This window comes from Mobula birostris, chromosome 7 (genome assembly GCF_030028105.1).
Source record: "Mobula birostris isolate sMobBir1 chromosome 7, sMobBir1.hap1, whole genome shotgun sequence".
Classification (NCBI taxonomy): Eukaryota; Metazoa; Chordata; class Chondrichthyes; order Myliobatiformes; family Myliobatidae; genus Mobula; species Mobula birostris.
In genome coordinates this window covers 84,249,313-84,321,401 of record NC_092376.1, presented here as the reverse complement: position 1 = coordinate 84,321,401, position 72,089 = coordinate 84,249,313, and positions in this window count along the sequence as shown.

Sequence of the window (72,089 nt, the reverse complement as noted above, 5' to 3'; positions counted from 1 at the left end):
CCAGTGTCCCAAGTGCTATAAGAATATTCTTTAGAAATATTCTGTAACCATTCAAGGATTTCTACTCCAACCTTGAGAAAAGTGTGGCCCTCATCCTAAAGCAAGACAAATGGATCCTTCTGGGAAACTCAGCACTAGGGTTGGACAGGGCATAATCCTCTGGGAAGGTGTGGTTGCCAAGAAAGAAGTGGACTCCAACGGAGTCCCTTTCCTCACAAAATGCTTGCTACATAGCCTTGTCAGGATCAACACTTTGCCTTGTCAAAGAGACAAACACAAAACAGAGGGGTAATAACTCGATCCCGGCCCTGGCATCTGTTATTTTTAGTCATCACCTGACAGACAGACTGCAGGATATCTGCACCACCTCTGCTGTGACAGATGTGGTAGGATTGACCACTGCTTTGTAATCTCTATCCATCAGTTTCCAAAATAACTGTAACATTGAAGTGCTCAAAGATTGCACAAAGATAGCTCTTTTCAGACACCAGACAACATGATCTGCCACGAGCTGTAAGTGTCCATCATCCCTGGACTCATCTGAAGGCCACAATAATTACCACTTGTGAAAAGATGGTTGGCTCATCTACCAGAAAACACCAGGTTTATTCGAGTTCAAGTTTAATTATCATTCAATCATGAATAAAGTCAAATGAAACAACATTCCTCTCGGACCAAGGTACAAAACACAGTAACAACAGTCACTCACAGCACAAGGCACATATAGCACATACTCTAGAAGATAATAGTAAGCATACAGTCACACAAAAAATATAATATAGAGCAAATCCCTGAGTGACATGTCCTATAAATTGATGGTGTCTGGACATTGTTGACAAGAACAAGCCCTCAGCAGTCCACAGATGAGTGCACATGTGCACGCAATCCAACTTGTCTTTACCAAGCAAGCACTGGAGGGAGGGGCCTGCCACCTGCCCAGCATGGACACCATGCCACATTGCCTCCAGGGTCTCCACTCTTAGGCAATTACAACAGGCACACCATCTAAGTGGTCTAGTCCGTGCTATGGCCAAGGCCACAGGGATCCCCTGTGCTCAGTCTCTCCAATAAACTAGCTACAATACTCTACATCATCGATGTCCAACAGGGTCTTGCAATCACAAGAAAAACATCCAAGACAATTATCGCTGTTAGACTGCACACCACCTACACGCACCAACTCCAATACCTTTCTATAGCAGGGAGCAACAAGAACTGCACCAAGTCCAGCTCCTCCAGTTCCTTTGTCAAGCAACTTTCTGATGGGGTCGACCTGCGATAGTTGAAGTTCTTAATAAACAGTAGGGCCTTGCGATCACAAAAAAAAATGTTTAAAAAAAATAAAAACACCTTTGGTTTGTCCCAGAGAGGCAATTGAGTCTGAGCACACTGCCATCTTACCAGAAGAAAATTGTTGAGAATGACTGGCAAATACAGGAGCTAATTAACGACAAGCACAAGATGTAATTATTCAGGAAAATCCTCCAAGCACCATAGAAAAATAAACAGCTCAACAGGCAACTCAAGGCTGAAGTTCAAGAGCAAGCCAATGACCTAAAGAACAGATGGTATGTGGAAAGAACTCAGGAAGTCCAAGACCTTACAGATTAGCATGCCTGGATTCTTCAATGCTCCCAAAGCTACATAGAATCAAACACACAAAGACCCTGTGTGCTGAAAGCCAGTAGAGTAGAGCATCTCAAAGATGCAGATACTGTAAACATCGATTGCAAAAAGTAATCCTCAATGTGAATCTGCCCTTAATATCACTCCATCCCACAGTAAACTACTTGGTCCAACCTTTGCAATGCCCTAGACTGGCAAGGGGCTGATAAAGCCAAAGTCAACTTTATTGTCAGATGCACAAGTGCATGTGTGCACAGGTGCAATGACAAACTTACTTACAGCAGCATCACAGACAAACAGTATCATATCAGCAACATTGACATATCGCATCAGCAAAATAATACAATTAGAACAAATAAAGTCTGTTTCAGTGCAAAGTGATCAAAGTGGCCATAGTTTGGCTAAACTCCAAAGTTTAGGGTTGGTTCAAGAGTACAATGGTTGAAGGGAAATAGCTGTTCTTGAACCTGATCATACAGGCCTTCAATCTGTACTTCCTCTCTGAAGGTAACTGCAGGAGGATGGTATGACATGACTCAGATGGTGGGGGTATTTGATGCTGGATGTTACCTTCTTGAGGCAGATGTTACCATTTCTGGGGAGGGATATGGCCACAATGTATTGGGAAGGATCCACGACTCTGCAGCTTCTTACATTCTTGTGGATTTGAATAGCCAACCAGACAATGATATCAGAATCAGCATCTGCATCAGAATTATTCTCACCAGCATGTGTTGTGAAATTTGTTGACTTAGCAGCAGCAGTCCATTGCAATACATAATATAAAAGAAGAAATATTAATTAATTAATTAATTAATTAAATCAATTACAGTATATGTATATGGAATAGATTAAAAATCAGACAAAAAACAGAAGTATTGTATATTAAAAAAGTGAGATAGTGTTCATGGGTTCAATGTCCATTTAGGAATCAGATGGCAGAGAGGAAGAAGCTGTTCCTGAATCGCTGAGTGTGTGTCTTCAGGCTTCTGTACTTCATACCTGATGGCAACAGTGAGAAAGGGGCATGCCCAAGGTGCCGGAGGTCCTTAATAATGGACGCTACCTTTCTGAGACACCGCTTCTTGAAGATGTCCTGGGTACTTTGTAGGCTAGTACCCAAGATGGAGCCGACTAAATTTACAACCCTCTGCAGCTTCTTTCGGTCCTGAGCAGTTGCCACCCCCCTCCCCCCAGACCAGACAGTGATGCAGCCTGTCAGAATGCTCTCCATGGTACATTTATAGAAGTTTTTGGGTGTATTTGTTGACATCCCAAATCTCTTCAAACTCCTAATGAATTATAGTCGCTGTCTTGTCTTCTTTATAACTGCATGGATATGTTGGGACCAGTCAGGATACTTTCACAGTACACCTGTTGAAATCTGTTAAGATGTTTGGTGACAAGCTAAATCTCCTTAACCCCTGAAGAAACTGAAGACAGTGGTGCACTTTCCTTGTGATTGCATCCATGTGCAGGACCTGGCGCAGGTTATCCAATGTGTTGACAACCATGAATCTAAAGCTACTGACATTTTTCCAAGATATGGCCATCAGAAAAGTGAAAATGACAAGACTTTTAGAGAAGATGGTATCCAAGCTAAAATTCTTAAACTTGGTCGAATAATACCTGAAATACAAATTCACAACCTCCCCTCCCAGTCCTGGACAAGGTTTACATAGCAGTGAACCCACCGATTTTTTAAGAAAGGAAGTCATTTTGGTTGCAATAATCATGGCAGAGTTCTCACTGTTGTCCAGGTCATTGCAAGGATGATCTTCAACATCTTCTTCCCAGGTACCAAAGAGCATCTCCTGAATCACACTCTAGGTGTTGTACATTCAAATGCTCAATAGACATGATTTTCACCTCATAATAATTCCAAAAGAAATTAAGCAGCATCAACTACATCACATGACCTTTTTGATATCACAAGTATCTCTAATTCCATCAATCAGGAGGCACTATAGGCAATTCCTCTCAAATTAAAATGATCTCAGAAACTTGATGATATGTTACATCTGTTCCATGATGACATGCAAGCTGTGATTTTAATCAACAGGTCCACAGTAGCCTCAAACTTGTTGGAGATTGGTGACAGGCAAGGTTGGATCATTGCCACAACACTTTTCTCAAACTTCCTTGCTGCACCTCACCTCCAACTAACTTCCAGCTGCAGTGAAGCTAATCTGTAAGGTGAACAGGAAACAATTTTACCAATGTCACCTCCACTCCAAAAGCAAGGTCACCCCATCCTCAGACTTTGTCCTTGTGAAAATGCATGTTCAGAAGCCAAGCTTCAAGCCATGGCTAACTCAGTCACTACAGCATATAAGAGAATGTTTTTTATAATAAATATCTACAAAGCAAACCATATCTACCAACATTCTCCCACTGCACAGCCCTAATGTTTGACAGTCAAGGTCCACTGTGAGATGCTAGAAGGCATGGACAACTTCTCATTGTTCTAGTGCCACCTCTCAGTCAAAGCAGACATCAATGATGAAATCCAGCATCACTTTCAACGTCCACTCACAACCTTCAGCCATCTGAAGATCAAAGCTACACCCCTTCAACCCAAGTATTAAATCTGTATTCTACTGGGCAACTGTCATCTGATACACTTACAGTAGATCATTAAGTGTATCAGATGACAGTTGCCCAGTAGAATACAAGAGTTGCCAGTCAGCATTAAACTCAATGTAGGGTAGGGTCTCCAGCTCCAGATTTTTCCCTTGGAGTTTACTCCCAAAACTTTCCCGATGAGTGTGTATAGGCGCAAGACAGCAGAGATCTGAGCTCAGAGCTTTCATGTTCCAAGATGAGCTGCCAACCCCGGCTGATGACCCCCTTCTGACTGAAGGGACCTGAAACTGCTCACATAGTCATAGTCATAGTCATACTTTATTGATCCTGGGGGAAATTTGTTTTTGTTACAGTTGCACCATAAATAATAAATAGTAATAAAACCACAAATAGTTAAATAGTGATATGTAAATTATGCCAGGAAAATAAGTCTAGGACCAGCCTATTAGCTCAGGGCGTCTGACCCTAGAAGGGAGGAGTTGTAAAGTTTGATGGCCACAGGCAGAAATGACTTCCTATGATGCTCTATATTGCATCTCGGTGGAATGAGTCTCTGGCTGAATGTACTCCTGTGCCCATCCAGTACATTGACCAAGATGGCATGCAACTTGGACAGCATCCTCTTTTCAGACACCACCGTCAGAGAGTCCAGTTCCATCCTCACAACATCACTGGCCTTACAAATGAGTTTGTTGATTCTGTTGGTGTCCGCTACCTTCAGCCTGCTGCCCCAGTACACAACAGCAAACATGATAGCACTGGCCACCACAGACTCGTAGAACATCCTCAGCATCATCAGGCAGATGTTAAAGGACCTCAGTCTCCTCAGGAAATAGAGACGGCTCTGACCCTTCTTGTAGACAGCCTCAGTGTTCTTTGACCAGTCCAGTTTATTGTCAATTTGTATCCCCAGGTATTTGTAATCCTCCACAATGTCCACACTGACCCCCTGGATGAAACAGGGGTCACCGGTACCTTAGCTCTCCTCAGGTCTACCACCAGCTCCTTAGTCTTTTTCACATTAAGCTGCAGATAATTCTGCTCACACCATGTGACAAAGCTTCCTACTGTAGCCCTGTACTCAGCCTCCTCTCCCTTGCTGATGCATCCAACTATGGCAGAGTCATCCGAAAACTTCTGAAGATGACAAGACTCTGTGCAGTAGTTGAAGTCCGAGGTGTAAATGGTGAAGAGAAAGGGAGACAAGGCAGTTCCCTGTGGAGACCAGTGAGGGGGGATCTTATTAAAACATATAAAATCCTAAAGGGATTGGACAGGCTAGATGCAGGAAGATTGTTCCTGAAGTTGGGGAAGTCCAGAACGAGGGGTCACAGTTTGAGGATAAAGGGGAAGCCTTTTAGGACCGAGATTAGGAAAAACTTTTTCCCACAGAGAATGGTGAATCTGTGGAATTCTCTGCCAAGGAAACAGTTGAGGCCAGTTCATTTAAGAGGGAGTTAGATATGGCCCTTGTGGCTAAAGGAATCAGGGGGTATGGAGGGAAGGCTGGTACAGGGTTCTGAGTTGGATGATCAGCCATGATCATACTGAATGGCAGTGCAGGCTTGAAGGGCCGAATGGCCTACTCCTGCACCTACTTTCTATGTTTCTATGATCACTCTGTCGGACACACAGTGTTGCAAGCACACGTACTGTGGTCTGCCAGTCAGGTAATCAAGAATCCATGATACCAGGGAAGCATCCACCTGCATCGCTGTCAGCTTCTCCCCCAGCAGAGCAGGGCGGATGGTGCTGAACGCACCGGAGAAGTCAAAAAACATGACCCTCACAGTGCTCGCTGGCTTGTCCAGGTGAGCGTAGACATGGTTCAGCAGGTAGACGATGGCATCCTCGACTCCTAGTCGGGGCTGGTAGGCGAACTGGAGGGGATGTAAGTGTGGCCTGACCATAGGCCGGAGCAGCTCCAGAACAAGTCTCTCCAGGGTCTTCATGATGTGGGAGGTCAATGCCACCGGTCTGTAGTCATTGAGGCCGCTGGGGCGCGGTGTCTTTGGCACAGGGACAGGGCAGGACGTTTTCCACAGTACAGGAACCCTCCGGAGCCTCAGGCTCAGGTTAAAGACATGGTGAAGCACTCCACATAGCTGAGGGGCACAGGCTTTGAGCACCCTGGTACTGACACCATCCGGTCCTGCAGCCTTGCTTGGGTTGAGACGTTTCAGCTGTCTTCTCACCTGTTCAGCTGTGAAGCCCACCGTGGTGGTTTCGTGTGGGGAAGGGGTACAGTCATGAGAGCAGGGTGGAGGACTGTGAGGAGGGGTAGGAGGGGAGAGCGGAATATGTGTTGGTTGGGGGCCGACAACAGATGGCTCATGTGGGGGATGGGCAGGGGCCACAATACTCCAAATGTCGCCTCACTGGTGCTTTATAAAGCCTCAACATTGTATCTTTTGTTTTATATTCTCGTCATCCTGAAATGAATACTAACATTATATTTGCCTTCCTCATCACAGAGTCAACCTGCAAATTAACCTTTAGGGAATCCAGCACTTTGAGACTCAGATTTTTGTATTGGAAATTGATGACGATGACAAACACATATCATGTTTTAGTGATGATGGTAGAGCGAAAGGTTCAAAAGCTGGTTGTGGGATTACTAATGGCCAGAAGATACTACTGTCCTGTTTCGAATGGTGCCAAGGAAATTTTTAAATCACCAATTGAGAGTACAAGTGAGGCCCTAATTTCAAGTCACATGCAAAAAACAAGAATTTCAATATGAGAGGCATAGATAGAGTGGATAGCCAGCATCTTTTCCCCAGGATGGCAATAGGCAGTACGAGACCATCCTTTTAGGGTGAGTGGAGTAAAGTGTAGGGAAGACATCAGAGGTAGTTTTATTTTACATCGGGAGTAGCAAGTGGGTGCCAGGTACAATCGAGGGACATTTATGAGACTCTTAGGGTGATGTCAGAAAAGTGGAGGGTTATAGCCTGTGTAGGAGGGAAGGGTTTGATTTATACAATGCAGGTATACAGTGTAGGTTTATACAAGCCAGCACATTGTAGGCTGTGCGGCACAGTTCTTTATTCTATGTAATAGAGCAGCACCCATTGCTGCTGCTCTGAATTGTCACCCTAGATTTTCTGTTCAAGTCCCCAACAAGGAATAAGAAAACTGACAATGTTTCCAACATAACAAGTCTCAGAGGGAATGACTCTCTTAAAGGTTTCAGTGGGAATACAATTATTTTGTCATTTGCTACCATAGCCACATGGGCCAGGAAATCTGCAAATGTCAATTCGATGATATTCCGTGTCAATAGTTGACTTCTCATAGGTCTGAAGGAAACACCATTATGCGGCTTAATGTTCTCAGTATCGAATGCCATGTAGTCAATTAGATCAGTGGAATTATCATGGCTTGGATAATTAACTGTTCCAGTTAAAACCAGATGTGTGTTAAAGTCCAGTTGTAAGGAAAATATGCGCCTGATTTTGGGTTTATGTGGTTTTTAATTTAACCAAAAACAGCAGATTTCTGTGCTACGTGTAATTCCATCTAATATTTTGGTCATCTCATCATTGGCCTAAATTATGTTCCAGTGCAGCAAAATGGGAGTTTTCTGAAGTTCTGTTGGATTCAAACGTCTCTATGGTTCTACCTTGCCGAGGCACAGGGACAACTCGCGGATACCTCCTCTTATTTACCCCTCGATCGTGACCCCACTAAGGAGCACCAGACCATTGTCTCCCACACCATCACCGACTTTATCTGCTCAGGGGATCTCCCATCCACTGCTGCCAACCTTATAGTTCCCACACCTCGCACTTCCCGTTTCTACCTCCTACCCAAGATCCACAAACCTGCCTGTCCTGGCAGACCTATTGTCTCAGCTTGCTCCTGCCCCACCGAACTCGTTTCTGCATACCTCGACACGGTTTTATCACCCCTTGTCCAATCCCCTCCTACCTATGTTCGTGACACTTCTCACGCTCTTAAACTTTTCAATGATTTGAAGTTCCCTGGCCCCCTCCACTTTATTTTCACCATGGATGTCCAGTCCCTATATACTTCCATTCCCCATCAGGAAGGTCTCAAAGCTCTCCGCTTCTTTTTGGATTCCAGACCTAATCAGTTCCCCTCTACCACCACTCTGCTCCGTCTAGCGGAATTAGTCCTTACTCTTAATAATTTCTTCTTTGGCTCCTTCCACTTCCTCCAAACTAAAGGTGTAGCTATGGGCACCCGTATGGGTCCTAGCTATTCCTGCCTTTTTGTTGGCTTTGTGGAACAATCTGTGTTCCGTGCCTATTCTGGTATCTGTCCCCCACTTTTCCTTCACTACATCGACGACTACATTGGCGCTGCTTCCTGCATGCATGCTGAGCTCATTGACTTTATTAACTTTGCCTCCAACTTTCACCCTGCCCTCAAGTTTACCGGGTCCATTTCCGACACCTCTCTCCCCTTTCTAGATCTTTCTGTCTCTGTCTCTGGAGACAGCTTATCCACTGATGTCTACTATAAGCCTACTGACTCTCACAGCTATCTGGACTATTCCTCTTCTCACCCTGTCTCTTGCAAAAATGCCATCCCCTTCTCGAAATTCCTCCGTCTCTGCCGCATCTGGTCTCAGGATGAGGCTTTTCATTCCAGGACAAGGGAGATGTCCTCCTTTTTTAAAGAAAGGGGCTTCCCTTCCTCCACTATCAACTCTGCTCTCAAACGCATCTCCCCCATTTCACGTACATCTGTTCCCACTCCATCCTCCCGCCACCCCACTAGGAATAGGGTTCCCCTGGTCCTCACCTACCACCCCACCAGCCTCCGGGTCCAACATATTATTCTCTGCAACTTCCGCCACCTCCAATGGGATCCCACTACTAAGCACATCTTTCCCTCCCCGCCTCTCTCTGCTTTCTGCAGGGATCGCTCCCTACGTGACTCCTTTGTCCATTCGTCCCCCCCCATCCCTCCCCACTGATCTCCCTCCTGGCACTTATCCTTATAAGCGGAACAAGTGCTACACATGCCCTTACACTTCCTCCCTTACCACCATTCAGGGCCCCAGACAGTCCTTCCAGGTGAGGTGACACCTGGTGATATACTGCGTCCGCTGCTCCCGATGTGGCCTTCTATATATTGGTGAGACCCGACGCAGACTGGGAGACCGCTTTGCTGAACACCTACGTTCTGTCTGCCAGAGAAAGCAGGATCTCCCAGTGGCCACACATTTTAATTCCACATCCCATTCCCATTCTGATATGTCTATCCACAGCCTCCTGTACTGTAAAGATGAAGGCACACTCAGGTTGGAGGAACAACACTTTATCTTCTGTCTGGGTAACCTCCAACCTGATGGCCTGAACATCGACTTCTCTAACTTCCGCTAATGCCCCACCTCCCCCTCGTACCCCATCCGTTATTTATTTTTATACACACATTCTTTCTCTCTCTCTCCTTTTTCTCCCTCTGTCCCTTGCCCATCCTCTGGGTTTTCCCCCACCCTTGTCTTTCTCCCCGGACCTCCTGTCCCATGATCCTCTCATATCCCCTTTGCCAATCATCTGTCCAGCTCTTGGCTCCATCCCTCCCCCTCCTGTCTTCTCCTATCATTTTGTATCTCCTCCTCCCCCTCCCACTTTCAAATCTCTTACTAACTCTTCCTTCAGTTAGTCCTGACGAAGGGTCTTGGCCTGAAACGTCGACTGTATCTCTTCCTGGAGATGCTGCCTGGCCTGCTGTGTTCACCAGCAACTTTGATGTGTGTTGCTTGAATTTCCAGCACCTTCAGAATTCCTGCTGTTTGCATCTCTATGGCTCCACTCCTTTTGGTCTCTGTAACCTCTGTGACTCTCCAAAATTTTCTCATCCCTTGAATTCTGTCATCCATATTGCTGCACTATTGATGGGAATGTTTCAGCTTTCAGGATCCTAGACTTCAGAAGTCCTTTCATAAATTTCTTTGTTTTTCCACCTCATTTTTTAATTCATTCCTTCACTGTCTAAAACTGTTTTGATGCATGTCTTATTATATAGTTCTGTTCCAATGTCACCTGATGGAGACAATATTTAGGATGGTTTTACTGCATTCATATCACTTTATATAGATTTACTTACATAGATATATATAATTCTTCTTTTTCTTCGGTTGTCCATCGAAATCTGATGACAACGTCCACTCCTTTAACGGTGAGTTCTTTGATGACTATACAGTCCTATCCTGGACCCACAAGCTCTGTTGCAGGTGGGACATGTATATGTGGTAGTGGTGGAAACCATGGCTGCATTTCTCCTGGCTCTCTTCTGCTGTCTTCTGGTTGTTCTTTCCATCTCCAGAATACGAACCCCGTCCCTACACAGCTGCCGCCAAGTGGTACGGTCAGCAACAACAACCTCCTCCAGGTCCTCGGGTCTGATCTTGCACCTCCTTAAAGCATTCTTCATCTGATCCTTATAGCGCTTCTTCAGCCCTCCAGCTGAGCGTCGACCACGATGTTGCTGGCCGTGTAACGCTCTGCGGGGTAGCCGACATGGGGGCATCCTTATCACGTGCCCCAGCTACTGCAGCTGGCACTGGGTGACCATGGCCTCAATACTCCTGCAGTTGGTCTTTACAAGTATTTCAGTGTGAGGCACCCGCTCACGCCAGGTAATTCCCAGGATACGCTGGAGGCGGCTGATGTGGAAACGCTTCAAGGACTTGATGTGACGGCTGCAGGTTACCCAAGCTTCACAGCTATAAAGGAGGGTGGTGACACAGACCGCTTGGTATACCGTGACCTTTGTGGAGGGACGAAGGCTCCCGTTCTACAAGACTCTACGCCGAAGTCTCTGAAAGGCAGCTGATGCCTGTTTAATGAGACTCTGGATGTCGTTGTCATTGCCGCTATCCTCAGAGAATGCTCCCCAGATATTTGAAAGATGGCACTACTGACAGCTTTTCATCACCAACAGTGAAGGCAGGTAGAGTGGGTGGGACACTGGTACTCCACTGGCAAACCACTTCTGCCTTGGTGGTGTTGACAGTCAGCCCCATCCTGCTGTACGGTCTCACCGCCACAGCAAGGACAGTCTGAAGATCCTCCACAGTATGGGCCACAAGAGCACAGTCATCTGCATACTGCAGCTCCAGGACTCACTCTCTACAGAGTTTGGTAGTTGCGTGGAGCCTCCTGATGTCAAAGAGGTTGCCATCTAATCTGACGTCCACACACACACACACACACACCATCAAGGGAAAAGTCAATACGATACCCGACACCCCTTGACTCTGTGTGGGCATGGCTCTTCTGCTTTGGGACAACATCCACACTCCCAACCCTATTCCATGCACAACTCACCAACAGCATGGTGGTCCCTTGGAGATAGCTAAATAAGAGAAAAGGTCAAGCACGCGTGGCTTCCTTTATAGTGCAGCAGGGCTGATGAGTCCAGCCCAGGTGATTCACAGGGAAGCCAATGGCTCGATGCCAGCAGGGTTAAGCTGATTACAAAGGCCAATTGCCCGAGGTCAAGTACAAGGCTAATTAAAGGGGCCAACGGTTAGGTGTGCTTTGATGGGCGAGGAGGGGTCAAACCTTGATTGGCAGGCGGCGTGTCTTTCAACCAGGTAAATGGGCAGTGCTGTCACATGACAGTCACAACCTCTCCAATACAATGCCCTTTCCAGTTCTGTTTGCAATCTCAACCCCACACCTTGGTTACTATTTGGAAGCCTAAATATGATTCCCAAAATGCTTTTTACCCTTGCAATTTCTTAACTCCACCCAGAAGGATTTGACATTCTCTTTCCAAAGATGTAATTCCATCTCTTACCAACAAAGCCACACCTCTGCCTATGCCTCGCTGCCTGTCTTTTCGCTACAAAGTACATCTTTTGACATTAAACTCCCAACTATGACCTTTCAGCCATGATTTGGTGATGCCTACCAATCTCTAATTGCGCCATGAGTTTGTCCATCTTATTCCGAATTCTACATGTACTTAAATACAGCACCTTCAGTCCTGCATTTTTTGCCCTTATGAATTTTGCCTCTGTGGTATATATTAACTCTTTGCTCTGTCTGTAGTTGTACCCAATCATTGGCTTGTCCTTCCTTACATTCATGTTACATTTTACATCATCTCCTTGAAAACCTGCTGGCTCATCCTCAGTTCTATCATACTGGTTCCTATACCCCTGCCATATTAGTTTTATATGAGCAAGGCACAGAGATTTAGAAATCTGGTAATGACTTGTAAGATAATAATCAAAATAATGATGTTCATCCATGAATGGTCATGATGTTTGGCCTCATTGAAGATGCAACAACCTACTGAGCATTACAATTCTAACTAGAACTGCATGCTGACATTGTTTTCACTTAGAAGATCAGATAAAGTTAAAAAAACTGATCACTTCTACCTGTTATTCAGCTTCAGATTTATAGATTTCAAATTACAGTAACTGGTATTTTTTGAAGTTTGGAACTTTGCTTGAATTACTGTAATTTTATCTAATTAAGAAGGTATTATAACTGGTTTATTATCTTATAGTTAGACCTATGAATGTCACTGAGAGGAAAATTAGTGAACTTCGAAACAGTAGTTACTAAATTTGATAAATTGCTTAATGATTCTGCAAAATGCCAAAATAAAATCTCAATCCAAACATGGAGACATGTTGGTATCAGCAACTTGCAGTGCATACAAATTAATGATAAGAGACCTAGCAGTTCCACCGTGCTGTGCAATATCTTTGTGTTGCAATTTTGAACAGCAGTACTTAGTGGTGGCGCTAGTAGGCTTCTGGGGTTTGGGTTCTATGTCTCCGGTGAATTTGCGAAGAGGACAAAAGGCACACACAACTATATCAAGTAGTTTCAAAATAATAAGCTATATTGTTTATTGACCTTACACATTGAAGCAGATATTACTAGAGTTTGAGTCTTTGTTTTATATTAATTAAAGCAGCTCATTAGTTATAGCCGCTCGCTCTACTCGTGGATCCCAGTAAACCTAAGGAATGCATTTTCTTTCCGTAGATTCTTCTTTCAAGTTTTTCTTCATTGCTGCCAAATCCCTGTTGACTATCTTCAGGCCCTCATTAATCTCCTACCTGACTGATCCTGAGCGGTGTAATTGTCAACCTAACTCCCCATGAATGGATCCTTCATTTAAGCCCATTGACTATCTCTATCCCTATGATCTTCACTACCTCGCCTCAATCATCTGCACAACTGACTTTATCCATATGCACCATAATGATGGGATTTGGTGGATCTTGTGTGTACATGCAAGGCCTGTTTAAGTATAGTTGTCCCTTTGGTACTCTTGGACAATAGAATATTGCTGTCAGGAGCTTTATACCAAAATGTTTGCCAGCCCATATCATAGTGTTGCTTTAATGCAACTACTCATGTATGTTACAAATTCTAGCACAGAATTATTAGCATGACACAGTAGTGCAGTCAGTAGCCCTGTTGTCTCACAGTTCCAGTGACCGTAGTATAATCCAGAGTTCGGGTTCTGCCCCTGTTGTCTTGTAACCACGTGGGTTCCTTCAGCATGCTTTCATTTCCTGTCACACCCAAAGAAAATGCAGGTTAATTGGCTGATGAAAGTTCCCTCTAGTTTGTAGCTGAGTGGTTGAAAATAGGAATAGGAACGGATGGAAATATTAGAATAGGTTACAAGGAAAAAAATAGTGGGAGAGCGAGATAGCTTGGTGACACAGCTTACAGCCAATGGGCCAATGTCCCACCATTCTGTGCTTTAATTTTAACAAGAAATGGAAATTATGCTTTAGTTTAATGGTTCCTGGCAGAAACTTAAAAAGACAAAAGCTTGAAGTTCCTCCTGTAGCTAATTTAAATATGGTATTTAAGAAGCTTTTTCTCCCCCTGGTAACGAGCTCACTGGACTGGGAGAGCTGTGCAGCTAAAGAGAGGGTCAGACAGCAGTAAGTAGAAGGAGATGAGCGAGTTCATGGGTTCAGGGTGATCTATTGTCACACGAAGCAACAGCTGCCAGTCCCCAGCGTTTGGTCACACACTCTGCGCTGGATAGGCTGCAGCTCTGGACCACGGACCACACATCTCAGCTTAAGTAGCTGCTTGCTATGGACCACTAACATCATTCCTCCTGGGCAATCTCTCCCCACCGATCTGTGGCTAATGTACTGCTTCAAGAGTGCCTGTGGAGGGCCTGGGTTTACACCGGATTCCCACTACAACAGTATCTCTTATAAAAGACACCGTAAAGGCCCTTTTTGTGCTGATTCTTTCAGCACCTCTCATTCCTAAGAATGAATTTTGTGCCCTTTGTGAATAGCAGTGCAGGTGAAGGCAGAGGAAATTGGAGCAGACCGTGTTGTCATTCATCCTGGTACCCCACCTATAATTCACATCCAACTTGGTCTGCATCCCTTTAATTTCTCAGGAATAAAAGGAGCAGATAGATTTTAAAAACAGCTTCTTCCCTTTTACCATGAGAATTATTCATGAATACTATCTCATCGTTGCTCTTTCAAACTATTTATTTATTTGTCTGTCTGTCTGTCTATAAATGTACATATGTATCTATCTATTTATTTCTTTTAACTTGCAGTAATATTTCTGTCTTGCACTGTACTGCTTCCACAAAAAAAAACAATCAATTTCGTGACCTTTGTCAGTGATAATAAACCTGATTTGGATTCTGATTCTGAGGTACTGTTCACAAATCTTTGGATTGGAAAGGCATTGATGTATATCTTTAAAGAGCCTTAGAGGCACTTGGCTATGCAAATAGAGGCATGAAATTTCTAGTTTGTTCTGGACCCACTCTTCAGGAAGGATATCAAAGCCTTAGAGGAAGTCCAGAGATTTTTAAGGATGACCAAGTTCAATTATGCCATGAGATTGCAGAACATGAGATATTTTGTCCTGAGATTGGGCTATGAGAAGACCCAGTAAAAATATTCCAGATTATGACATCTGTTAATAAAATAAGCAGGAAGGAACTGTGGGCCAGTCAGAGTTATGCAATAACTGATAAAATTATGAGGAAAAGAATGTTTTTAAAGGGAGGGTTGGTGAAGTTCTGGAACATACTCTGGAAAGGAGTGGTACAATCAGAGTCCATAGAGACTTCCAAACGGCAAAGAGTTAATGTACATGTTTATGGAGAATGATCTGCTATCTTTCAGAAAAGTCAGCACCTAAAAGATGGGTTGAATGGCTTCCTTCTGTGCTAAGAATTTATGCTTCTAATTGCAACAAAACCTTGCAGTGAATGTTTTAAGAGTTATCAGGAGCCAGGGCATGTTGTGAATCATGTGTGATAGGACTGGGAAAGAGCTCAGCTTCTGTGGCAATATCACCTGCTGTTAAAACTGTGGGAGTCAGTCAGCAATCTCTAAAGACATTTTTCAATTTGCCACTCATGCTCCAGGGGGTACCTCATTATAACAGTTTCAATGTCTTGTGGCAGCAACAGAGAAACCATCAAGGTTTTCCAGACAGTTGCCTTCTCTACTGCCTTTGAGCATACTATGAATTCTTCTGCTGATAATGTGCTTTAGACACAGCAAAAAGCTTTACTCGATATTGTGACAAAGCTTCGATCTAACTTTCCAATGGGAATTTGCATTATCATGGAGAATGCCATAGTAAAATGTCAGGTAACGCAGTAAGGATATTTTGCTACCATTCATTTTTATGGCTAATATATCTCACACCGGATGCCTGCAGTTTGCTGCTCCATTTTTTCTGGGGCTGTAGCATTGCTACTAAATTTGCAAGACAGTGGAGTGAATTTTGTTATGGTGGATATTTTACAATTGACGATGTGACAACAGTAACTTGGGGATTTTAAAATAAAGTATCAACTCTTCTGGTCTGTAGTACCTTCTAATATACAGGGAGGGGTGAGGGCTGTTTGGAAGTGAATAGCAAGCTAAAGGGTTCATTTATTAGAGGTGTTCATTGTTATGAAGGATGATGATAGAAGAGAAAGGAAGAAACGGGATTATCAGTAGCCAGATGTTGCAAATTTAAGATTATTATGACAAATTCTAGGGTAGCAATGTTCTATGACTTGGAATGTACTTCTTGAAAGAGCAAGAGGAGCAGTTTCGCCAGCATATAGGAAGCTATTCAGGTGATGGAGGAGGCAGTAATGAGAAGGTGGAAGATGGGGCCGGTAATAGAGAGAGTACCACTGTCCTCTGCAAACTGGAGAATGAAACCTGAATATTTTGCTTCCTAATGAGTACCAGGGTAAGTGGACGATGGAGGATGCAGGTACTGTGGTCCTTGAAGGTACCAATAACATAGATACGACTAAGAAAATGTAGGACTAAGAAATGTGCAATTGGGGTTAATTTACTGTCATAAGCTTCAAACTGGTTGACAGACGGGAAAAAGGAAGGTATTTTTCTAGTGACAGTTAGTAACATTTGAGCCACTGCAGGGAACAATACCTGCATCCCAGCTATTCACAAAATATATCAAAGATTTAAAGAAACTGAAGGCTGTATTTCTTAGTTTGAAAGAACATGAAATTGTTGGATTATAAAGAGACAATCTTGATACTTTGATTATGAAGAAGGTCATCTTGATACTTTGAGTGAGAGGACAAGTACATGACAGATGCAATATAACCTGGGTAAATGTGAAATATCCACTTTGAATCATAAACAGAAAGGCATTGTACACTTTGAATAGAGATAGATTGAGGAATGTGGTTGTACAAATGAATCTGGGGCATTCTTATGCTGAAAGAACTGACAGAAAAAAAAAAACACTGAAAACAATTTAAGAAGACAAAGTTTCTGTCCTGAGCACCAAAGCACCAATTTCAGGTGATAACCTTAGTGAGACATTCTTTGCAGTCTCTGTACCTGGTAAAGGATATATCTTTCATAGAGAGAGTACAATAAGATTTCTTCAGACTGGGTCCAGGCATGGTGAGACTAACCAAATAACAAAAATTCTGACTGGTGTACACAGAACAGAGGCAGAGAGGATGTCTCCCTGGGTATCTAGAACCAGGGGTCACAAGTTGAGAACAAAATGTAAACTGTTGAGGATAAGATGAACAGGAATGTTCTCACTCAGAGTGTGGTGAACCTGCAAAATTCTGACTTGACGCACAATTCTGATTTGATGGAGGCAGGCATGAGAATACGGAGGAACATCTGGAGAAACTTCTGAAATGCCCACTTCGCTGCCGCTGCTACTGTGTGGTTACCGGAATCTCCAGAGCAGAAGGCCCCGAATCCTCAGCTTTGCTTGTTTTGGCGGCCGGGGCTAGGTCGAAGGCGCTCGGCAGAGGATGGTGCTCGGGAGGCTGTATCGGAGGGGCTGGTCGGAGGCTCGAAGTTTTCGGATGGACGAACTCAGCGTCGGCTGTGGTCAGCTGCTTCCAATGCATCGGCAGTTGTCAGTGCCTTGGAGGTTTATGGCAGGGAGTTTCTCCCTCTTGCCGCCTGCTATCGGGGAGTTGGGAGTCGATCGGGACTTGAGACTTTTTTTACCATGCCCATGGTCTGTTCTTTATCAAATTATGGTATTATTTTGCACTGCTGTAACTGTATGTTATAATTATATGGTTCTGTCAGTGTTAGTCTTCTGTGATATCACTCTGGAGGAACATTGTCTCATTTCTTAATGAATGTATGCATTTCTAAATGACAATAAAAGAGGACTGAGTGTTCTCGTAATCTAAAAAAATTCTCCACAACAGTAATCGAGGTCAAGCTGCTGAATATGTTTAAGAAAAAAAATAGAATTCTAAACACCAAAGAGTAATGACTAATAGTGATTATAAATGCAGATGATGTAACTAATCTGTTGGATTATTTATTTCACATTTTGGATAATCATAATAAATAGGATGTATATGATATACCTATATGTTTAATAGTTCACTAACACTTGCACCTGTTGTGGTACCCTTTGGTAAATGTTTTCTTAAACTGTCCAGCATAGGAAAAAAGTTGCTAGTGCTATAAAATCAAAATGCTGATTACTACATGAAATTAATTGACATCTGTTTGAACCAGAAGATAGCACATGAGTAATTTGTACTCAGACCGCACGACGAAGATCGAAAGCAACCAACCTGTACTAATGGTACATTCATTGACATTAGTGTTGATGTGTACACCTCAAAGTCTTGTGTGGTGTATAGCAATTGCAGTGAGCCACTAAAAAACAGATTCAAGCCTACTCTTCTTAAATGGTGAGAATTTTGGGGTAAGAGAGATCAGTGCAATGTGGTCTCAAACCAACCATCAAGTCACATTTTTTTTACAAATTCTACTCAAACTCATTTTATTCACCCCACATTCCCATCAATGCCCTCCACATACCTTGCCACTCAGCTGAATACTTGACATCGTTTACAGAGATCAATTGGATGTGGCAGGAAAACAGACCAACTGAAAGAAATCCAAAACATGGAAACTCCACTCAGACAGAATCAGAAGTTAGAATTGAGCCTGGGTCACTTGAGCTGTAAGGGGGCAACTCCTCCACTATACTGCCCATCACTGATGTTCCCAAAAACCCTTAAGCACACTGACAGCTCCATACCCAATGGAAGGGAGATTTAATTAGACTTTATTGCTGAACAGAATTTTAACTATCTCCATGAACAGTAATGTATTGCACATATGAGCATCTTCACCCTGCAAAGACTATGGAGAAAAAGCTCTAGCCAGCACTGAGCTTGCTCTCTAATTCCTGATGAGACACCCGCTCACCCTAACCATAACCCCAAAGCCTCAAATTTAGATGGATACACCTGTAGGCTCTCAGAATTTCCTTAATGGCATATGAGGCCTAAACTTTCCCTCTTTTCTAACAGATAACACTTCTTTTTCAGGGCCGTATGTGACTCCAGACTGTAGTCTCAGGAATGAACCTTTTTTTTCGCAAAGTTACATAAATGTTTCCAAAATAAGGTTTGCTCCTGCCACCATTCTAAGCTTCCAGATTGTCAGGAAGCATCTCAACTGTAACTCAGAATCCAGCACTGGTACAAATCCATTTAAACAGTACAGACTGGGGAGGAGGACTTTCATGTTGCTAAGTGCAAAATTTCACTGACATGCTTATACCAAGCGTTATTAACATGATCCATTTTGGCAAGGCTGATGCTGCTCTGAACAATGCAAGCAAGCATTGCTATGCATCTATTTGGCCACGGCATCTGTAATGAAAATGCAAAGCATCAGTTAGTATTTAAATCGGATATAATTCACTGCGTGGAGTGTTGAATATAGAATCCAGAAGGAGTCCAATATCTTTCAAACATTACCTGACAGAAGGATATGTAGTTCATTTGTCTCAGGCCCCTGAATGAATTATAGAAAGATAACCAGATGCAGGGCTGTGTACAAGAAGCTAGCAGTGATGCGACCCTCATCTAATAATCGTCTGACAGACTGTATAATTTCTGTGGATCAATTTTAGCATGTATAATAACTTCATACTTAATGCACCATTCCATGAATAGTTAAATTTAAATCCCTGAGAGCTCCCTTGTCCCAACAATGCAATTATCTTTGTGGAAGGATCTGTAGTGTAGCTTCATATTTAATTAACTTTTTAATTTTGTTTAATGCAATAAAAATATCGAAAGCACCTTAGCTACAAAGAATACTTGCAATCCGTTGAGGTCAGTAGAGGGCAGGCTTTCACCGTCGGATGCACATCGTATCACCACTTCTGTTTTACCAGCCACATACGCTTGTGCACCACGTCACACTACCCCAGGGTCATTGGGAGCAAGGCATTCAAAATCTTGGATCATAATGTGCTTCTGCAATCTGTAAGTCTGTTTGTTTCAGAGTTGGTTTAAGGAAACTTCACAGCATGTGGAGCAAGGCAGCGTGGTTTATATGCATTTCCTCAACACCGATCTCACATCGTCTAAAATTTCAACTACTTTGCATGTTATTTTCTGTCTTAAGTGATTGAATGGAATGGCAAAATGAAAGGGAATTGATACTTCTACACCTACACGTGAAGCTGAAATGTTATCTACTTTGTGTGTGATGTGCCCACTGAGTGAACAGCAGTGACATCTACATTTGCAGTGTGAGTTTGATGCCACTGTTGCAACATATGAGCCCACATATGTGCCAATGTATTAGCGTAAGACTTGAATGGAAAAGTAACTGAACAACGCAGGTTTATACAAACACAAATTAAAGAGGCAGCTGGTATGTGAGCCATTGAAAATTTTGCCGTTGAAGACAGCCATGTAATTTTCTCTCTTAGATTATACACCTTCATATGTTTTGGAGAAACCTTCTGCTTTCTTTGGCTGGGTTAGTTGGTACACCTAACCACATTCCCCAGATTACAGCACCCAATTGTCCTTCAGGTAATTGGCCTGTCTGCTCCTAAGTTACAACTTTGAGTTAGGTCAACTGACTGATGGAGAATTGCTTCCTCAGGAGGTCACGTGAGGTGTGATAATCATGCAGTTGTTTCTGTGCATTCAGTTTTCTCCTGAAATAATATAGAAGCTATCTGCAATGATGAGGTCTAGGATTCATGCACTTCAATGCATGACTCTTTTGATGTCAAGAAAATCCATCCACAGTGATCTAAGAGGAAAATGGCAAGCCTACTCTCTATAATTTCATTTTGGTGCTGATCTCTGGGCACATCACAATGTTTAGCTCGACCTATTTCAAAATATTACCTTTACATATTTCTTGCAGCTTTTTCACTTGCCTTAATGTCACGAGTAATCACTCTCCACTCACTTTGCACATCCAGCTCTTTGGTCCACATTTGGATCAGATTTATAATGAATTGCGGAGTTGGATGTCTCAGATGAAAGCCAAAACTGTCACTGTGTGCAAACTGCTGGGGAATAACTCCTGCTTGATAGTACTTTCCATCACTTTGCTGATGCATGAAAATCAGTTGATTGCGTGGAAACCAACTGGATTGGATTTCTCCTGTGTATTGTGAGGAGGGTGTAACAGATCAATCTACAACATTGTTGGTAGCTGTTGTAACTGTACTGGGACAGCTCAGCTTGAGGTAGAGCAAGTTCTGGAACACAGGTCTTTAGCCAATTGTTGTCTCGTCCCATAGCCTTGATGGTCTCAGACATTTCTTGATATCACATGGAGTGAGTTGAATTGTCTGAAAACTGACTTTCTCCATATGGTCAAACATTGTGAATGCTCCAGTATTGTCTTCAGCATTCTTAGGCAAGACCCCACCATCTTTAAGCATGGGGACTTTCTTGAATGTTCTCTTCCTATTCGAGATATAATTGTCCACCACCATTCATGATTAGCTATGACAGGACTGCAGATACAAATCTGATCTGTTGGTTGTGGAATTGCTTAACTTACATATATTGCATCTATTTTTGCAGTCTTGTATTTCTGTACTGCAGTTTCAGAAAGTTTGCATCTCATTTTTAGATGTAGGTGCTACTTCCGATATGCCCCACTCATGCCTCATTGAACCAGGGCTGACCCGCTGGATGACAATAATATTAAAGTGAAGAATGTGTCAGGCCATGATTTTATGGATGGTTTAGTTGTATATTTATGTCACTGTTGGTCTACGGTGCCCTAAGAATGCCCAGTTTTGAGATGCCTCATTTTTTTCTGTATCAGCACAATTGTAGTTTCTCACAATGTGCTGGAGATGCCCTGGGGAGAAGGCAGAAAGTTGTCCCTACAAGGAGTGTCTATAGACATGAACAGGTGCACATGTTTCGGATAGACGGGAGAGCATGTGGTCAAGTTGGTCTAGTTATGTTTGTTCACTCACTACTTACCACAGACCCAATCTGTCAGCAATGTCTTTCAGAGAGTATCCAGCTCAGTCAATGCTGGGGCTACCAAGCACTCATTGATAGACTTTCAATTTCCCCATCAAGAGCATATCTTGTGCCTTTACTATTTTTAGTACATCTTTCAAGTGCTGTTCAGCACTCTTCAGTATCTCGGCGAGGATGGTGATTGATAATCAGGAGAAGGTTTCCTGCTATGTTTGTCCTGTTGCCATGAGACTCTATTGAATAGACAATATGTAACTCCCAAGAGCATTTCCTCCTGTCTGCATTGACCGTGTCACCAGCACTACTGGGTCTGGTCTGATGTGGGAGTCAGGATATGTCCAGGAATGCTGGAGAGGAACCTGGCATATTGCCTGAAGTATGAGGACCGTTATGTCAGGTAATCTGTGGAACAGCCCTTATACTTTAAACACCTAGCCCAGCTGCTTGTTTGGAAGACTAGGAAGGAGACTGGGGTGAGAGTAATTTTGCTGTGCCTGAATCTGATGCCTACAACAATTCTGGGGAATGCAATGGGGGTGGGTGGGTGTCCATTGGTTTGTACTTTTTTTCCCCAGTTGTAGCCCATAATATATCAAGAAGTTGACACTGAATGAGCTCTAGAACAAATCATCTGCCCAAACTTTCAGTAATTATGTTCTGTAACTTGCAGAGAGGCATTGGTCTTGACTTCGAGCAAAGATGGAAAATGGACTTTCATTTTCATCCGTTTTATGCTGTCAGCCAAAGGCAATATATGTCCTATAAACTTCTTTGAAAAATTTCAGCAAGAGTAATATAATCTCATCCAGAACTTCTACATCAAAGACTACTGCCTGTTAGAAATGATCAGAATTCAACATCCTTTACACACTGGAAAAACTGATTTTGAACATTGTAAATATTTCTCAACTGAGTTTGCATAATCCATCTGCTTATTTGCTTATCTGCTCCTCATATTACTCCACTTTAACTTAGTCCAGATAAATTACACTATTCGATGGAGAACTGTTTGCATCTCATAGAATAAGATAAATTTTTAATTAATATGAGTAAATAAGTAAGTAGATTATTTGCGCATACTAAAATATACAGCCTAGTTCAATTTCTGTATTCAGATACTGCAAAAGGATTAGTTCATTAGTTTTCTAACAACTTCGAAGTTCACTTTGAGGAGTCTGAAAGCATCTGATGAATGCCAAGGGCAAATGACTTATCACAAGAGAGAAGAAAGCTGGAAGGAGCAACAAGAACCCCACCAGCAAAGAAATAGAATTGATAACAGATGATTTAACAGATTTAATAAATAAAACAAAAACCTTGTTCCAAGATAGCTTTATTGGAGTTACAGCTTTTTTTAATATGCATGCGTGTGTGGCCTCAATTCAAATTAATTTCACACTGGATTAGTGGAAAACGGATGATAATGATTTTGGTACGCTCCAAGACAGATGGGGAAAGGGAAAGAATTCAATCTGTTTTAAGGCAAAATTTAATTTGAGCTTTATTTCATGGCAACAGGTGCAGTGCAGGGCTAAATTCCTACTTCTTCCCTCCTCTGAATGTCTGCATTTCTTTGCCAGCGTTGAAATAGAATAGCTTCTAAGCTAAAGAGGCACCTAGACTGGTTTCATTCCTAAAATAGCCTGCTCCTCATGTGTGCCGTCATAAAGTCCATTGGGAGTTCTAGAATCACCATTACAAATCTGAGATGCTATATTTTTGTGAGGTCTTACTAGCAATTTTACATTTCTTTCATCCCCTTGGAGACATAGGCAGTAATGCAAAAAAAATAACTCACAACACAAAGATAACACCATTCAGACTCCACTGAGTTTGCCAACTACCTTCAGTGGCACTGAAAATCTTTTATATGATTAGAGCTGAAACTGAGAATTGTACAACATTACAGGAATTTGTTATTTTGAAAGCACCATGAATAACTGTTACATTATTAAAGTAAAATCTAGTATTAAATAATCTGCTTTCCTTTTCAGCCACTAGGTTGTTAGAGGGTAAACTGCTTGAACAGTAAGTGTTCTCAATGAAGTATGGGCAGACTCACCACAAGACTTATTGCATGAAGGTTCAAAGCACAAAGTCTCCCACAACTTGGCATAATTTAGCACTAAGTAGCTAATCTTTCTCAGTGACATATAAGGATAGCTACAAGTCAGATTAGTAAAAAGCGAGGAAAATTTTTCTTTGCCATCTATTGAAACAATAACCTGATCCAGTAAATTATACAAGATTAAGGGGTGGTGACAAAGGTGATAAATCCATGCTTTATCTTGGCGGTAACACGAAGGGGGGAAAGCTCAATAAAAATCTACTTCCAACTTGATTGAGCTTTTAAGAACGGCCTTAATTATAGTTTTTTTTTTAAAAGCTCTCCTCTTTATTTCTTCCTCCCAAATCAAAGATTGCTTGCAAGGTTGTCTGCTCCTGTTGTGTGCTGTCAGGTCATCCACTGGGAATGATAAGGTCACCATTACAAATCTGACAGTGAGGTCTCTTTAGCAATTTCACATTTCTCTCATACCCTCAGAGACTTGACCTGCAGTGTGAGCAACAGTGTTGGCAGTTCTATCCCTGAGGTACTATCAATTTCTGGACTCCTGATAAAAATAATAATAACAGAAATAAAATTGATATGATTAATAATGATAACACAAGTTAATCATTGCCTTGAGACATTACTTTGGATTTGGCACTGATACATCAATAAAGAATGCAACACGCACAAGTTGCTGTAGGAACTTGGCAATTCAGGCAGCATCTTTGGGAAATGAGAAAAAACAGTCGATATTTCGGGCCAAGACCCTTCCTCAGGACTGGAAAGGAAAGGGGAAGATGACGGAATAAGAAGGAAAGTGATGGTGAAGGAGGACAGGCTAGAAGGTGATAGGTGAAGCCAGGTGGGTGAGGGAGGGGGTGGGAATGAAGTAAAAAGCTGAGTGGTGATTGGTGGAAAAGGCAAAGGGCTGAAGAAGGAATCTGATAGGAGAGGAGAGTGGACCACTGGAGAAGGGAAGGGTGAGGGTTACCGGGGGAGGTGAAAGGGCAGAGTGGGGAATTAAAGAAGAGGGAAGGAGGAGCACAATTACCAGAGGTTGGAGAAATCAACGTCCATGTCAATAGGTGGGAGGCTACCTAGAGGGAATGTGAGGTGTTGCTCCTCCAACCTCAAAGTGGCCTCATTGTGGCAGAAGAGGAGGCCATGGCCCGACAAGTCGGAATAGGGATAGTAATTAAAACGGTTGAACACTGGGAAATTTGCGTTTTGCTGATAGAGCAGAGCTTCTCGACAAAGCATTCGCCCAATCTACGTCAGGTCTCACCAGCGTAGAGGAGACCACATCGAGAGCACCTGATGCAGTAGACAACCCCAACAGATTCACAGGTGAAGTGTTGCCTCACCTTGATTCCATTCTAAAAGGTGAATGCAAAGGATGAGTCCAAGAACAACAACCAAAGACTATAGAATTGAAACTCATTGGGAAGCAAAAGGTGGTCTTCAAGTAGAGACAGATATTAACTTTAATCTTGGGAAAAATTGCCACAGAAGTATTTTGTTTGAAGAAGTCAAATTGTGTATTGTATGTAATTTGTATCAAAACAGGAGTGTCTAAAAGATATGTTCTACTTGGGTGAGCCCTGTTGTATTCCTTCAGTGTCACACAATTAAGTTTTTAGGCCAGACTCTGCAAGTGCTCAGATGACAAATATCTACCCTTAAACTTGTAAGGATTTTACTGAGAGTTGGAGGCTGAGGCATATACGGAATAGGAGGCTCTATATAGAGAGAAAAGATAGCTAATCTAGGAGCTTTGTACAGAAGATCAAGTGGCAGAAAATGGATAGGGAAATGCTGGCAATGTGAAATAAAAACAGATGAAATATTCAGCAGACAGGGCAACATCAGTTAATATTGCTGATAAATCATCAAGCATCTGAAACATTAATTCTGTTTCTTTCTCCCAAGATGCTAGCTGACTGATTATTTCTGGAACTTTCCCTTTCTATTTTGAGAGAAAAAAATAGTTCTTTTATGGAAAAAGTGAGAATTCCTGCTTTTCTGCACAATTAGTTACCTCAGAAACTACATTTTTAGACCATAAGGTATAGGAGCAGAATTAAGCCATCTGGCCCATCGAGTCTGATCTGCCATTCAAATCATGGCTGATCTTTTTTTAGACTCCTCCTCAACCCCAGTTCCCAGTCTTCTCCCTGTAACCTTTGATGCCATGTCCAATCAAGAACCTATCAATCTCTGCCTTAAATACACCCAACAGCCTGGCCTCCACAGCTGCATGTGGCAACATTTTCCACAAATTCACCACCCTTTGACTAAGGAAATTTCTCTGCATCTATTTTGAAAGGGCACCCTTCTATCCTGAGGCTGTGCCCTTTTGTCCTAGACTCTTCCACCGTGGGAAACATCCTTTCCACATCTACTCTGTATAGGCCTTTCAATATTTGAAAGGTTTCAATGAGATTCCCCCCTCATCCTTCTAAATTCATGCAAGTGCAGATCGACAGCCATCAAACGTTCCTCGTATGATAACCCTTTCACTTCTGGAATCTTCCTTGTGAACCTCCTCTAAACTATTTTCTCGCAGAGTTTTTGGTAGCACTTTGTCCATTAGAAAGGCTTCCTGTCAAAAGAGAAAAAGTTAGGTTTAAGGTAGGTTGAAAGTTTATTTTGAATGATGATATGAGACCAACGAGAAAACGGAAGACCAAGTACAGTATATCCCAAAGATCTCTAAGCCAATGGTTTAGACTCAGTCTTTTATTCACTCCCTGGAAGAATATCAGGTGTTTTCTATGATGCCTTGAACTTTTTCACTAATGTAAATTGTCATAAAATTTATTAACATTGATGTTATCAATACCTGACCATCACAAACATTGCAGCATTTCTGAAAAAATTGTAATAGGAACAAGGGAGCTAGTAAATGAAGAAAGACCAGGATCCATCTAGTTCTTCTTCTGTCATTCTGGCAGACACATAATACGGTAACACTAATCAATATCATCAATCTTTGTCAATTTATCTACAACAGACAAACATTGATACGAATAAATTCCCAGTGGTAGAGATGATTGGGAAATATTTGTTTCTCTAAAGTAGAAGATATTTTAACATAATATATCACAACATACTGGTTCAGCAGCTGCTGGACCAGATTCTTCACCAGGCAAAACAAGTTAGAAATAGTTGGAAGAGGACACAAAATGATCTATTAAGGTTACCAGGGATGGGACCAGTTAAGTGAGAAGTATGGAGAAACAAAGGATGCAAAGGCAATAAAGGCTATAAGGATGCCAGGGTTAGGAATGTCTCATGTTGAATTAACAGCATGCAATTTGAGGAGGGTGAGCAGCCGGATGTTATGGTACATATTGGCACCAAAAATATAGGGGGGGAAAGGGGATGAGGTCCTAAAGAGAGAATATAAGTACCGGAAGGAGCTGGAAAAGCAGAACCTCAAGGGCAGTCATCCCTGGATTGCTGCCTGTGCCACATGCCAGTGAGGGAAAGAATAGGATGATTTGTCAGATGACAAACTAATGTAGGGGGAAGGTTTTCAGATTTGTGTGTCAGCAGGATCTTTACTTCGGGAGGTATTACCTGTACAACAGGAGAAATTACATCTGAATTCGAGAGGGACAAATATTCTTGCAGGCATATTTGTTAGAGTTGTTGAGGAGGGTTTAAACCAGGAAGGCAGAGAAATGAGAACCAAGTGATAGGTGAGATAGTGGAGCAGTTGGTGTAAAGGTTGTTGCGGTGTGTAGAGAGACTGTGAGGAAGGATAGGCAGTGGGTTGGGTGTAAATGCAGACAATTGAATGCAGAAGAGTTGAAGAAGAGATTTGATGGAGGTAAATTGTTTGGATAAATTAAATGAGTAGAATTTTTCTCGTGACAGAAACACCAGGGAGTCATACGGTGGTGGCTGGGAACGGACCCAAGTGCAAGACACAGACACTGAAGTACTCGGGACAGGACTAGGATACAGGGCGATGGCAAGGACATGGACAGGAAAACCAGGAACCTGGAACAGGACTGAACAAGAGAGCTAGGAGCCCGGGCTTGGACTCCAAGCCAGAGACTGGACAAGGACCCAGTACCTGGGTCTTGCCTCTGGCTCGGACCCCAGAACTAGGCAAGGACGAGGCTTGGTAAGCAGGCAGGACGAGGCTGGAGTCTTCAGGCTAGAATCTAGAGGCTAGAGACTTGGCTTGGCTTGGCAAGAGGCTCGAGGCTCGAGGTTAGAGTCTCGGCTTGGCTTGGCAAGAGGCTCGAGGCTCGAGGTTAGAGACTCGGCTTGGCTTGGCAAGAGGCTCGAGGCTCGAGGTTAGAGACTCGGCTTGGCTTGGCAAGAGGCTCGAGGCTCGAGGTTAGAGACTCGGCTTGGCTTGGCAAGAGGCTCGAGGCTCGAGGTTAGAGACTCGGCTTGGCTTGGCAAGAGGCTCAAGGCTCGGCTTGGCAAGAGGCTAGGCAAGAGACAAGGCGAGGCTTGGCAGGAGGTTAGAGACTTGAGACTTGAGACTAGAGGCGAGGCTGGAAGCTTGAGACTAGAGGTTCAGGCTGGAGGCTGGAGTCGAGGCTGGAGGCTGGAGTTGAGGCGAGGCTGGAGTCGAGGCGAGGCTGGAGTCGAGGCGAGGCTGGAGTCGAGGCGAGGCTGGAGGTTAGAGACTTGGCTTGGCAAGAGGCTCGAGGCGAGGCTTGGCAGGAGGCTAGAGACGAGACTAGAGGCGAGGCTGGAGGCTGGAGTTGAGGCGAGGCGCGAGGCCGGAGGCTGGAGTCGAGGCGAGGCTTGGCAGGAGGCTAGAGACTTGAGACTAGAGGCGAGGCTGGAGGCTGGAGTTGAGGCGAGGCGCGAGGCCGGAGGCTGGAGTCGAGGCGAGGCTTGGCAGGAGGCTAGAGACTTGAGACTAGAGGCGAGGCTGGAGGCTGGAGACCGGAGTCGAGGCGAGGCGCGAGGCCGGAGGCTGGAGTCGAGGCGAGGCTTGGCAGGAGGCTAGAGACTTGAGACTAGAGGCGAGGCTGGAGGCTGGAGTTGAGGCTGGAGGCTGGAGTCGAGGCGAGGCTGGAGGTTAGAAGCTTGGCTTGGCAGGAGGCTCGAGGCGAGGCTTGGCAGGAGGCTAGAGGCGAGGCTTGGCAGGAGGCTAGAGGCGAGGCTTGGCAGGAGGCTGGAGGATTGAGGCTAGAAGCTGGAGGATTGAGTCGAGGCGAGACTGGAGACTGGAGGCTTGGCTAGAGGCTAGAGACCTGGCTTGGCTTGGCAAGAGGCTAGAGGCTAGAGGCTAGCTGGAGGCTGGAGGTTGCGGGCTGGAGACTTGAGGCGAGGCGAGGCTGGAGGCTGGAGACTTGAGGTGAGGCGAGGCTGGAGGCTGGAGACTTGAGGTGAGGCTTGGCTCCTCCTGGGCAGAGCGTGGAATACCACCCAACAGAGGCAAGGGACAGGAAGGGACACAACCAACCCCAGGTAACAGCAAGACAGCCTTGCTGAGGCAAGGGACAGGAAAGGAGCTAGGTACATGGTGCCTCCAGGACCAGACAGCAAGACAAGGTAAGGCTACTGGCAAGGCAAGGTAAGGCTACTGGCAAGGCAAGGTAAGGCTACTGGAAAGGCAAGGCAAGACAAGAACTTCAGGTGAGGCGAGAGTTACCGGCAAGACAAGGCAGGGCTTCTGATAAAGCGAGGCGAGGGTTACCAGCAAGGCTTCAGGCGAGGAAACAGAAGGCAGAGGAAGGGATACAAGGAGTAAGGACCAGAACAATCCAGCAACCATGCCCTTGTCTCTGGAGGTATTTATGCAGCCAGCCCCAACTAGCATCAGCTGCCTCAATTAGCTCAACAAGGACAGAAACAGGGTAGATAGGAAAACCTGGAGTAAGGGTCGATGGACCGGACCGTGAACCGGAATACAGACTTTACGGACTGGACTATGACACAGGGATTAAAAGACTCAAATTGCAAGCACAAGAGCCAGAAACACCAAGAAGGTAATAATCTTCCATGTAGCAATGAGCATAAAGAGAGCACAATCTCAGGATTGAGGGGCATCCATTTAAAACAGAGAAATTTCTTTAGCCAGAGGGTAGTGAATTTGTGGATTTTATTGCCACAGGCAGCTTTTGAGGCCAGATCACTGGGTATATTTAAGGCAGAGCTTGATTGGTTCTTGACTGTCATGGCATCAAAGGTTACAGGGAGAAGGCTGGGGAGTAGGACTGAGGAGGGGGAGAAAGGATCAGCCATGATTGAATGGTGGAGCAGAGTCAATGGGCCAAATGAACTAATTATGCTCCTCTGTCTTATGGTCTTATAACTTGAGAAGATGATGGAGGTAGATACGATTACAAATATCAGAAGCAATATGTCTATGTAGATTCTCAGTCACCCAGGTCATTGTATATCAAGCAGTTGTAAATCAAGGCAACTCCTTTGATGATAACAATGAGCACATTTTGGACAGGGAGGACAGGTGGTTTGAACAAGAGGTTAAAGAAGACATCCTTGTCAAATTGGAAAACCCATCCCTGAACAGAGGGGGTGGGTATGACACCATCTATCAGTTACTTACAATGTAGTTCTAACATCTCTATCCCAACGTCTCCACAACAGTTCACACCTCCATTAATGCAAAGGTGACTAATGACCCTCTCATTACTTCTCCAACTCTTAATGACCCTCATTTGATTGCTATGCCTTGAAACAATTCACAAGAGTTTATAAGTTGGAGAACTACCCACCATAGATCAGAACTGAAGAAGACTCTCGAATGAGTGGTGAAAGGTCTTCTAGACAACACAGCAAGTCCGGTTGCCTTGATTTATTATTGCTTGATAGTAAGCAAATTAGTTGAGAGAAAAAAATGGGGGCAATTCGTTAGGCCCAGTAAAGTGGGCTAAATGGCCTTGAATACCCATCCTTATCATATAGAAATAATAATAATAATAAAGAGCTCTACTATTCAAGTGTATGGTCATGACACACCCATGCAAAGATGGTGGTGCTGGGTAGAGCATGCAAAATGGGCGGGAACCAAAAAAGAAAAAGCTAAAAGCAAAGATAATAAAAAAAAACAAAAATGCAAAGTAAAGAATTTGAAGTCAACCCACATATTCATCTTCATTCACCAGCTGTAACTCCCATGAGGGGTATGATCTCTGATTTCAAAATGCAGGTAATTAAATCAAAACAAATGGGGAAAAAATATGTGATCTGTCTTTGCTGAAAATATTACTGCTGACAGATGAGTCAACAAAACAGAACAACTTCACTGACAAACACTAATTAACCTTGGATTCAAATTTGGCAATGCAGGTAGCACAGAGCAAGTTAAGTACAAACTAGAGCAAAGCATCACTTTGAAAATAGATGTGAATTTAGAACAGTTTGCTAATGAAGAATCACACAGCAGGTAATTTTGACATGCATTGGTAATGGAAAAATGATAACAGTCAATTGAAATTAACAATAATGAAAACTGTGAAGTTTGTAAAGTAGACTAGTTATACTGACACCTGTTTTATATCATTGCCCAAAATCAGAACACCTCCAAATCTTAATACGTATATACTGTACTAGGATAGAGCAGTCAGGGCAATATCTAGCATCTCAATTCTCTTTAAAAGGATTTATAAAAATTGAATTTCTATGTTGACCACCGGATGGACAGAGTGTATGCTCTGTAGAACACAGAGCAGCAAGGAAAATACCAGAGTTGTGGATGTGTTGGTGATTCAAAACTAGAGATTTGTCCAAAGGAATGTAATAACTGCCGAACATTCTGTTCTGCTTCCAAAATCTGGTTCGATAGACAAAGAACAGTAAGTACAGCAGTAAACAGGCACTTTGACCACCAGTCTTCTGTCACCTTTTGTCTTCCATTGTATTCAACTGAAGTGGATTTTAGAACCTGGATACTACATGCAGTCACCTTAGGGCTGAATTTCTAAACAGTGGTAAGACCTACTTTAAGTTTTTACTGATCAGTGACCTGATGACCTGTTCCTGCATTAGCTTCAAAGATAAACACGCCAAAACAGCTCCCACTGCTAGTCTTATTTCTGATGAGGGGATTCCCCACAGTCTGATATCTTATTACAAAAGAATTTTGAAAAATGACATCTAGCAGGGACTTGGGTCACTTGCAGTCATGTCACTGAAATCCACCAGCAGGTAACATGAAGTTCAAAGTAAACTTACAATCAAAGTGTACATATATGTCACCATATAAACCTTGAGATTCATTTTCTTGCAGGCATTCTCAATAAATCCATTAAAGAATAAATGAAAGACTGCACTAACTTGGGCGAACAACCAGTGTGAAAAAGACAACAAACTGTTCAAATATAAAATAAATAATAATTAATAAATAAATAAATAAATAAATAAGCAATAAATATTGAGAACAGGAGATGAAGAGTCCTTGAAAGTGAGTCCATGGGTTGTAGGAACAAGTGAAGTTGAGTAAAATTATCACATTTGCTTCAGGAGCCTGATGGTTGAGAGGTAACAATTGTTCCTGAACCTGGTGGTGTGAATCCTGAGGCTCCTGTACTTTCTTCCTGATGGCAGCAGCAAGAAGAGAGCATGCCCAGGATGGTAGGGGTCCTTGACGATGGATGCTACTTTCCTGTGAAAACTTTGTGTCGATGTGCTCAATGGTGGGAAGGGTTTTACCTGTGATGGACTGGGCTGTATCCACTGCTCTTTGTAAGATCTTTCATTCGAGAGTATTGGTGTTTCCACGTGTATTGGAGTGAGAAACGTGACTTGCAAAGAATATGTGGTACTCCATTATCCCTCCTGCTGAACCATGAGATTAAAAATACTGTGGGGTGCCACAGTAGCGCAGTGGTTAGTGCGACACTATTACCGTTTGGGATATTGGAGTTCAAGGCTCAATTCCAATCCCATCATTAAGAAAGTTGTCTGTCCTTCCTGTGACCTTCCCCTGGTTTTCTTGTACTTGCCAAAGATGTACCAGTTCGTAGATTAATCAGTCATTGTAAATTGTCCTGTGATTAGGCTCAGGTTAAATAGGCGGGTTGCTGGCCGGTGCAGCTCATTGGGCCTGAAGAGCCTGTTCCACATTGTATCTCTAAAGATAAAGTGAATAATATTAGACAATGATTAAATGATCACCGGAGATGTCAGCTTCCAGCCTTTACAGATTTCAGATTACACTGTACTGAAACTCTAAATTCCTTTACAAAAACACAGTAAGGTGTGTGTCATAATTTCACATCAGACTATCAGACTGACTGCAAATACATCATCGCTGTAAAACCGATCATTTTGGAGTATCCTTAAAGGCATGAGTTAATCCTTTTAGCTTACCTTTATGTTAGAAGAGGGTCATTTTGGTGGCTTGGATATCGGACATTAAAACACTTCTAAGGTAATACCATCTAGCAAAGAATGGTAGACCTGTTCAGAATTTCACAACATTTTGTGAGAGCTTCAGTTGTAAAGTCTATAAGTGAAGGATATTTATTTATTATTTTATAAATAGTGAATTGGGTGTCTGTATTCCTCTACTGTCATCAGGCCAAAGCCCTGGAATGCATATTTCATGTATCTGAATGACACAGATGTAGACTTAGAATCAGAGTGTACACACAGGCAGGCACTTTCAGCCAACCATCATGCCTGCACTGGGACAATGTCTCTCTGTGTTTTTATTGTTGAAGTATCTGTCCAGCTGAACTACTCCAGCACAGTTACATTATAAAAAAGGGCAAATCCAACCTGGTTAATTGGCCTGCTCTCGATTATCAGCAAAGTAAACAGAATCTAATATTTACTATAATATCAAGCAGCATTTATTCACAGATTACTTAATTATCAATGCTTAGTCAGGGTTCCACCAAGCCCACTCTGCTTCAGATTTCATCAAAAGGGGAAGGGGGAAGATTAAGGCAGTATTTCACCAAGGGTGGCAGATGGCCTTCTGGCAAACCTGAGGTCAATGATCATGAGAATTGAGAAGGAAAATATTGGACCATAGGACCATAAAACATAGCAGAATTAGGCTATTCCGACCATCGAGTCTGCCCTGCTATTTGATCATGTCTGATTTATTATCCCCCTCAACCCCATTTTCCTATATTCTCCATAAAACCATAGAAACCATAGAAACTACAGCACAGAATCAGGCCTTTTGGCCCTTCTTGGCTGTGCCGAACTATTTTCTGCCTAGTCCCACTGACCTGCACACAGACCATATCCCTCCATACACCTCCCACCCATGTATCTGTCCAATTTATTCTTAAATGTTAAAAAATAACCCACATTTACCACCTCGTCTGGCAGCTCATTCCACGCTCCCACCACTCTCTGTGTGAAGAAGCCCCCCCTAATGTTCCCTTTAAACTTTCCCCCCCTCACCCTAAACCCATGTCCTCTGATTTTTTTCTCCCCTTGCCTCAGTGGAAAAAGCCTGCTTGCATTCACTCTATCTATACCCATCATAATTTTATATACCCCTATCAAATCTCCCCTCATTCTTCTACGCTCCAGGGAATAAAGTCCCAACCTATTCAACCTTTCTCTGTAACTGAGTTTCTCAAGTCCCGGCAACATCCTTGTAAACCTTCTCTGCACTCTTTCAACCTTATTTATATCCTTCCTGTAATTTGGTGACCAAAACTGAACACAATACTCCAGATTCGGCCTCACCAATGCCTTATACAACCTCATCATAACACTCCAGCTCTTATACTCCATACTTTGATTAATAAAGGCCAATGTACCAAAAGCTCTCTTTACGACCCTATCTACCTGTGACACCACTTTTAGGGAATTTTGTATCTGTATTCCCAGATCCCTCTGTTCCACTGCACTCCTCAGTGCCTTACCATTAACCCTGTATGTTCTACGTTGGTTTGTCCTTCCAACGTGCAATACCTCACACTTGTCAGTATTAAACTCCATGTAACTTTTGATGACCTTACTAATCAAGAACCTATCAACCTCCACTGTAAATATGTCCAATGATTTGGTCCCCATGGCCATCAGTGACAATGAGTTCTACAGATTCACAACCCTCCCACTGAAGAAATTCCTCCTTATCTCTTTCTAAAGAGACATCCTTCTATTCTGAGGCTGTGCCCTCTGATTTTAGATTCTCCGACTTGGTGGAATCATATTTTGTACAAAGACAGATTGTTGGGTCAGCCCAGCACCCAAACATCACAGCAGGAAATCCCCATGGAGGCGTTGTATGCATCATCTTCAGCTGCTTCAATGATGAGCTTCCTTCCATGGTAAGGTATGAAAAGGGACAGTTACACTACTTTCAATTCCATACCCAACTTCTCAGAGCATGAAACAGCCTGTGCCTGCAAGCATCAAGCCTTGGTAAGTACTGTACATCTAGGCTGATGTGGTAAGTAGCATTTATACCACAGAATTGTCATCTCCAGCCAGAGAGAGTTTATACACTCCCTTCACATACAATTTCATTCCCATCATCAAATTTCCCTGCACCAATATCCCTGGGAACATCATTGACCAGAACTCATCTGAGATGGCTACACAAATTCTGTGGCTACAACAGCAAGTCAGAGACTGGATATGCTGTCACAAGTGACTCATGTACTGACACTCCAAAGTTTTTCCACCATCTACAAAGCACAAGTCAGGATTGAGAGCGAATACTATCCATTTACCTGTGCAAGTGCAGCTCTGAGAATTCACAAAACGATTGATGCTATTCAGGAAAGATCAGCCTGCTTGAGGGGCAATCCATCCACTACCCTAACTCTTCATTCCATGGCCCCACCAATAGCTGCAATGTGCATAATCTGCAAAGTATACTGCGATTACTCACTCCACTACCTCAACAGCACCTCTCAAAACTTGTTCCGCAACAGGCAGTTTCTCTCTATGCCACACACCATAGTGACACAAAATATATACTGCTTGACCTTCATCATTGCTTTATATAAATCTGGGAATTCTCTAATTAACAGCATTGTGGCAATAACTTTGTCAGAAGAACAGAAGAATTTTAAGAAGGAGGCTTAACAGCATAATCTCAAGAGCAATTAAAAGCGAGCAGTAAAATGCCTGTGTTGTCAGCAATGGCCAATCCCAGAAAATATCCTAATTTTGAAACCCTCAATTCTAGATTCCTCAGCCAATGGAAACATTCTCCCTGTACTTACCCTGTTCCAGATTCCTCAGCCAGCAGAAACATTCTCCCTGTACTTACCCTGTTCTAGATTCCCCAGCCAGTGTGACATTCTCCCTGTACTTATCCTGTTCTAGATCCCTCAGCCAGCAGAAACATTCTCCCTGTACTTATCCTGTTCTAGATTCCTCAGCCAGTGGAAGCATACTCCCTCCAAAAATTGTGTATGTTATAGTGAGGTCATGTCTCATTCTTCAAGACTCTAAAGAATAGAGGCCTGGCTATCTGTTTCTAAAGACTGGTTAGGAGAATCTTCTCCACATTCCCTCAAAAGAAGATACTATTATTATGTAAGGAGTCCAAAACTACACATAACAAAGACAGACAAACAACCAATGTGCAAAAGACAACAAACTGTGCAAATACAAAAAAGAAAATGAAAAAATAATAATAAATAAATAAGCAATAAACATCAAGAACATGAGTTGTAGAGTCCTTCACAGTGAGTCCATAGGCTGTGGGAACAGTTCACTGTTGGGAAGGAGTGAAGTTGAGTGCAGTTATCCCTTCTGGTTCAAGAGCCTGATGGTTGAGGGGAAATAACTGTTTCTGAACCTGGTGGTGTGGGACCAAAGGCTCCTTTGCCTCCTTCTTGATGGCAGCAGTGAGAAGAGAGCATAGCCTGGACGGTGGGGGTCCTTGATGATGAAAGGTGCTTTCCTGCAACAGTGCTCCCTGCAGATGTGCTAAATGGTGGGGAGGGCTTTAGCCGTGATGGACTGGGCTGTATTCACCACCTTTGTATTCACTACCAGGAGAACCCAGAAAATATAAGTAATATGAAACAGTATAAGAAAATTCAAATTCTCTCATAAATATTAGCTGATTGGGAAAACTGCCTTTGACTATTCAACTTAAGGGTTTCCTTTAATTCCAACATATCGACTTTGGTGGATAATTCATTGCAGTTCTGTGCATTCAGTGTTACTGGGGAAGTATACATCCATTCTGTGACTGAATAACAAACAGAAAATAAAGAAATAATAATTTTTGAGGATGAATCCAAGAGAAACTTTGAATTTTTAAATATCTTGTCACCTGCAATAATAGGTGAGATATTTTGCAATGAAGTTGAAATATTTCCATCTTATCAGAGGGAAATACTGTGAATCCTCAAACATCTTTGTATTTTGAGTGATGGCCAGAGAGGTGATGGAATAAAATTGTTATATTTTTATGTCATTAACTGCAAATTTTGCTCTTTACGTAACAGTAAAGTATTAAGGATAATTAACACATTGATTATGTTCATTCAACCTAATATTCATATGCAAATTCAATTTAATAAGGAAGTCTTTGTGCTGTAACTGAAAATCCTCTAAAATTCTATCCTTTATCATGTTGAAAGCAGGATTATTATGTCATTAGGAATAATAGATTATTGCATTATACTGATAAAGGTAGAAATTAAGCCTGTATATTTCATTAATTAAAACTAGACTTTATAATCGTTACACTATCACTGTCCACACATTCATTTCTGTTAATTAGACTTCATTTACATATACATTCAGTTAATGAGAAAATAGCCTTCCTCTGTCCAAACCTTTGAGCCTTTTCTTTATGAAGAATTTATTGGCAAGAGCATTATTGACTTATCTTTGGAAAATAAGGGTATAATGCATTGTAATAAAACAGATTTTCAGCCCTGGATAATCTTTAGTTTATTGAATTAACAGTACAGCCATTCATCAGAAACTGAACAAAAATGAAGGATGCGAAACAAGACCAATGATATTTGTACAGCAGGCTGCTGTGACAACAGGCTATTCCATTTATAGCATTTTCAGTCTTCATTTTTATTCATTATCATTGATCAAGCTGCTTAATATGTAATGGACAATAGCTACACTGAGGTAAGTGCATCAAGACTTACTCCTTGATTATTATGCATTTTCAAAAGCAAATCTGTAAAACAGCTAAAATAAAACTACATTTCAGAATGTTGCCTGTGGTTAACCAGTTGATGGCTTCAATTATAAGCATCACTAAACGTTCTCTGTTTTGTCCATCTAGGAATGAACAATTCATTTTCCAAATTAGTTGTCCAGTTCTGTGCATTACTGGTGCAAGTCAGTCCTCAGTGTTCTGCTGAACACCATTCGAATTGTCCTCACAATCACTCGTTCATTTGAAGGTTATTTTAAAGTCACAATGTAATCTGTTCTTTTTCCAAGTTATCAAGAATGTTGCATATTTCATGCCTGTTATATAAACTCTGGAGTGTTTGGTATGTGCATATATTCTGCCACATGACAAAAGGCTACCTTAGGAGATGTCATATTTTGATACTGAGTTATTGTTATTAAGACAATTATATCTATTCCATGGTAAAATATTCAATCTCTAGTACAATATTCAAATTCATATATGGAAAATCAAAAATAATTCACATTTGTAATGCATTTCATGATTTCAGGACATCCCAAAATGCTTTACAGCCAGTTAAATACTCTTTAATGCACGGCCACTGTTGTATTGCAATGAAGCGTGCTTGCCTATTTATGCACAGTACAATAACGACATAATGGCCACATCATTTCTTTTTAGTGACATTGGTTAAGAGGTAGATTTTCCCCTGGATTATGGGAAAACTTTCTTGCCCCTTTTTTGAAAGTATGATCATGGGATCTTTAACATTAGCTGAACAGCTCAAGAGCCAGATGGTTCAGCATCCTTTTAAACGAAAGGCACCCTCAATACTGCACCAAACTGTTGGAGTAATTCATATGTAGGACACAACAGAAGCAAGAGTGCTCCCCTGAGCCAGTGCCAGCACAGTCATTAGACATTCTGTTTTATATTTATTCCTTGCACTTAGATACTAAACTGCTGCTAATGCCAAATTGCTGAAATGGGAGCAGAAAACTAAATGTAAAAGAAGAAATCGCAGGTATTGCATTGTGGAATAAGCTGACAGTCATGAGAGGAATGTATACATGGCTGGAGAACTCAATTAGGAAATAGATTAATAATCTAGTGAGGAGAAGGCATCAATGGGATCAATACTGAGATGGGACAGAAATGAAAAAGCTGGTACAAGATTTGAAATTTAATATGATTTCTGGATCACAGAAATATATACAATATTTAAGATTGAAGAAGGGGAGATTCCTGTATTATTTAGATTTCCAGTTGATTTTAGTGTAGGCTTTGCTTCCACAAATTTCAAGGGCAAACAAAGAGCTTCTGACGAAATAGTTACAGATGTGAGGTAAACTTGGAGACAAAATAGTGAGGAGATGAGGCCAATGGAGTCCATTAACCTCTTCTCCTCATTAGATTATTAATAATCTGTTGCCTCATTGAATACGTCTGTCATGTATACATTCCTGTCCTGACTGTCAGCTTGGTTTCCCTAAGTGGAAATCTTGTCTAACAAAACCTCTTGGAGCTCTTTGAGGAAATAACAGGCACGATAAACAAAGGAGAGTCAGTGGATGTTGTGTACCTGGAGTTTCAGGACGTTGACAAGGTGCCACATATGAAGCTGCTTAACAAGAACCCATGGCATTACAGGAAAGATACTAGTATAGCTAGAAGATTGGCTGACTGGCAGGAGGCAAATAAAGGAGGCCTTTTCTGGTTGGCTGCCAGTGACTAGTGATGTGCTTCAGGGGTTGCTGCTGGGACTGCTTTTTGTCGTGTTATATGCCAATGACTTGGAGGAGGAAATTAACAGCTTTGTGGCCAAATTTGCAGATGATATGAAAATAGATGGAGGGGCTGGTAGTGTTGAGGAAGCAGTGTGTCTGTAGAAGGACTTGGTCAGATTGGGGGAATGGGTAAAATAGTGCCAGATGGAATATAACGTAGGGAAGTGCATGGTCAAGCACTTTGGCAGAAGCAGTAAAGGTGTGGGCTATTTTCTAAATGAGGAGAAAGTTCAGAAGTCAAGGTGCAAAGGAATCTGGGAGTCCTTATGCAGGATTCCTTTAAAGTTAACTAGCAGGTTCAGTCGGTGGTAAGGAAGGTGAATACAATGTTTGCATTCATTTCGAGAGGACTAGAATACAAAAGCAAGGTTATATTGCTGAGGCTTAATAAGGTATTGGTCAGACTGTGGTAGCCTGCACACGCGGGACTCGAACCGCCATCAGGAGCTGTGGGTAGACACGCGATAGTGCGTTTGGAACTACCCGCTCGGGGTGGACCTTCCAGGGACAGTCTGACGTCACGTCTGCCCCGTGGGTCACAGGGGCCCATGGGGGAGGGTTAGATTTAAGCGCGTGATTTTGAATCAGTAAAGGCATTCTGAGTTCAGCTCTCTCTGCCTCCGTGTGTTCCATTAGTAGCACGTTTGCGCGCGACTACATTGGTGACCCCGACATTCCAGACGGCATCTGGAGCCGGTGACTCAGCGACCAGCCACGAGTTCGAGCAACTCGCACAGCGCGGTCTCGCTGAAGCTTTCTGGGCCACTCAGCCCCATGTTTGGTTCGAGCAGGCTGAGGCCCAGATCAATATCAGAGACATTACAGCCGACGCCAGGTGGTACTACTACGTGGACAGCACGCTCGACCAGGAGACGGCAGGCCGGATCATCGACTTCCTACGCCAGCCACCAACGGAGGACAGGTACACTGAGCTTAAGGCGCTCCTGATCCGTACCTTCGGACTCTCCCGCCGCGAACGGGCCGCGCGGCTCCCACACATGGACGGCCTGGGTGACCGCACGCCACCGAGCTCATGAATAATCATGGACGCTCATGGACGGCCATAAGCCGTGCCTTTTATTTGAACAGTTGTTCCTCGAGCAAATGCCAGAGGACACTCGCCTCCTCCTCGCGAGTGAGGATTTCAGCCACACACACAGGGTCGCGGCTAAAGCAGACGTCCTTTGGCAGAGCAAGCAACGTGGAGCAGCCTCCATTGGCCTAGCCACGATCGTGGCCCCAAAGCCCAGGCCCCGCAACCGAAGTCGTCGAAACCCACAGGGGAAAAAGACGAAAGTTCGGAACAATGGTGTTTCTATCACCAAAGAGGGGGCTCAGGCGCACGCTGCTGCCGTCCGCCATGTGCTTTTCTGGGAAACGGGGGGCCAGCCGTCATAGACAGCCTCCTGTACCTCTGGGACCAACACTCCGGGCGGTGCTTCCTGGTAGACACTGGGGCCGAAGTCAGCGTACTCCTCCCCTCGAACATGGACACTCGTACCACGGTCCCCGGCCCCGAACTCATCGCTGCAAATGGCACCAGTATTCGGATGTACGGCCCGCGAACTATCTGAGTGCATTTCGGGTCCAGCCATTTCACTTGGACTTTCACGTTGGCAGCGGTGTCACAGCCACTACTAGGGCAGATTTCCTATGAGCCAACTGCCTCCTGGTCGACCTAAAAGGCCGGCGTTTGGTCCACGCCGAGACATTCCAGACTTTCCAGCTCGGAGAAGCCAAGCTACCGGCCCTCCACCTGGATTCCGTGACTCTCTCGGGTAACAAATTCGCCAGGGTGTTGGCGGAATTCCCCTCCATAGTCACCCCGCAGTTCTCCATGGCTGACCCCAAGCATGGCGTGCAGCACCACATCCCCACTCAAGGACCACCTCTGCATGCCTGAGCTTGCAGGCTCCCACCCGACAAGCTCCACCTCACCAAGGAGGAGTTCCGTAAGATGGAAGAGGTTGGAATTGTACGCTGCTCAGAAATCCCATGGGCAGCCCCGCTGCACATGGTGCCCAAGTCCGCAGGAGGATGGAGGTCCTACAGAGACTACAAAGGCTCAATGACGCCACAGCCGCTGGCAGATACCCAGTGCCCCAGATCCAGGGCTTCACGGTGAACCTGCACGAAGTGACCATCTTCTCGAAAATCGACCTGGTCAGGGATACCATCAGATCCCAGTGCACACCGACGACGTGCCCAAGACAGCCCTCATCACCCCGTTCGGCTTGTTCGAATTCCTGAGGATGCCTTTTGGTCTCAAGAATGCAGCCCAAACTTTCCAAAGGCTCACGGACTCGGTGGGACGCGGCCTGGATTTCATTTTCTTTTACTTGGATGATATCCTGGTGACCAGCAGTTCGCACCAAGAACTCATGGCACATTTGTGCCAGCTCTGCCAATGCCTGAGTGACCACAGACTGGCAATCAATCCGGCGAAGTGACAGTTCGGGCTGACGGAGATCGACTTCTTGGGCCACAGAGTCAACCGACATGCTGCAGTTCCCCTACCGGACAAGGTCCAGGCCACCCGCCAGTTCCCTAAGTCCAGCACGTTCAAGGACCTGCAGGAGTTCGTAGGAACTTGTATCATCGGTTCGTGCCGGCGGCGGCACGCATCATGAGACCCTTGCTCAGCCTGATGGCCGGCAAGGCCAAAGTAGTGGCATGGAATGCGGAGTTCACGGAGGCGTTCGAGCAGGCCAAGGAGGTGCTGGCAAAGGCGGCCCTCCTAGTGCACCGGAGAGTCGATGTACCCATGGCATTCGCAGTCGGTACTCTTCAGCCGGCACCTACGGCCACAAGAGGTGAAGTACAGCACTTTCGACAGAGAGTTGCTAGCGCTCTACCTGGCTGTCCGGCATTTCCGGTACTTCCTCAAGGGAAGGGAGTTCACCGTCTATACGGACCACAAGCCCCTCACCTTCGCACGGCCAAGGTATCGGACCCATGGTCGGCTCGGCAGCAGAGGCACCTGCCCTTTATTTCAGATTTCACCACGAACATCTGCCACATCGCAGGGAAGAACAACATTGTCGCCGACACACTGTCTCACCCCTGCCTCCACTCAGTAGGCATATCGACCTCAGGAATAGACTACGCAGCACTGGTGGAACTACGCAGAACGGTCGGACACTGAAATCCCGGCTTACCACACCGCCGTTTCGGGGCTCCAGTTGGAGGACGTCTCCATCGGCCCGACAGCTGATCGACTCCTGTTCGACGTGTCTACCGGCAAACCCCGACCCGTGGTACCAGCAGCATGGAGGCGCTGGGTGTTCGACACGCTGCACGACCTGGCCCACCCGTCCATCCGGGCGTCCATCAAGCTGGTAGCAGACATATTCATCTGGCACAGTTTGCGCAAACAGGTCGGACACTGGGCCAAGACCTGCATACACTGCCAGACCGCCAAAGTCCAGCGGCACGTGAAGGCTCCCCTCCAGCAGTTCCAGCCGACGCACAGGAGGTTCCAACACATCAACGTGGACATCGTCGGCCCCCTGCCAGTCTCCCGGGGTGCCAGGTAAATCTTTACCATGGTAGACAGTTTCACCAGATGGCCAGAAGCTGTACCGCTCGCAGACACGTCCACTGAGTCCTGTGCCAGGACGCTCATTGCAAACTGGATCACCAGGTTCGGCCTCCCAATGGACATCACCTCCGACAGAGGGGCGCAGTTCACGTCTGGTTTGTGGACAGCACTGGCGCAGCTCCTGGGCACCCAGCTGCATCACACCACAGTGTACCATCCCCAGTCCAACGGTTTGGTAGAGTGATTCCACTGGCATCTCAAGTCAGCCCTGATGGCACTCCTCAGCGGCCCCAACTGGACAGATGAGCTTTCCTGGGTCCTACTGGGCATCTGCACAGCCCCCAAAGAGGACCTGGACACCTCCTCGGCGGAATTGGTCTACGATGCTCCCCTGACGTTCCCAGGCGAGTTCGTACCAGAGGCCCGAGGCTCGGAAGAAACTCCAGCAGTGGTGCTAATGAGGCTGTGGGACAAGGTAGGACCCTGGCACCGGTCCCGACCTCCAGGCATGGTCCCACGCCATCCTTCACTCCGAGACTGTGAGTATGTTTTTATTCGCAGGTCACCTCTACAGCGGCCGTACGAGGGACCTTTCAAGGTGATCTGGCACAATGGAACCATGTGTGCCGTGGGGTGGGTGGCCGGGAAGAGACTTTTACAGTGGACCGCCTCAAACCGGCGCACTTGGACATTGAGCAACCAGTGAGTGTACCCGCACCACGCTGGCGAGGCCGGCCACCCAGGCAAGCCACACAGACTGGGGGCTCCACTCCCCCAAGGGATGTTTCTGGCGGGGGGGGGATGTGGCAGCCGCACACGCGGGACTTGAACCCTTGAACCGCCATCGGGAGCTGGGGGCAGACACGCAGTAGCGCGTTTGGAACTACCTGCTCGGGGCGGACCTTCCAGGGACAGTCTGACGTCACGTCCGCCCCGCGGGTCACAGGGACCCATTGGGGGGGGGAGATTTAAGCACGCGATTTTGAATCAGTAAAGGCATTCTGAGTTCAGCTCTCTCTGCCTCCGTGTGTTTCCAGAGTAGCGCGTTTGCGCGTGACAAGACCATACTTGGAACATTGAGCACTTTTGGGCCCCTTATCTAAGAAAAGAAGTGCTGGCACTGGAGAGGATCCAGAGGAGGTTCACAAGAACGATCCCCGGAATGGAAGGGTTTACATTTGGGGAGTGTTCGATGACTCTGAGGCTGTAGTCATTGGATGAGGTGGACCTCAGTGAAACCTATTCAATATTGAAAGACCTAGATAGAGTGGATATGGAGAGGATGTTTCCTATAGTGGGTGGGTCTAGGACCAGAGGGCACAACTAGCAAGAGTTCACCAACTACAGCCAGTCTGTCTTAGACTTCACCCTGTTACAGATACGCCCTTTGCTTTTACCACCTCTTGCCCACATCTTAAAACATGTTTAATTTCAAACTTTTTTTCTGTTCCAATGAAAGATCTTCTGATGAAGGAAGCCAGTGATGGTTCCCTATGGCAATGGCAGAGTTAATAAACCTTTCAAGAAAAACACTTTGGGCTGACATTTCAGTGAGAGAGAAATTCAGGCAATTATTGTTTTGAATTAAATTAATCTCCATTATCACATTTGACACTTTGGCCTGCAGTCTCTTTTGATTGCAGCTTGCAAGTCTACATCGTTTGTATCCCATTGACATATAAATTAACACAGAATGGTTTCCCTGTTCAGTAATGCAGAATTAGAAGGGTGCGGTTTTGGCTAGAATAGAAATTGTTGATAACTTACCCAAGGATGGATCGCTGGAAATGTATCTTCTGCAGCCTAGTCTCACAGACTTAATAGTGACATGTTGAGTATCCAAAATTAAGACCGGAGTTAAAATAATGCAGCATAATCACAAATGAACCTGGAAGTAAAGTGAAATTAGTTTCAATGACTTCCTTCCTCTTCCTAATGAGTGTGAATGGACTAATATTAACCTATGTATTTTAACCAAAGCTATCCTTAAAGAATCATCTTAACTATTAGGACTTTCAAGCTAATTATGTTAGCCATCAGAATTAGAGGTAAATTATGAGCAGCTTTGTGTTACTGTGTTGTTCCAAATAAAATTACCCCAATTAATTCTAATGAAGGGCTTTGGCATGAACATCAACTCTGTTTCTCTTCTCAAAAATGCTGCCTTTCCTGCTGAGTGTCCCTCATTTTTTGATTTCATACAACTTTCTTAGGTCATTTTATCAGTCTGTCTTGTACTTCAACATGTGATTTGAAGGTCATACTCATCATTAGGGTGAAAATGCATGCCTTTTGTTGTTTTATATTGTTTGGGTATTGTCAATGGGTTCAGATGGAACTTGTCACTGATGTCATACATCACCAAGTTACTATCATTGTATCCCATTCCCACATTATTACTTTTGAAAGACTAGTAAAACAGAATAAATGTTTGAAGTATCCTGACTGGTCATGATTCATCGAACATAGACCAGGATAGCACAGAAACAGGGCCTTCAGCCCACAAGATTGTGCTGAGCAAGCTAAAATGTAAATTAGAAACACCCAAAAGCTAATCCCTCCTACCTACACAATGTCCATATCCCTCCATCTTCCTCACATTCAAGTACTTATTTAAACGGCTCATAAGAGCCTCTAATGTAATTGCCTCTACCACCATACCAGGCAGCGCATTCCAGGCATCCACCACTGAGTAAAAAAGCTTGCCCCCTCACATCACCTTTGAACCTACCCCCTCTCACCTTCAATGCATTCCCTCTGGTATCAGACATTTCTACCCTGGGGAACAGATACTGCCTGTCTACTCTCTCTATGCCTCTCATAATCTTGTAAGCTCCTAACAGATCTCGCCTCAACCTCTGCTGCTCCAAAGAAAACAACCCAACTTTGTCCAACCTCTCATGATAGCACATGCTCTCTAATGCAGGCATCCTGGTAAACCTCTCCAAAACGTCAATATCCTTCCTACAGTGAGGTGACCAGAACTGTATACAATACTCCAGATGTGGTCTAATCAGAGTTTTATAAAGTTGCAACATACCCTCTTGATTTTTGAACAAAATGCCTTGACTAACAAAAGTAAACATTCCATAAGGAATTCTTAACCACACTATCAACATGTGTGGCCACTTTCAAGCAGCTATGAACTTGGATCCCAAGATCTCCCTGCACAGCAATACTGTTAGGAATCTTGCCATTAATAGTGCACTGTCTCCTTGCATTTGCCGTACCAAAGTGCAACACCTCACATTTATCACGGTTAAACTCCATCTGCCATTTCTCTGTCCATATCTGAAACTGATCTATATTGCACTGTACTCTTTGCCAGTCCACAACTCCACCAATCTTGGTATTTTCTGCAACCCACCCATTTACATTTTCATCCAGATCATTTATACATCACAAACAGCAGAGGTCCCAGCACAGACCCCTGCAGAACACCACTAATTACATTCCTCTAGCTCTAATAAGTCCCTTCAACTACTACCCTCTGTCTTCTACATGCAAGCCAGTTCTGAATCCAAGCAGTTAATTTGCCACAGACCCCATCCATCTTAATCTTCTGGATTAGCCTCCCATGAGGGAATTTGTCAAACACCTTACTAAAATCCATGTAGACAACATCCACTGCTCTACCTTCATCAATCTCTCTCATCACCTTGTCAATCAAGTTGGTAAGACACATCCTGCCTTGCATAAACCCATTCTGGCTCTCCCTAACAAGGCAGTGGGTTTCCAAATGCTCATGTATCCTATCCCTAAGAACTTTCTCCAGCAATTTCCCTACAACTGACATGAAACTCACCAAGTTCCCCTCTTAAACAGAGGTACAACATTAGCTATTTGCCAGTCCTCTGGAACCTTGTCTGTACCTGGAGAGGACATGAGGACACTGGTCAAGATGCAGCAATGTTGTCTCTTGCCTCCCTTCAATAACCTGGGGTAAATCCCATCAGGGCACTCTGGACATATCCACCTTATTACTCATTAGAGCCCCAACACTTCCTCCTCCTTGCCTTCTAAATGCCCTAACAGATTCATACACTCAGCACTGATCTCCTGGTCCTCCGTGCCCTTTTTCTGAAGCAAAATACTTATTAAGTACTCACATTCTCTGCATACAAGCAGATGTTCCACCCTTTATCCTTGAGTGGTCCTACCCTCTCCCTTGTTATCCTCTTGCTCTTGACGTATGTATAGTATGCCCTGGAATTCACCTTAATCCTACTTGCTGAGGACTTTTCATGGCTCCTCCTGACTTTCCTAGTTCCCTCTTTTACTTCTTTACAGACTTCTTTATACTGATGTGCTCCACTTCAAATCAAATCAAGTTTAATTATCATTCAACCATGCACTCATATAGCCAAACGAGACAGCATTCCTCTGGGGCCAAAGTGCAAAACATTCAAACATGATCATTACTTCCAAGGCTTTACATACTTCCCCTTTTTGTCCTTCACTAAATTCATCATCTCTCTGGATGTCTAAGGTTCCCTTATCTTTCTGTCACTGTCCTTCCTTCACTGGGTAAAGGTGGCCATTACCGAAACTGAGTTGAAAGGGGGCTGGAATGGGTGATTAATGTACCAGGTTTTCAAAGTTTTAGAAAAGATAGAGGAGGAGGTGAAAGTGGGGGCGGGAGTGGGGGGGGGGGTGGTAGTGGTTGCACTACTAATCAGGGACAATATCATAGCTGTACTCAGGGAAGATGTAACAGAAGGTTCAGACACCAAGTTCATTTGGGATATTCAGTACATTCTACATCCAGACCATACAACACTTTCTGTACATGTTCTCAAGGATTTATTTCTCCACTATTTCACACTGAGATCCAGAATGATGATAAAGTGCAGGAAGTTGAGTTCTCAGCTTCTGTCTGCTCTTAAGCAGTATAGTGCTGGAACAAAGAACATAGGAGCAAGATCAGATCTGCCCTACCATTTAACTTCATCATGATTGATTGGCCCCAGTCCACAACTGCTCCTCTGTGGAAGTTTCCCAAAGCCCTCAATCTCCTGAGCTTTCAAAAATCTATCTATCCTCATTTAAATATTTCCAATGGTCTATCCTCCATAGTTTGCTGGGATAGATAATTTCAGTATTCACTACCTTTTGCAAGAAAATATTTCCAGTCTACCTATATTTTCTTGAAATTATGAAATTACTTTACTCCCACTACTGAGAAGTTCACCACATCCATATATCACACCCTGGCAGGATATCATAGATTTTAATAGGATCACCACTCAAAGTTCAAGTTCAAAATCAATTTTATTACTGAAGTACCTCAGTACATATTAGTTATATGCCAAATCAAGGTGGTGAGGTCCAGGGCCCACAGCATAATGATTCAACTGAGCTTGATGTTAGGGTGGAGATTTCAGCGTCGTGCCGAATTGGAAAGGTTGGTTACAGGCTGAATCGAGGCAGTGGGGTCCAGGCCTCAGGGTGCATCGAGGGGATTGAACCCAATGTTTGGTTGTCGGTTTAGGTGATGAGCCAGACTGAAAAGGTCAGGGTGTCGGGCCCGAGGCGAGGGACAGACCACTTCAGATTGCTGCTCCACACGGTTCTGTGCTGAACTGCGGGGCTCTCTTGCAGACCAGTTCAGAACACTATTTGCTCATGGGTTTTTCTCTGCACATTGGGTATTGGACAGTCTTTTTTCATATGGGGTCTTTTGGGTTTCTGCTTTGTGGCTGCCTGTCAGGAGAAGATTCTCAAGGTTGTATAATGTATACGTACTCTGATATTAAATGTAATTTGAACTTTGATATGTCAACATATATTACTGTGAGATTCATTTTCTTGCAGACATTCACATTAAGTATTAAGAAACACATTATAATCAGTGAGAAAAATACTCCTTTTCGGTTGTCCATCGCAATCCGATGACAACGTCCTCTCCTTTAACGGTGAGATCTTTGATGACTATACAGTCCTATCCTGGACCCACAAGCTCTATTGCAGGCGGGACATGTATATGTGGTAGTGGTGATGATAGTGGTGGAAACCATGGCTGCATTTCTCTTGGCTCACTTCTACTGTCTTCTGGTTGTTCTTTCCATCTCCAGAATACGAACCCCGTCCCTACACAGCTGCCGCCAAGTGGTACGGTCAGCAGCAACAACCTCCTCCAGGTCCTCGGGTCTGATCTTGCACCTCCTTAAAGCATTCTTCCTCTGATCCTTATAGCACTTCTTCAGCCCTCCAGCTGAGCGTCGACCACGATGTTGCTGGCCGTGTAACGCTCTGCGGGGTAGCCGACATGGGGGCATCCTTATCACGTGCCCCAGACACTGCAGCTGACGCTGGGTGACCATGGCCTCAATACTCCTGCAGTTGGTCTTTACAAGTATTTCAGTGTGAGGCACCCGCTCACGCCAGGTAATTCCCAGGATGCGCTGGAGGCAGCTGATGTGGAAACGCTCCAAGGACTTGATGTGACGGCTGCAGGTTACCCAAGCTTCACAGCTATAAAGGAGGGTGGTGACACAGACCGCTTGGTATACGGTGACCTTTGTGGAGGGACGAAGGCTCCTGTTCTGAAAGACTCTACGCTGAAGTCTCCCAAAGGCAGCTGATGCCAGTGTAACGCGGCTACACAAAGATGAACAAACAACCAATGTGCAAAGGACAGAAAATGTTGTAAACACAAAAGAGAAATAAAATAATAATAAATAAAGAAATAATAAATATCAAGAATGTGAGTTGTTGAGTCTTCTAAACCCAAAAGAATATAGACCAAGGTTGTTCATCCTTTCTTGATTGGACGTTCCTCTCATTCAAGCAAGTAGCTTAGTGGATCTCTTTCATACTGTGCACAGTACACTATATATTTGTAACAATACTTCCCTACTCTAAACTTCAGTTCTTGTGATGAAGGTCAGCATGCCCTTTGTGGTCTTAATTACTCTTCACACCTACCTGCTAAATTTCAGTGATTTGTTTACCACAACAAGATCTCTCTGCTCTTCACTCATTTGTTGTCTCCTGTCTTGATAATTATTTCCCTTTCGATTCCTCTCATTTTAGGGCATGACTTAGCTCCGTCTACTCACTTAATTTAACCATATCCCACTGCAGGATAAAAAAAATCCCTGTTACAACTTGCTCTTCCACTTTGATCATATAATTGGCCACAAATAGACAACACCATTAAAGTGTCTGTTTCCTCTGGCTCTGTTCACAGCAGCCACCTTATAATACAAACGGAATGCTTGCTTCACTCTTGTGGATGCACTGTTTCAGGTGAGATAGTGAACATATCTTTGTCTGTTTTCTCAAATCAAAGATCCTTTGGAACAGAGAAGCCCTCTCTCATGTCCTGGCCACAGTTCATCCTTCAATCAACAACATGAAACATATTATTTAGCTTTAAATATAGGTATTGCTCATGCTTATTCTAGACAAACTACAGGACCTATTTCTTGCATCGCCGCAATGTTCACAATCCAAAGCACTTCGCCAGTTGTAGAGCGTCTTGGAATATTGTGAAAGACACATTATGAATACGAACTGTGAACCAGAATGTGTAATCTTATGTTACATCAAATCAGGCAGGTTGAAACAACGATACATCAAATCAGGCAGATTGAAACAATGATACATCAAATCAGGCAGATTGAAACAATGATCAAGCCTTTTCCCCACGCCATCCTGTGTGCTTGACTATCAGTTGATTGAAGATATAGCATTGAATCAGACCAACAGGGTATCTCAGAAAGTTACTTTGATCTTATGCAAAGTCTAACATGGAATAGTTTAAAATTTGAAAAAAGAAGGGAACTTTGATCAAGATAGATGATTTTTCAGTCTAGATCATAATGAATAGCACCAGTAGGTGGATACCACGTTATCAGAGCCTATTCAGTGGCTTTTCATTAACGTTATAGTCCATGAAAAAAAAGGTTATTTGAGTAAAGTTCAGATACAGTCTGTGCAATAAATACTTTTGCCATATTTAAAACCTGCTGTACAAGCATGTAGTTTTAAACACTGACATAGAAAGCTGACAGGTCTTCAAAAATAGCTCTAGTTAAATTTGTCAAGTTCAAATTTAGCTCAAAAACATTGGGTCAAGCCTAGTAGTTGACCTGTGCAAGACTGTCCTGTGAAAGAACAAAGATGCTCCAACATCAATTAATATTCTACATGGAAAGCAAACCAATTTGCAATGAGTCATTGGAATAATCTTCATGAATGACAAAACAGAGAAAGGTTTTATGAGGATGTGGGAGCCTGAAGCATCTTCACCCGGTTTCAAAGTCTGTAAGTGAGAAGGCAATGGCCCAGAAATTCAGCTGCATTCTTTTACCAATGTTAAAATGTTATTGCTTGTCTCCCTAATCCTGATCTGAAAAGTTTGAAAATATTCAAGAATAATTAACAACACTACTAAAATAAACAGCATTGTTAGGATTCCTCATATAATGACATTTTCTTTAATAAACCACAGATGATGCTGAAATCTTTTGCAAATGCCTTTATAGAGCTGAAATCTCATCAAGTAGTTCTTAAAGCATTGAACACCATCATCTGTCTTTCATAGGCTGTGGGTTGCTGATTCCTTCACAAAAAAGCTACAGTGGTTATTGAGCACAAGGAACATGCACCCACATTTACTGACAAGTATAATGAGAGGCTGTTCAGTTACATCAGCTGCAGGAAGGATCTAACTTCTCCCAGAAGCCAGAGAATTCCTTCACTGACAGGTATTCATTGCAGGTTTGCTGGGAGGTCTCTGTAAGCACGGAAGAACAATCCATGAATTTCTGTACTTTGGAATACCCTGCAATGGCAGACCAGCTTGTTCCCGTGGGCTGATCAAGAAGTAGATAAAAGCAGCATATCTGGAGCAGTGAGCACCAGTGAGCTCATTAATGTAGCAGCATTCAGCAAAACCCGATACGCAGAATGTGTCACCGCCAGTCAGCTGGAATGATCCTAATGCCAGGTAATGTGAGAATGAGGGTGACCTTGGTTTCCACTGTGGAAGCAATGTGTGAGCTTGTATTTGAGTCTTTTGGAAGTGACAGGTGACTGTCCCATGGAAGTACACCTGCTAGGACTTGCTCCTCTCAGAAATGTAAATATCAATGTGGAGCCTGGAAGAATAAAGCTTTGGGTGCAGAGCCCTTGTACTATCTGCAAAATGGTCACTGAACTTGACAAAACTGTTCATCCTGATCAAAGTTCTCTACAGCTTTTTAAAATCTTGTATATTGTTAATAGTCTGCATTAGACTTCCCTCATCAATGTTATCCATGAAGAAGAATTGCAGTGTGGAAAGACAGGCAATTTTATTGAAGATGAAAGTGGAGGCTTAGTAAGCAGTGTGCAGAGTGAGCTGTGAGTGCAAAGCAGAGTTGCCACAGTCAACGAGTCGGCATGCAGACTTGGTGTAATTGCTCCAAGCAACATTCTTGTTTCCAAGTTAACAGTGTGAGTCAAAGTTGGTTCTTCTGTGGGTGAACAGCAACTGTCATTCAGACTAATGTAATTAAAACTTGTGCCAAAGGTGAGTTCTGGGCAATGCAATGCTGCTGACGTTGTTAAGGCAAGTATCACACCAAATTAATAAAGCTGGCAAACATGGAAGCTGAGTGTGGAATGACAGGAACTGAAGTTCAGACACAGAGCAAGGGCAAATTACTGAAGTTAATGGTATTACCTTCAATGCAGACCCCTATATCAATAATCTCAATGTTACTATTGACCAGAAACTGAATTGGAGTAGTCTTATACACAATACTGAGACAAGAGCAGGACAGAAACTGGGAACCCTGTGACTAGTAACTCACCTCCTAACTCAGATTGGGTTAGGTTGAGTCAGTGATGGGAAAGGTAAATGCAATGTTAGAGTAAAGACAGGTTGTGTGATTGTGAAAGTAGACTCCATAGTTGGGGGGGGGGTTGTGGGGAGGAGATTCTGTGGCTATGAGAAAGACACCAGGTTGGTGTGTTGCCTCCCAGGTGCTAGGGTCCAGGATGCTTCACAGTAGCTGCAGAATACTCTCAAGAGGGAGGGTAACAGCCAGAGGTTACGGAGCACATTGACACCAATGACCTCTGGTAGAAAGGGGGAAGAGGGCCTGCACAGTGAGTATAGGGACTGAAGAGCAGGACCTCCAGGGTAGTTATCTCTGGATTACTCCCAGTACCACATGCCAGTCAGAGTAGGAATAAGATGATAGGACAGATGAATGAATGGATGAGGATCTGGTGCAAGGGCAGAGCTTCAGAATTCTGGATCATTGGGATCTTTTCTGGGAAAGGTATAATCTGTACTAAAAGAACAGGTGACACCTGAACCTGAGGGGGAGTGAGGTGGGCCGGATTTAAACTAATTTGGCAGGAGGAAGGGAACCAGATCGATGGAGATGAAGATGAGGCATTTGGTATACAAGCAGTGTGTAAGGAAGAACAGGCTGATGAGAAAGCAAAATTGTAATCAGTGGGATGTGTTGAAGTGTAACGGGGGCAAAATCAAAAAGGGTGATGATCAATTCCGGTTAAAGATGAAGCTGGTGAACTTCAGCGACTTCTGGCTGGTGGCCAACGAAATAAGGAAAACAACTAAATACTATGTTAACCACATTTTTTATGGCAAATGATCATTGCCAACAATAGTCTGTTACTTCCCTTTGGACTTGGAGACAATTCTATGTGGCAAAACAGAGGCAAGGTCAGGCGGCGTGCGAGGAAGACCCGAGGTTCGATCGATTCGAGTGCCGTGCCGAAGGCCGAATCCAAGTGGTGAGGTTTGAGCAGCAGAGGATGGCGATTCAACCGAACTCAATGTTTGGATGGAGATTTTAGTGCCATGACGAATCAGAAGTGTCACTCACAGGCCGAATCGAGCCGATGGGATTCAGGGCTCTAGAGCATATCAAGACGATTGAACCCGGTGTATGGACATTAACTTAGGCACCAAGACAGATTGAAAATGTCAGGGTGGTGGGGCCTGAGGCGACAGACAGACAGATTGGTTCAGGTTGCTGCTCCATGAGGTTTACTCGGCTCTACGCCAATCTGTGTTGAACTACGGGACTCTCTTGTGGACTCCAGTTCAGAACTCACTCTGCAGTTTGAAAGGGAGAAGATAAAGTCAGATGTATCAGTACTACAGTGGAGTAAAGAGGGTTAGATGCATGAGATAGCGACTCACCGAAGTAGTTTGGAAGGGAACACTAGCAGGGATGACAGCAGAAAGGTAATAGGTGGAGTTTCTGGGGACAATTTGAAAGGCAAAGGATAGATACATCCCAAAGATTAAGTAGTATTCTAAAGAAAGGACAAGGCAACCTTAGCTGACGAGGGAAGTCAAAGTCAGTAAAAGTGAGGCCATATGATATAGCAAAAATTAGAGGGAAGTTAGAGGATTGGGAAGCTTTAAAACCAACAAAAGGCAAATAAAAAAGCCAAAAGGAGAGAAAAGATGAAATATGAAGGTACGCTGGTCAATAATATAAAAGAAGATACCAAAAGTTTTTTTTTCTGATATATAATAAGTAAAAGAGAGGTGAGAATGAATATTGGATGGCTGGAAAATGATGCTGGAGAGGTAGTAATATGGGACAAAGAATCGGTTGTCAAACTTAAGTACTTTGCATAAACACAACGAACTCTGCAGATGCTGGAAATCCAAAGTAACAAACACAAAATGCTGGAGGAACTCAGCAGGTCAGGTAACATCTATAGAATGGATAAAGAGTTGACATTTCGCACCAAAACCCTTCTTCAGGATCTCGGCCCAAAATGCTGACTGCTTATTCATTTCCATAGATGCTGCCTGACCTGCTGAGATCCTTCAGAATGTTGTGTGCTGCTAAGTATTTTGCATCAGTCTGCACTGCAGAAGACACTAGCAGATGGTTCTGGAGGACTGGAAAATTGCAAATGTCACTCCACTCTTTAAGAAGGGAAGGAAGCATAAGAAAGAACATTATAGGCCAGTTAGATGTTGGAGTCCATTATTAAGCATGAGATTTCAGGGTACTTGGGGGCATATGATAAAATAGCTCAAAGACAATATGGTTTCCATAAGTGAAAATCTGCCTGACAAATCTGTTAGGATTCTTTGAGGAAATAACAGGCTGGATAGACAAAAGAGAGTCAGTGGATGTTGTTTACTTGGAAGGCCTTTTTGGAAGACCTTTGACAGGTTGCCACCTGTGAGGCTGTGTAACAAAATAAGAGCCTATGGTAATACAGGAAGGGTACTAATATGGATAGAAAATTGGTTGGCTGGCAGGTGGCAAAGTGTGGGAATAAAGACAGCCTTTTCTGGTTGGCTGCCAACAACTAGTGGTGTTCTCAGGGTTGGTGTTGGCTCTGCTCCTTTCAATGTTATTTGTCAGTAATTTGGATCATGGAATTGATTGCTTTGTGGCCAAAGTTGCAGATGATACAAAGATCTATGGTGGTGTTGAGGAAACAGAGAGTCTGCAGAAGGACTTAAACAGATTGGGCGAATGGGCAAATTCCAACATTTCAGCTGTGAGTGTAACCAGTTGAAGATATTCCAATCAGTGGCAAATGGAATATACTGTAGGGAAGTGTATGGTCATGCACTTCAGTAGAAAGGTGCAGACTATTTACTAAAAGTGGAGACATTCAAAAACCAAAGGTGCAAAATGACTTCTGAGTCCTCATGCAGGATTCCCTAAAGGTTGACTTGCAGATTGAGTCAGTGATGGGGAAGGCAAATGCAACGTTATTATTCATTTTGAGAGGATTAGAATATAAAAACATTGGTCAGGCTGCACATTATCTAAGAAAAAATATGCTGGAATTGGAGAAAGTCCAGAGGTACGTCAGAAGAATGATTCCAGAAATGAAAGGGTTAACATATGAGGCTTGTTTCATGGATCTGGGCCTGTTCTCACTGGAGTTTATAAGAATGTGGGAGTGGGGGGGAACCTCATTGGAAGTTATTGAATATTGAAACATAGAAAACATAGAAAATAGGTGCAGGAGTAGGCCATTCGGCCCTTCAAGCCTGCACTGCCATTTATTATGATCATGGCTGATCATCCAACTCAGAACCCTGCACCAGCCTTCCCCCCATACCCCCTGATCCCCGTAGCCACAAGGGCCATATCTAACTCCCTCTTAAATATAGCCAATGAACTGACCTCAACTGTTTCCTGTGGCAGAGAATTCCACAGATTCACCACTCTCTGTGTGAAGAAGTTTTTCCTAATCTCGGTCCTAAAAGGCTTCACCTTTATCCTCAAACTGTGACCCCTCGTTCTGGACTTCCCCAACATCGGGAACAATCTTCCTGCATCTAGCCTGTCCAATCCCTTTAGGATTTTATACGTTTCAATCAGATCCCCCCTCAATCTTCTAAATTCCAATGAGTACAAGCCTAGTTCATCCAGTCTTTCTTCATATGAAAGTCCTGCCATCCCAGGAATCAATCTGGTGAACCTTCTTTGTACTCCCTCTATGGCAAGGATGTCTTTCCTCAGATTAGGGGACCAAAACTGCACACAATACTCCAGGTGTGGTCTCACCAAGGCCTTGTACAACTGCAGTAGTACCTCCCTGCTCCTGTACTCGAATCCTCTTGCTATAATTGCCAGCATACCATTCGCCTTTTTCACCACCTGCTGTACCTGCATGCCCACTTTCAATGACTGGTGTATAATGACACCCAGGTCTCGTTGCACCTCTCCTTTTCCTAATCGGCCACTATTCAGATAATAATCTGTTTTTCTATTTTTGCCACCAAAGTGGATAACTTCACATTTATCCACATTAAATTGCATCTGCCATGAATTTGCCCACTCACCCAACCTATCCAAGTCACCCTGCATCCTCTTAGCATCCTCCTCACAGCTAACACTGCCGCCCAGCTTTGTGTCATCTGCAAACTTGGAGATGCTGCATTTAATTCCCTCATCCAAGTCATTAATATATATTGTAAACAACTGGGGTGCCAGCACTGAGCCTTGCGGTACCCCACTAGTCAATGCCTGCCATTCTGAAAAGGTCCCATTTATTCCCACTCTTTGCTTCCTGTCTGCTAACCAATTCTCTATCCACATCAATACCTTACCCCCAATACCGTGTGCTTTAAGTTTGCACACTAATCTCCTGTGTGGGACCTTGTCAGAAGCCTAGATAGAGTGGATGTGGAGAGGATGTTTTCTATAGGGGGAGGCTAGGACCAGAGGGCAAAGACTCAGAATAGAAGGACATCATTTAGAACAGAAATGAGGGGAATGGTGAATATGAGGAATTCATTGCCATGAACAGCTCTGCAGGCCAAGTCTTTGAGTATATTTAATGCAGAAGTTGTTAGGTTCTTGAGTAGTCAGGGCGTCAAAGGTTATGGAGTGAAGGCAGGAGAATGGGTTTGAGAAGGGAAATAAATCAGCCATGATGGAATGGTGGAACAGACTCGATGGGCCAAATGGCCTAATTCTGATCCTATGTCTTATGGTCTTAAGGTTTTTTGGTGATGGACTCCACCTGTCTGGATGAGTGCAGCTCCAACAAAACTGGGAAAGCTTGAATACAGTACACTGCAGTCTGCTTAATAAGCAACCTGTCCACAACCATTCACTCAATCTACCATCAATGCAACACAACAGCAGCTTGTGCACTGCAGCAACTCATTGAGATTCTTGCACAGCACTTTCCAAATCCATGACCTCTATCAGTCAGAAGGACAAGGACAGTAAATGCATGGGGATATCAACACCTGGAAGTTTCCCTCCAAACCATGCAGCATTCTGACTTGGAAAAACATCACTGTTCCTTCACGGTCACTAGGACAAAACCCCTGAACTCCTTCCCTAACAGCACTGTGCACACACCTTCTCTTTGAGGACTGCAGCAGTTCAAAGGGCAACTATAGATGAGCAAATAAATGGCAGCTCAGCCCAGCCTTCAAAGCTTACATTCTTTGATGAATCTGAGCTCCACATTATTGACACTTTCAACTAACAAGGTTGCTTCCTTTGGCATTGTGTAGATGAATTTCTACGTCTCTATTCTGTCCTCAGAAGCTGCCTGTGACACCGATTCCTCACTTTTCAATAACAATTGAAGCTGAAGACTTTTTTCAGACACGCTACACCAAGACAAAAATAAACACAAAACATGAGCATAGAGGTAATATTCTTTGACACCTGTTTTCAATGTTTTAATTCAGTTGTCAATATTGTAAACAGGCAATTGACACATACTTGTGGCTGAAAGTTCATTGATTATCAGATTCAGTAATTGATCACATGTACATCAAAACATACAGTGAAATGTTGTCATTTATGTTAACAACCAACACAACCAAAGAATGTGCTGGGAAAAGCCCATATGTGTCACCACACATTGTGGTGCCAATATGCCCACAACACTTAGCAGTTCAGAAACAACAAAACAGAACAGAACAAGCCCCCTGTTTCCCCTGTGGCCCCCTGCCCCTCACACACACACACACACACACACACACACACACACGCACGCGCACACACACACACACACACACACACACACACACACACACACACTCACACATTCAGAGATCCACCCACACACTCTCACAGATCCAGACACACACACTCTCTCTCACACTCACACACACAGACACACACTGACAGTCCTCCAACCCCAAGGCAGGCCTCTGGGCCTCTAATCTCCAGTCTTTGACCTTCAGACTTCCATCTTCCGTATTGAACTGATCACCCCCACCTCCCACCCTCCACCCTGACAAGCTAATGACAAGACTCCGTCCTCAACAATTCACTAGCCCTCATCCTTATGCTTCCTGCTTGAACAGACATCCAATCATGGGTCCCACTGACTTGGGACAGGGACAAGCCAACATCCACGGATGTCCTTTATGACACATTCATGTTGCTGGCCTTTGAGCACTATCTACTGATATCTTTTATAAACCCACTGATTCTCACAGCTATTTGGACTATACCTTTTCCCACCCTGTCACTTATAAAAATGCCATCCCCTTCTCTCAATTCCTCAGTCTTTGTCGCATCTGCTCTCAGGATGAGGCTTTTCATTCCAGAATTACTGAGATGACCTCCTTCTTCAAAGAAAGGGCTTCTCTTCCTTCATCATCAATGCTGCCTTCACCCCACCCTCATGCTGCTATTCCAGGGATATGATTCCTCTCATCCTCACCTACCACCCCACTAGCCTCTGTTTCCAGCACATAATTCTCTGTAATTTCCACCACCTCCAATGGGATCTCACCATAAAGCAACCTTTCCCTCCTCCCCAATTTCTGCTTTCTGCAGGGATCGCTCTCTCGTCCATTTGTCCCTCTCCACTGATCTCCCTCTTGGCACTTATCCTTGCAAGTGGAACAAGTGCCACACCTGCTGGTACACCTCCCCCCTCACTACCATTCATGGCCCCAAACAGTCCTTCCAGGTGAGGTGACACTTCACCTGTGAGTCTGTTGAGGTCATCAACTGTATCTGGTGATCCCGGTGTATATAAGTGAGACCTGACGTAGATGGATAGATCACTTCACCAAGCACCTACACTCCATCCACCAGAAAAAGTGAGATCTCCTTGTAGACATCTACTTCAATTCTACTTCCCATTCCGACCTGTCAGTTCATGCCTCCTCTGCAGCCGTGAGGAGATCATACTCAGGTTGCAGGCAGCATTTTATATCCCATCTGGATAGCCTCCAACCTGATGGCATGAAAATCGATTTCTTGAACTTACGGTAATGCTCCCCCACTCTGCTTCACCATTCCCATTTCCTCTCTCACCTTATCTCTTTACCTCCCTCTGGTGCTCCTCGTCCTTCCCTTTCTTCCATGGTCTTCTACCCTTTCTTATCAGATTCCCCCTTCGCCAACCCTTTACCTCCTTCACCAGTCAACTTCCCAGCTCTTTAATTTACCCCCTCCTCCTCTCCCAGTTTCACCCATCCTTTTCCCCTCCCCCACTTTCTTACTTTGACTTCTCATCTCTTTTTCTAGTCTTGATGAATGATCTCAGCCCAAAACATGAACTGTTTGCTCTTTTCCACAAATGCTGCCTGGCCTGCAAAGTTCCTCCAGCATTTTGTGTGTGTTGCTTTGATTTCCAGTAACTGCAGATTTTCTCGTGTTTGTAAAAATATCAACATGCATGTTTGCATGTGCAAGTAAGAGAGCTTAAACCCTATTCCTCTCCCCACAGCATCCATTACTTCATGGCTAGTATATTCCAAGGATATTAGTAGAAGTTGGAGCACCCAATGAAAACCAATATTGTCAAAGGGTGACTGTACATATTTTATAGTGACAATTGCAGAAATCAGGGTTGAACCCAGGTTGCTGGGACTATGAAGCAATGCTATCAAATCCTTTCATCTTCAAGAGAGCGAACCCCAGTACCCCCATGTGATAGCTTGGATTAGTACCTACCATACCAACGATGAACAATCATTTGTGACAGCTGTTTATGTTTTACTGGTTGGTTATTTATGGCATAGTGTTTGGGTGCTAATGAGACTGAGGCCATATTTCCAGGACGCCACTGACACTCAGTAGTGATTGAGCACTGAAGGTATTGTCCTCATCACTCCACTTGCCACCTCTCAGACCCCTTACTTTGGGTGTGGCGGACGATTTGCCCCTAAACATCCATGAAGAATTCCATGAGCATGCAATACTCTCTACGAGCAGCAAGTGTTCAAAAACAAGGAAAGATTTCAAGTATCTCTAAGCCTTTAAGATGTAGTTCACTGGATGCTGACATAGGAATGGGCCATTGATTGAGATGTTGGTTTGAGACGGAGGGCAGACCATGTGAGTAACTGATTGTCAGGATATGGGTAATGTGGCAAACTCACAATTGACTGATGTTTTCCTAACACATCGCCTTGGATGATATGACCAAGCAAATGGTGTGTGAATTTTTTATGTGTTTATTTTAACAAATAGAAGTTCTAGACTTCAGGGAACTTTTGGTTGTAAGGTGATTAGATCTGAAAATTCTTTGAGCTTGTGGCTGTAGTATCTCTCCCACTGAATACCAGTATGAATGTTAAAGACTCTATGTCCACTTACTTGTCCTAAAGTAACATGAAGAGAGATACTCCATTAAAGTTCTTTAAAATATTTATACTTGAAAAAGTCAAGTTGGAGATTGCCGATTTGCCTGTAGCTATTGTAAGATACTGTAAAACTGAGATGCTGTCTAACAGTTTAAATGGGGAAAAAAGATCCCTATACAAGAAAATGGAATGGACCCCTTTTGATGCGTTATGACATTACAGCTTACATCAGATTTGATCCCATGCAAGAGGTCATGAAACTGGTGAAAAGCGAAAGCTTGAGGTATTTTACACCTAGAAACACCAACTAAAACAAAAGCAGCATATTCTTGACAGAACTGTGCTCAACTCAATATAGTTGCTGACAATTTGCTAAGCAGTAATCAAAAAAGAGGTGCCTGCCCTTCCATGTCAGACAGTGTTACACATAGTATGACTGCTAATGAGAAGACAAAAGGCTACAGGGCAAGGGAACAAGCTCCCACATTCACAGTAAGGGACATAATGAACCGGGGGAATAACCTGTGTGGCAGGGAACCAGAAAACCTGCCAGTGCCAAGTAGACCATGATAGTAAGAGGCTGGTGTAGGCTACTTCTCGTGAGAATCCCTACACACTGAGGTAGTATTGCAAGAAATTTCATGACATCCAAAAGGTATATCTTGAGATGAACAGCACACCAATTAAAATTTGTTGCTCTGTTAATCATACAAACATGCTTACACATACAATTAAAACATAAGCCATTACTAATACAGGTATTTCCAAATTCACACGCAGACTGGCCAACTCTAAATTTCTCCTGGTGTGTAGAACCTAGAGGAAATTGATGGGAACATGGGGAGAATAAAATTAGTGTAAAATATTTGTTTGATGATTGGTACAGGTTTGGAGGTTTGAAGAGCCAGTCTCATTTCTGTATGTCTGTGATTTTAAGATGTGCTGCTTCTGACATGACATTAATTTCCTTTCTATTGCCAGCTCAAACAAACCAGAAGATCAGACATTAAACTGCATGATCTTCTTGGAAGCACCAACTTCCTATGATTCTGTGAGTAAAATACTTCCTTCATATGTTACACATCTGTGTTGATAGTGGCACCTGCAATGCATTCTCCACCAATCCGAAACCCACTATTCTGGTGACGGTAAGCTCACTCCACCTGTATTCAGACCTTTTGGAACAGAAATGATCAATGGAGCAATGCTGCATAGCAAAATGGGACATATGTCAAATATTTATGGGAATGATCTTGGTGCATTTAGGATGTGAGGTGCTTGACATCAAGTGGAAAACAAATCTGGCTCTGCTTGATTGTTCCAGTTGTGGCCTGAGCATGACGAGACATATTTTGATGAGGATCTCTCTACTGAATTGCAATTACTTTTTACATAGAAACATAGAAAATAGGTGCAGGAGTAGGCCATTCGGCTCTTCAAGCCTGCACCGCCATTCAGTATGATCATGGCTGATCATCCAACTCAGAACCCTGTACGTGCTTTCTCTCCATACCCCCGATCCCTTTAGCCACAAGGGCCATATCTAACTCCCTCTTAAATATAGCCAATGAACTGGCCTCAACTGTTTCATGTGGCAGAGAATTCCACAGATTCACCACTCTCTGTGTGAAGAAGTTTTTCCTCATCTTGGTCCTAAAAGGCTTCCCCTTTATCCTTAAACTGTGACCCCTTGTTCTGGACTTGCCCAACATCGGGAACAATCTTCCTGCATCCAGCCTGTCCAATCCCTTTAGAATTTTATATGTTTCAATAAGATCCCCCCTCAATCTTCTAAATTCCAGCAAGTATAAGCCTAGTCGAACCAGTCTTTCATCATATGAAATTCCTGCCATCCCAGGAATCAATCTGGTGAACCTTCTTTGTACTCCCTCTATGGCAAGAATGTCTTTCCTCAGATTAGGGGACCAAAACTGCACACAATACTCCAGCTGTGGTCTCACCAAGGCTTTGTACAATTGCAGTAGAACCTCCCTGCTCCTGTACTTGAATCCTTTTGCTATGAATGCCAACATACTATTCGCCTTTTTTGCCGCCTGCTGTACTTGCATGCCCACTTTCAATGACAGGTGTTCAATGACACCCAGGTCTCGTTGCACCTCCCCTTTTCCTAATCGGCCACCATTCAGCTAATAATCTGTTTGCCTGTTTGTGCCACCAAAGTGGATAACTTCACATTTATCCACATTAGATTGCATCTGCCATGAATTTGCCCACTCACCTAACCTATCCAAGTCACCCTGCATCCTCTTAGCATCCTCCTCACAGCTAACACTTCCGCCCAACTTTGTGTGATCAACAAACTTGGAGATGCTGCATTTAATTCCCTCGTCTAAGTCATTAATATATATTGTAAACAACTGGGGTCCCAGCACTGAGCCTTGCGGTACCCCACTAGTCACTGCCTGCCATTCTGAAAAGGTCCCGTTTATTCCCACTCTTTTTGTTTCGTTCATTGTTGAACTGGGTCTAATAATTTATTGATAGATTTGGCTTCCTGCTGAAGGCTCATTTTCAGCTTCTCCTTCTTCTTCCTTGACCAAATTTAACTGCTCTGTTTGTCCCTTCCTCAAATTCAGTTCTGCTACCATTAACGTACCCATGTTTTGGAGCAATTCTGTTTTACAAAATCTTGAAGCATTAACTCCCTGAGGTTTGCAATCCACCAGCTTGCATTGACATTAGCTTTGGCCTTCAATTATATGCTAATGTTAAAGACTTGGAGGAGATGGCAGATTGTAAGACAGCCAAGTTTACCAAAGACATAAAAATAGGTTATGTACCAAGAAGGTATTTAGATTGTGCAACAGGATATAGATAGGCTGATCAGTAGGCATAAACTTTTGAACGGAGCTTAATGCAGGGAAGTGTGAAGTCAAGCATTTAGGTAAAAGAAATCTGGAGGCTGATTTTTATCTAATGAGGGACAGTAGATGATTGAAGTCCAGAGTGATCCAAGGGTTCCTGTGCATGAAATACAGAAACTTAGACAGTTGCAGCAGGTTGCATGGAAGGCAAATGGCACATTGACTGCAGGGTTGCAGTTTAGACATACATTAAAGGTGCATTGTTACAGCTGAGGACGCACCTGGGGTACCAGACGCAGTTTTCAATGCCTTACTTAAGAAGGAATACATTATCTTAGGAAAAAGGCTAAAGGAGATTTACTAGCTTAATTTCTGGGATGAAAGGGCTTTCACATGAACATCATGTAAGGAAATTAGATCTATATGTTTTGGAATTTAGAACAATCAACATTAATCTTATTGAAATGTACAAGATGCTAAGGGGGTATCACCAGGTAGATGTTGAGATGGCTCCATTAGTAGAAGAACCTCAGATATAGGAACATGTTTGGAAGATGAAATGTGAGTCATTTAAACTCTAGAGTGCTAAGGAACAATGTATGGAGACTGGTGAATCTCTGCAAAGGAGAATTGAGGAGAATGAATCATTGAGGGCATTTAAAGAGCAAGTTGATCTATTTTTCAAAGTTTAAGGAATTAAAGACTATAGGGAGCAGAAAAGAGACAAAGAGCAGGCCAGATCAGCTGTGATCACATTGAAAAGTAAAGATGTGAATAAGCTAGAGAGAGTGCAGAAAAGGTTCACAAGAATATTGTCAAGATTGGAAAACTTGAGGTATATGGAAAGCCTGAATAGGTTGATATTGTTTTCCCTGGAGCCAAGGAGGCTAAGGGGCAATTTTACAGAGGTTTATAAAATCATGAGAACTGAAGATGAGGGGGATTGTCACAGTCTATTTCCCAGGTGGGATAGCCTAAGATTCGAGAACAGAGGTTTAAGCTGAGGGGAATTGATTTAAAGGGGGCCTGGAAATCATGATTCTCTGCAAAAGAAGATTACGAGTATGTATATGAAGTAAGTTGCTGGAGAAAATGGAGAAAGTGGGTAAATTTATACTTAAAGACGTTTGGACAGCTACCGAGATAGGAATGGTTGAGAGGGAAATGGGACAAATGCAAGCAAATGGGTCTAGTTTAGGAAGACACTTTGATCAACAAGGTCATGTTGGGCCAAAGGGTGTTTCCCTGATGGATATCTCTTATGAGCAAGGCAGGAGTGAGTGATTGAATGCCCTACTCCTGCTCCAATCATTTACGCTCTTATGTAGAGGAGCCACAAGTAGAGGATGATTGTTTTAATAGTGCAGAAAACTGGCCTACTATGTTCCACCACAATCAGTACTCAGGAATAGCATTGTTTTAGTCCAATTTGGCATTGCTCATGCTAAATTAGTATTACCTAATGACTGACATCTTGATCTGGTTACTCAATATATTGGTATTACAAGAACTAGCCCCCTTTCTAATAAGCCAGCTGGCGAGGGTAACACAATAAATGTGTGTCAGTCGGTAAATTGACACCCAAGATCCAAATTTTGTTCTACATGTAAATTTTGCCAGCACTGCATTCTTGCTAAGTAGCTTCAGATTATGTGATAATCAAATGAGGTAATGACTGTTTTGATATTCTGCCATTTTTTAATGGAATATGCATCTCTAATCACAGAAGAATGTTCCAATTAAATGGTGCACATACAAACTGTATCTTTGAAGCAGTTTGTAAAATGCCATTGGCATTAACTACCTGATCAAAGAAATTGGTTGCAGAATCTAAAGAGCTGCATGTTTTTTGAAATTATAGATGACATTGGAATTACGTCTTACATTATTAATCAAAAAGCAATGTATTGGTAAGCAACACCAGCAGCAGAAAAGCTTTTTGTGATCCTGTTCATTAAAACTACAAATCCAGTGTGAAACGGTTTATTTTACTTATTCCTCATTGAGAAGAGTTAACCATTTTGTCACATTTTAGGGTCAGCATTGCTCTTTGAATTTATCTAGATAATTGCCCAATTCTAAATAAAAAAAATTAAAATTTCTAAAGCAACTTTCACAACCTGTGAGTATCCCAAAAAATGCTTCACTGTAAATTAGTTGATATCAACATGTAGTCACATCATGATAAAGGAAAATACTGCAGCATTTTGTGCATAAGTCTCCTAAACACCAGTGAAATAAACAACCTTGTTTTAGCTCTTTATTGAATACTCCATGTGAATTCTTCTGACCTTACCTGAGTAGTCACGGTCTCTTCTCGCTGCTGCCATCAGGAAAAGGTACCGGAGAATCAGGACTCACACTGCCAGCTTCAGGAACAGTTATTATCCCTCAATCATTAGGCTCTTGAACCAAAGAGGATAACTTCATTCAACTTCACTTGCCCCATCGTTGAAATGTTCCCACTACCTATGGACTCACTTTCAAGGCCTCTTCGTTCTCGTGTTCTTAATATTTATTGTTTTTTTATAAATATTATTTTTTTTCTTTTTGTATTTGCACAGTTTGTTGTCTTTTGCACTCTGTTGAATGCCCAAGTTGGTGCGCTCTTCCATTGATTCTATTATGGTTATTGGATTTATTGAGTACACCCACAAGAAAATGAATCTCAGGGTTGTATATGATGATATACATGTTCTTTGCATTTTGAAGTTCTCCAAATAATTTTTCCTCTAACATATTATTCTGACATTCTCCTGATTCTGATTTTTATTTTTTCTATTATTTTGGTACACTTTTGCAGTAGTGCATTAATTGTCAAGTCTTGATTATGTGCTCATTTCCCAAATATTACACTTCAATAGCCAGGAGGCCATAATCTTCTGAGGGTAACCACAAAGCCAAGGCTATTGTGTAGGCCATTCTGGGACAGGTCTCACTGCACCTGGTCTGTGTCTTGTCTTCACCTGTAGTAGGTTGCAGCAGCCTTCAGTATCCACATGGCATCCACTGTGATCAATCCATGAGACAGAATGGTTGCAATTGGCAACCATCTCCTTCTGCCTTTGGCCCATTGTAGATATGCCAGCTCAGAGCAATTCCATACCCCTACTAATGATTCCTGTCAACTATTCTCCCTCCCAGCACCCATCTCCCCACCACACACCCACCAAATTCCATTAGCTTCCACCAGATCAATTAGCTGATCAATCCACACTTCTATTGGATGTGAGTGAAAACTGGAGCAAATGGAGGACATAAACGTTGTCACCAAGAAAATGTGAAGACTCCGCACAGACTGCATACTGAGATTAGGGCTGAGCCCAGAGCACAAGAGCTAAGGCAGCAATTCTACTAGCAACATATGGGAGAGACTTGCCATCTTCTTGTACATTTAGAAATAGCTGTAAACTTTAAAATACTTTACAAACTTCAACCTATTTTTTAAAATTGAAGGTTGGTGATCCCATTTGAATGAATAGAGCAGCTCATATGTCAAGGGGCAAGATGCAACATGTATCAGAACTTTACAGAACCATCAAGGAATCAGTGGGGAGTTTATGGGTTGGGTGAGATGTCAGATGTTGGATATAGAGCTGAGAAGATATGTGTAAGTTTTGGTCTGAAGCTTGATGACAATATTGCTACATCCATTCTTGCTGTTTGCCACCTTGTTAACTTCACATTTACTTTGTGAGTCCAATGGTCTTGACTTGGAGCCAAGATCATTCTAAACTAAAATACAGTGGATCTGTTCAGCAGAAGGCCTTTTTAGGCAAAATAACATCAAGTAGGAGGGCCAGAACAAGTATAAAATTTTGACAGTAGGCCAAACACACTCTTAGGTTTAGCAAGAGATGCTTCTTAACGACCCAAATGCAACATTTTGATTCAAAACATTGTCAGTTCCTTCCCCCACAACAGATGTGGCTGAACTCACTGAATTCCTCCAGGAGACCACTTGTTGCTTCATATCCCAGCACCTGCAGTCTCGTGTGCCTCTTTATATCCCTGACATTCAGAACTTAAAAAACAATTGTAAACTCTTGAAAATCTTGCCATAACATTATGTTTTTAAAAGTTAACAGACCATGTTAAAAATTAAAACTCAAAACATAGGTATCAAAGACAATAAGTATAACATATACAAATTGACTGGTATTCACTTAGTTTTGGTCTTGATTGTCTCTAGTATCTAGTATCTGCTCCACCACTGCTAACTGCAAATGCTAATAATAACCTGCTGCAAATGCTTGGCTACCCTGCGTAATTTATTTGCATCAACCTCCCATTAAGAAGTTATTTTAAGATCTTTGCTGTCAAATTTGACATCATAGTTAAGAAAGGTATTCTTTAAGTTATTAAGAAACATGTAAGCAGCTTGAAGTAATGAACAGTTGCATCATTTTATTACAATAAATGTTTTATTAATGCGTTAACACATTTTTAATAACCATGAGATGATTATTATGATGTGTTGACTACTAAGTTAAAATGAATATTGGAACAACATAAGGAACCAATTCAATTGAAATGTGTTACCTTATTAGCTGAACCATTTATTTTTACAGCAAAGTAAAACATGCCAGGAATTGCCTCAGGGAATTCAGCCAATGAACAATATTCTCTGCAAACAGTTTAAGGAAAGCTGGAAAACAATAGGTGTGATAATTGTTTTTCATTGGAATGTTGCACAAGTTTGGTGTAAACATGTATAGACATAATGTGTAAATACCACAGAATATAACATTTTAGTTGCTTAATTCATTTTCACGTTTCTCCCCTCCCCCTGGTATTATTCTTAATGTTTAGGTTTAAGCAACAAGTCCCAAGCAAAGTATTGTCATGCAGATAATACTGGTAAAATGAAGCAAACCATAAATTAGAAAGTTTGATATAGTCATGCCTTCTGCATGTGCTAGAATTTGGTTCAATGGAAATGGTTTATTGGCAATGACATTCTTTATTCTTTATTCTTAGTCATTTTATTTGAACGCTATGGCTTCTTAGAGCGGATCATGGTTGAGCCCACTAGAGGATCAGCTATCTGGATTGGGTGTTATGCAGTGAACCAGAATTGATTAGAGATCTTAAGGCAAACGATCTAAAGGGCAAGTTATCATGCCACGATCAAATTCACCCTGAAATTTGAGAAGCTAAAGTCAGATGTATCAGTATTACAGTGGATAAAAGGAATTACAGAGGCATGAAAGAGGAGCTGGCCAGAATTGATTACAACAGACCAATCGATTTGAAGAAAGAGAGATCTTTGCACATGTCGAGGAGAAGAGTTTTTAAAAAAGGGAATTTCACGGGGACCAGTGCATTAGCAGCGGACCAATTGATTCATGATTCATTAGCAGGAGCAAATAAAAATCAAGCAGGGTCAAAGCAGAGCAGCTATTGTGTTTAGGAGTGGGAACTTGAGGTTTTGGCAAGGAGGCACAGGTAAGTAGCAAGTAAGGCTTGTGTAGTGGCTGAATAAAAAGCCACTAAATTACACTAATTAAATAAAGGGATGATGCAGGATCAGGTGATGTGCTGTAGCTGCACGATGTGGGAGCTGGTGGACCCCATTGTGGTTCCTGGTGACCACATCTGCAGCAAGTGTTGGTTGCTCATGGAACTCAGATTTAAAGTTGATGACCTGGAATCTGAGCTTCAAACACTGCAACACATCAGGGAGGGGGAAGAGTTACCTGGATTCTCTATTTCAGGAGGTAGTCACACCCATTAAATTAGCTGCCTCAAATTAAGTCTGTGGCCAGGGACAAGAGGATGTGACTGCGAGTGAGGCAGGTAGTGGGATCCAAGAGATGGTGCTGGGGGATCCTCAGCCCTTGAGCTTATACAGCAGTTCTGAGACTCCTGCTCCCTGTGTGGATGAGAGTGGGGGCTGTAGGATGGATAAGCAACATAACTATGGCACTGTACTTCAGGGAGCCACTCAAGGCGGGGGGAGGAGAAATGTAGTGGTAATTGGGGATAGTATAGTCAGGGTAAGAGACAGTTCTCTGTTCCGAGGATAGAGCATCCCGAAGGTTGTGCTGTCTGCCTGGTGCCCAGGTTTGGGTCATTTTATCTGACCTGCAGAGGAATTTGCAGTGGGAAGGGAAAGATCCAGTTGTTGTGGTCCATGTGAGTACCAACAACATCAGCAGAATGAGGAAAGAAGTTCTGTTGAAGGAATTTGAGGAGCTAGGGACTAAATTAAAAAGCAGAACCAAAAAGGTAGAAATCTAGAGATTGCTACCTGAGTCACATGCAAATTGGCATAGGCCTGTGGTAAACCATATATAATGTTGTAACTGGGTTAGCTGTCTGGACACGCCCCTCTGCTGACTGCCCCTGTGGCTCCTCCCACAGACCCCTGAATAAAGGCAATTTCGCCATTGCTCCTCCTCCTCAGTCCAGGGGCAGACACTCAGCATGCTGGAGGTCACATTTTACTGCTAATAAAAGCCTTTCAGTATTTATCCTACTTCAGTATTTTGGAATTATTGATGGTGCATCAATTTTATTCGCAGTAATTTTAAAGCATGGAACGTTCTTTGAGACCCGACAAGTTAGATCTCGACCTGCAAACACCTGAAGCTGGAAACGCTTTCGAACTCTGGCTGGGTTGCTTCGAACCATACCTAGAGGCGATTGTAGCGACCGACTCCACAGCGAAGTGCAGAGTTCTACTCTGCAGGGTCAGTCCACGGGTCTACTCGATGATCAGGGATCAGCCGAGCTACGAAGGCGCGATGAGCGCACTCAAAGAACAATATCTGCGGCCGGTAAACACCGTCTATGCACAGCATCATTTAGCGACTCGGCACCAGCGGCCCAGGGAATCAAGTGCTGAGTTTGTCCAGGTGCTACAGATGCTCATGCTGGCCTGCGATTGCCAGGGACTGATGCAGGACAGCATGCAGAGCTCCTAGTAAGAGGCACCTTCATCACAGGGACCAGGTCAGTTTATGTGCGCCAGCGGCTGTTGGAAAAAGCTGATCTTACCTCACGTTCAGCGATTGAGCTGGCTGATATGCTGGAGGCTGCTCTGCACACCTCTGAGGCTCTCCAGGCACGCGATCCCCCAATGGTCTTGTGGGTGCCGCAGACCCTGCAACCCGCCGGCGAATCAACCTCGGCTGCTGCCAGTCGTGAGTCCGCAAAGTGCTACTTCTGCGGACTGGAGAAGCACCCCCGGAAACGCTGCCCGGCCTGAGAAGCTACCTGCTCCAGCTGCGGAAAGAAGGGCCACTTCGCCAAGGCCTGTAAGTCAAAACCGCGAGCAGGATTGAGCAGCGCTGCGTACAAGGCATGGGGGTCACCATCTTGCCTGCCGCCATCTTCCCTGCACGCTGCCACCATGTGCGAGTTATGGGGGTCGCCATCTTGGTCGGCGCCACCTCCCACCGCCTACGACCAACGGGTGCTCACGGGGCACCCCACCGCACCGGACCAAGACAGCGACTCAACCCTGGGCTCCATGACCCTCGACCAGCTCGCAAGGTCAATGATGGACATCCTGGTGGAGGGGCACAGGCAAAACGGAGAGCTTTATCCACCCGGACACGGTGCAGCATTGTGGACTCATGATATGACCGGTAAGTCAAAGGGTCACCATGGCTTCCGGGTCGCATACAACAGACATTCGGGGGGGTTGTGTAGCGACACTAGTGGTGCAGGGCACAGAATATCGAGACTTTACGTTACTGGTCTTGCCTCAACTGTGTGCCCCTGTGCTATTGGGTCTCGACTTCCAGAGCCACCTGAAAAGCGTGACAATGGAGTATGATGGGCCCCTCCCACTAATCACTGTCGTAAATCCCCAGTTTTGTAGGAATACGTCACATACCCAGC